The 64652-nt window shown below is 47.1% G+C and overlaps 3 protein-coding genes and 1 long non-coding RNA gene across 7 annotated transcripts; 2 read left to right on the top strand and 2 right to left on the bottom strand.

The window, feature by feature from the left end:
* The first annotated feature begins 13049 nt into the window (after window positions 1-13049).
* On the top strand, window positions 13050-22990 carry C1RL (complement C1r subcomponent like). 2 transcript variants are annotated; one of them, XM_037167783.2, is made up of 6 exons: window positions 13050-13204; window positions 13780-14008; window positions 17831-18020; window positions 19293-19403; window positions 19537-19611; window positions 21062-22990. In XM_037167783.2, the coding sequence occupies exons 1-6, from the start codon at window positions 13059-13061 to the stop codon at window positions 21832-21834; spliced, it is 1524 nt and encodes a 507-aa protein (XP_037023678.2). In that variant the 5' UTR covers window positions 13050-13058; the 3' UTR covers window positions 21835-22990. The 2 variants fall into 2 exon arrangements, with proteins under 2 accessions (XP_037023678.2, XP_037023679.2); XM_037167784.2 differs by lacking the exon at window positions 19537-19611.
* A 1977-nt stretch (window positions 22991-24967) lies between these two features.
* Window positions 24968-34320, top strand: C1R (complement C1r). Its single transcript, XM_037167845.2, has 11 exons — window positions 24968-25093; window positions 25802-26030; window positions 27265-27457; window positions 27778-27924; window positions 28026-28222; window positions 28493-28640; window positions 28751-28872; window positions 30843-30921; window positions 31306-31461; window positions 32903-32977; window positions 33444-34320. Coding segments are annotated over exons 1-11 (2115 nt in total). The 5' UTR covers window positions 24968-25091; the 3' UTR covers window positions 34211-34320.
* An 8998-nt stretch (window positions 34321-43318) lies between these two features.
* Window positions 43319-51393, bottom strand: C1S (complement C1s). 3 transcript variants are annotated; one of them, XM_037167840.2, is made up of 12 exons: window positions 51222-51393; window positions 50200-50369; window positions 49766-49973; window positions 49393-49570; window positions 48438-48563; window positions 47792-47991; window positions 47431-47584; window positions 46938-47053; window positions 46450-46528; window positions 45784-45912; window positions 44991-45065; window positions 43319-44517 (listed from the first exon to the last, which is right to left on the bottom strand). In XM_037167840.2, exons 2-12 carry the CDS (start codon window positions 50202-50204, stop codon window positions 43718-43720), a joined length of 2070 nt encoding a protein of 689 aa, XP_037023735.2. In that variant the 5' UTR covers window positions 50205-50369; window positions 51222-51393; the 3' UTR covers window positions 43319-43717. The 3 variants fall into 3 exon arrangements, with proteins under 3 accessions (XP_037023735.2, XP_037023737.2, XP_037023734.2); XM_037167842.2 differs by having other exon boundaries at window positions 50200-50353; XM_037167839.2 differs by having other exon boundaries at window positions 50200-50282.
* Window positions 51394-52920: 1527 nt separating this feature from the next.
* LOC128626899 (uncharacterized) lies at window positions 52921-54742 on the bottom strand. Its single transcript, XR_008391007.1, has 3 exons — window positions 54686-54742; window positions 53972-54096; window positions 52921-53195 (listed from the first exon to the last, which is right to left on the bottom strand). It is a non-coding gene; the product is annotated as an uncharacterized LOC128626899 (long non-coding RNA).
* Between the last annotated feature and the right edge of the window lie 9910 nt (window positions 54743-64652).

Here is a 64652-nt window from a genome sequence, read left to right as displayed (position 1 = left end):
CTTATGTTTATGCCAAAGTGTGACTGACACCAAAGATTGAAAGAGGATAGAGCCCTCACCTTGGCTGGCCAGGCAGGTAAAACGTCTGGGGGGGTGATGGGAATGAAAGGCCATTGTTGCCTCCCCACAAGGCTTTAGAACCAGAATCTCTCAATGTATCCCATACCCCCTCCCCCATAGACGAGTGGGCCACCCTGCAGAGTCCCTGTGTCAGCATGTTGATGGCCCGTGCCAGCCAGGCTACCAGCTGCAGAGCAACAGCCACTCTTGCCTTCCCACCAGGGAGAGAGGGAAGCTGATGGCGGGACAGCTGCCCAGCCCCAGGGCCACAGTGGCGTCAGCTCTACACAAAGCCCTCAGGCTCCCCCATCACCCAAGTCCCTCTTGGACTCCTTGCCCACAGTCCACACCGAAGCTACACAATTCAAAGGGCTGGACCCCCACGGCAGGGACCAGGGCCAGGCCCCAGACTCCTCCAGCCACCAGCTGCGGGCACAGCCATTTTCCCTCCACCCCTCCTGGCTCCTTACCCATCTCCCCTGTGGATGCCAGCACCCTCCACCCTGCCCTGGGTTTTTTTTTTTCTCATGCTTTCCTCTTTCCTGAGAGTCCTCCACCCTCCTGCCCCTGATGTCCTACAGTATATCGCCTGTCATCTTGCTACCCTAACCAAGCCCCAGCAATCCTTCCACCAGCCTTTCCCACCCAGGACATGAGCCTGGAGGCAGAGGGTCGACTTGACCCTCGTAAGTCTGTCCTGCACACCTCTCTTCCATGAACCGTGTGTGGGGAGAGGCGTGTGTATTGTGGGTGTAGCTTTTCCATTCACCGTTCAAGAAAACTGCTTCAAGCCAGCACCTTCCTCCCCCTCTCTCTGCTTCATCAGGTGACAATAGCTGTGGGTATTCCTTGACTCAGGAAGGCAGACAGGGCAGAGCTGAAAGCACTGCTTGAGGAATCACTGTGATCTTGGGCAAATGATTTCACCCTGTGTGACTCTGTGTCCTCACAGGACTGGCCCACTCTGCCTTGATGTCTATGAATGATCTACTCTCTTGCCTCCTACTCCTTCTACTCTCCTTCCCAGCTATTTTCAAAAACCCCTGGCTCCCTGTCCTTGGCCCGGCTGTAAGGAAACTACTGTCTTGTTGAACATAACTAAAGCTTATCCTGTGAGGGCGGAGAGAGAGCCCCAAGACCGGAAGGGGCAGCCAGATCCCGAAGCACTCCCTCCTCCTCCTGGTGGCTCTCTCACCAACACTGCCAGTCACCACCCCTCACCCCTTTCTTTCTGAGTGACACAGATGAGACAAGAATATACTCTCTGAATAAAGATTTACTAGAGTCTTGGTGGAAAAAAGGGAACTGGAATACGGACTAATATACAAGTCGATCATCTGAGTCCAAACACAGCCTCACCCATCAACCCCTCGTGTGGAAGGCAGGAATGGAGCAGCACACAGCAGAGCTGCCTTGCTATTAGCAAGCAAAGCACACCGGCAGCATGTTTAAAGAGTCCTTTACTGAAGGACTGGACTTTAGGCTTGAAAGTCCGCCCAAAGCCCCAGGGATGGGAGATTTAGAACTGGAATCTCCAGCCTCTGAACTTGCCCTCTGGACAATCTGCTGGTGTGAGGCCCGCAGCCCTAGATTCTAGGAACTCACACTATGGTTAACCTCCCCGAGGTTAGGAAAGGCATTCTGTCCGCAGCTTCTCCTTCCTGCCTATCCCGTCTCCTTTTCAACAGCTTCTTGGTCCTTTCTAACCCTCTCCTATCTTCCCAAAGCCCCACTCCTCTTGCGTTTTGTCTCCTGTAGGTCATTCTTTCATCTATGCAGTCCTGTTCCTGATGGAGATGGGGGAGGGGCCCTTCAGACCTTAAGATGGGGGAGGAGAAGGCCAGACTTCCCAAGGGCACTGTGGCTTCAGGTTAATGCATCTGAAATATGCCCTACCTCGCAAAAAATAACATCCTGCATTTATTGTACTAAAATAACATGTCTACTTTTGTGACCGCCGGCCTCCCAGACGGCCCCGTGATCCCTGCTTTCTGGCATCCCCCCATGTCACCAGTCCCCTTCCACAATGTACCAGGGTTGGTCCATGTCACCAACTGCATATGGCACAAGTGACCCTATGTCACCTCCAAGGCTAGATGATAAAATGTATTTTGGATTTTCTGTACAATGTTGTGCCTTCAGCCAAAATACTGCATTATACACTTAAAATGTTTTTTAAAAGATACTTGAGGCTCAGCCTTGCTGTGTCTTGAATTCCTCTGGGGAAAGCCGGCTGCCATGTGACGTGGACAGGGAATTGTCCCGTGAAGGGGGCCCTGTGTCAAGGGACTTGAGGCCTCCAGCTCACAACCATATGAGTGACCCATCTCGGAAGCGGACCCTCCAGCCCCAGTCAAACCCAGGCGACCGCCACCAGGGCCAGCACCTTGAAGGAAGCTTCGTGAGAGACTCTTACCAGAAACCACTCGTCTAAGCTCTTCTGATTTCCTCAGAAAGTGTGCGAAATAATACATCTGTCGTCTTAAAGTGCTAAGTGTGTGACTTGTGACACAACAGATAATGAACACATATTCTCAACCTGGAATTTCATCACAAACGACCCTCATCCTAGCACCAGAGCCTCAATTTTTGCCAAGCTAGGAAAAAAAATAAGAGAGGAATGGGTGACTTATGGCAGGAAAAGCCTGACCAGCCACACACTGGCCTGGCTCTTCACTCCTCCATAGGCCCTTCCACGCGAGCCCTGATCCAGACACCCTCTGAGCACCCAGTACCAGGAGCCTGCGTCTCAGCGCTGGCCCTTCCAGAAGTCTAAAGAGTGATGTTCAAAGATGGGCAGGCTCCCCTTTCTTTCCTGTTTAAGGTCAAAATAAAGGCTGCAGCAAACCCTCCCCAGTCTGCAACCCCCACCCCCACTGGGTCCTTCTCCATGCAGGACAGCCAGTGGCAGCACCTGCAGACATTTCAAAAATAAAATCCAAATTCTGAAATATGTTTATGCACGTCCTACACTCAAGCCTACCCACTCCCTCTGCTTTCTCCCCACCCTCCCCACCCCCACACCTACACTTTCTGAAGACTCCTCTCTCCCCGCTTCTGCCCTTTGCCCCTTCTCAGTTAATGAGAAACAAAATTCAATGATAGGGGTGAACTGAGTCAGCAGGACATCAGGTGTCTCCAGACATAAGCTCCCCAGGGTTGACAGGACCCTGCCTGGCCTAAGCTTGTATCCAAGGGCAAAAAGTTCTTTAACTGCACAGGTTACAGATGCCACTGAAGCCAAGTCCAAGCATCATCCTCAGGATCCATGACCTCATCCTTTTTATCTAGTCTGTCTCAGAAGGAGCTGTCCGATCACAATTATAATTCCAAATACATATTTTTATAAGTATTAAAGTGGTTTAATAACATTACAGAAATTTCACTAAACAGGGAAACATTTTTAAAATCACCCACAGCCCTCTAATATGCTAGTTATTTTAGACTGTCCTCATGTTTTCTATTTTTGTGAACATAGGGTACTTGCAGTCTTGTAGCTGTTTCCTTTATTTCCTTTGTTCAGTCCTCTCAACCCATATCTGGGGACCCAAACAGAGCAGGTGTGTACTTGGCTCTTTACTGGCCCACATCAGCTGAGGGAAAGGGGAACAAGATAGACCAGGGAGGACTAGAAATAACGAGCTCGCCGGGTTTGCCTGGGACTCGGCCCGTTTTAGGAGCGGGTGCCCCTGTCCCAGGAAACCCCTCAGTCTCAGAAAAACCAGGATGAGTCCTAAAAGGTCCCCGTTTCAGAAACAAGTCCCCCTAAAATTAAACCAGTTTAGAGTTCAGAACTCCATTGTAACTTATCTATTCCTTTTAGCTATACCTCTTTGCCTTTCTTTTTGAAAACTTTGTTTTTAGTGGTCACTCTAGGGCAGTTGTTCTTAAATTTTGCACCCTTAAAAAAATCTTTGGGAACCCCAAAGAGCTTTTGTTGGAGTAGGTTGTATCTATTCTCATTCACTGTATAAAAAGTAAATCTCAGAAAATTTTAAAACACAAGGATACAAATGTAAGCACACATCCCACGAGCTGTGAGGGGTGATGTCGTCACGCCCTGTGTGGCCTCCGTCCACTCCCAGGTATGGTCACGAGACACAGAGAGAAAAAACAGCAAACAACATCTGAGAATTGTTACGGAAACAATTTTGATATCATAACCCCCCTGGAAGGATCCCAGGGACCCCCAGGGCTCCCCAGGCCACGGGTAGAAAACCACCGCTCTGGAGAAAACTGTGTCCTTTATTTCTGAATCTTTTTAGACTTAATATTGGGTGAAGAAACTTGGCAACCGTATGAGTACCCTCATCTTTTATGGTAGGATTTCCCTTTATAGTACAACCTGCATGTGTTATAAACCACACATACTATTCTTTTCTTTAAGCAGGCCTATGTATTTTTAAAACATTACAAAAATATATATTTTACATTTACCTACAGAATTACCATTTCCCTGTATCCATCCAGCCACTCTGCTCCTCCATCTGGATTCCTTTGCCTCTGGCCTGCAGAACTTGAGCATCTCTCATAATGCAGGTCTGCTGATAAAAAAATTCTCCTCTAAGTTTTCTTTTTTCTGAAGGTGGTTTTATTTTATCTTCATTCCTGAAGAATATTTTCACTGGAAAAACAACTGTGAGTTGAATTTTTCCCCCCAGCGTTTTAAAGACATTGTTCTGCCGCCTTCTGGTGTGTGCTGTTTTTGATGAGAAAGCAGTGTCACTGAAAACCTTGCTCTGTGTTTGCGGTGTGTTCTTCTTCTCTGGGTGCCTTTGAGATTCTCTTTTTTTATCTCTGGTTTTCAGGAATGTGACTCTGATGGGCCTATGTGTGCTTTTGGGTTTATTTCCCATTCTGCTTTGAGTTGCTGTGCTTTTTGAACCTGAACATAAGAAACTTCCCATCATTTCCAAAACCTAAGAAACCTAAGAAACTTTCCATCATTATTTCTTCGAATATTTTTTCTGCCTCATTCTCTTCTCTCCTTCTGGGACTTTAAGAAAAAACCAATTAGAGTTCGTGTTGTTGGTTTTGTTTTTTTTATATTGCCTCACAGGTCCCTGAGTTTCTGCACATTAAAAAAAAATTCTTCCTCTCTTTCTCGTATTGAATAATTTCTGTTTATCTATCTTCAAGGTCACTGACTCTTTCTTCTGCTATCTCCATTCTTCTATTAAATCCCTCCAGTGATTTTTTTAAATTCCATATATTGTATCCTTTAGTTCTAGAGTTTAGGCGTGGTTCTTTTTTAAAGTTCTTATTTCTCTGCTTATGTTTCTATTTGTTTTTCTTTAATATGAGCATATTTTTCTTTGCATCTTTGTGTGCTAAAATTCTTGGGTACTGAATCCAATCCATCTGGGGGATGGGCACTATTGTCTTTTCTCTAGAGCATGGTTTATATTTTTATTTCTTCATTTTTGGAATGACTTTGGATTGTATCCTATATGATGATTGATATTTTATAGATACCATGGATTCTGGCTCTGGCCATGTGGCTCAGGTGGTTGGAGCATCATCCCATATACCAAAACAGGTTGCAATTTCCATCCCCAGCCAGGGAATATGCCTGGGTTATGGGTTCTATCCCCATTTAGGGTGTATACTCTCTCTCCCTCTCTCCTTCCCTCCCTAAAAAATCAATAAACAAATCCTCAGGTGAGGATTAAAAAAAAAAAAAAACACTATGGATTCTGTGATGTTCCCCCAAAGAATACTGCCTCTTTGTTCAGGTAGTCAGTTAACTTGGCTTACCTCACACTGCAAACTGTCCTGAGATGAGTAATGGCTCAAATTGAAGTTACATTCTTTTAGTCTTAGCTAGGTTGCCTGCACTCTGCCCCATGCACTCCTTGTTCAGAGGAACGGGGTAGAAATATCTGAGACACTCAAATGGCTTACAACCTGATTACGATCCAGGCATCGCACAGTGAGAGAACAGCCGCGTGCAGAGCCTGGAGCTCAGGGAGGTGGTGCAGGCTCAGTGCGTTAGCCCCCACAACCTGTCCCAACACCAACCTGTGCCTCAGACAGATCAAGCTGAGCAAATGCCTTTTGTGATGATAAAATTAAGAAAAGAGTACAAGCTCTTACCCAGACCTGCTCCCCTCCCCAAGGCTCCAGAGCCCAATCACCAAGTCCTCATTCTCCCCTATCCCCACTTCCAGGCGTGGAGAGTGTGCCATCCCAAGCAGAGCCAGCCCTGAAGAGCTCCAGTGCCTGCGTCTCTGCCATAATTACTTGGGCAGCCACCTCTGTGTCGGCCCCAGGCTACAAACTGCAAAGCAGTGGCTACTTCTGTCTTCCTGCCAGCTTGGGAGGAGGCCCCAGGACAGGAGAAGTGCTCCTGAAAGCCAGGCAGGGGCACAACTCCCCAGCCCAGCCCCTCATGGGTCTGCTGTGATCAGCGGCACACAAACCAGCAGGCTCCTTCTCCAGGCCCAAGTCCCTGGAGGCCTTCTCTCCTGATCCTAACACTCATTGTAGCTACGCCCCCTTGGTGGGACCAGGACAGGCCCTCACATTCAAAGTGTTAGATTCCTAAAAGCAGGGACCACAAACAGGCCCTGGGCTGCTCCAGACACCAGCAGTAGGTACAGTCACTGTCTCTTCACCCTCCTGTCTCCCTGACCTCTTTCACACCAGGCCTCCACCCAGCACTTTAACCATTGTCCATTTGGGGTGAGCTACTGTTCTGACTCACCCAGAACTTCTCACATTCCCCCAAAAGCCCTCAGTCCCATACAAATCAGAACAGTTGTCCCTTCCTGCCCTGGAGTTTTCTTTTAAGGCCTTTCTCTTCCTCTCCTCCAGAACATTACCAAGAACAATGGGCTAGCCCAGGTACTCCCCACGGGTCCTGGAGCACAAGCTCAGGAGCAGAGTACAACCCTGCCCATCAGACTGTCAGAGAACAGGGGAAAATCCTCTGAGGGGAGACTAGGGGTGGATCCCCAGCCCTGATGGGAGCCTTAGCTGGCTTGTTCCCACCACATGGGTCTTGGATTGGTACCGTTGTTCACCCCTGTGGGTGTGTCTCTGCCTTTGCAGGTGCTCCAGGTGACCCTGGGAGCTGGACAAGGGGGAATGGGTCAGTGGTCTCTGGGGAGGGGAGAAGCCCAGCCAGAGGGGCCTGCTGCTCCTAAGATGCAGATGGGAGACAATCCCCAGGGGCCGCTGGGGTTGATGTATGGCACACAGCGTTGACTTCATCCCAAGGCTATACCTGAGGAACTGTGTCTCTCCTGACCGCCACTCCCCTGCCATCCCCTCGAAGCCAGGGACTGTGCACTCCTGAACCTTAGCCTGGAGAAAACAAAGATCCAGAAGGTGCCCTGCTTGTGTCTGTAACTTGCTGCATGTGTGAGGAGCCGTATTACTACATGCAAACTGGAGAAGGCAACAGATTCTTCTATGAGACGTGTGTGTGTGTGTGTGTGTGTGTGTGTGTGTGTGTGTGTGTCTAGAATATATGCCCAAATGGAGTGTAAGGATTTCCATACATTCTACACCTAGAACACCTGGCACATAGTAGGCACTTGTTGAATGGATGAATATATGTGTACGTGTACATGCCTCAGTGTCTGAATGGTAAATTCTCCTTAGTCCTGGGAGAGTAAATGCAGGGAGTGGAGCTCACACTGAAGACAAAGTTTTTGGGTTTTGGATTTTTTTTATGGAGGCAGCGATACTGCTGCCAACAGGCAGAATAAGGCACAATACTGTTCTACCACATCTGTTTTCCTCAGTCCAAGCACATTGCAAATCTCCCCCACAATCCTTCTTGTTCTTCATTCTGAGGACCCCTGTCTTCTCTTCCAGCCAGCCTGCTGCATGGAGGGGTGGTGGGTAAATGTAGGAGGGTTCATCTGGGGATGTCCCCAGATGAAGGATGCCTCTTTCTCATGCTGAGTTCTTACGGCCGGAGAACAGACCTCAGAACTCCAGGACAAGCCTATCCCACCCCTGCCATTCAGACCCAAACACACTGAGGTGACGTTTTGCTAAGTACTGAAGAAGGAGGGAGGCTCTGGGTTTGGTGGAGAGGGAAGAAACAGAGATATGTTGCTGAGCCTGTGTCTTATGAGTGAGTGCAGGGAGTATTGTGGTGTTGCTCGTGGCAGCATGGTGACCAAGGCACAGAGCTGCTGGACACTGTTCCAGGCAACCAGGGCTCAGAGTGGTGTGGCGGTCACAACTGGCGGGAGTGAGTGAGCTCATGGTGTGGGAGGTCTCTGGCAGCACAGCCGGCATACTGAAGTGGCTGCAAAGCACCATTTTCTAGGATGACCATAGAGTTTGCCCGAACCAGGATAACTTGGAAAGGGAAAGGGGGCATATAAACAATTACACCAGGACAACCAGTGTAAACTGGAATAGTTCCAACCAAACTGAGACACATGCTCTCTCAGTAGATGATTCTAAAATGTGTTCTGGGAGACGAAGTGAAGTTAGTCCACCAAAGCAACAAAGAGAGGGGGCATTAATACCCTAGCGGGTAAGGCACTAATGACCTTACAAAACCTATCAGAGTCATTCAGGGAGATGACAACAACAATAAAGTGACTCAGGGTGGGTGGCAATAAATGCAGCTTGCCAGTATTGCTGGGGCTGCTAGGTGGTTAGACAGCTGGACGATGAAGGCGTAGCTGTAGAGAAACATGGTCAGAGAAACAAAGAACATGACACGGGGGTCCTAACCCTTACGACCTAGTGCCAGTCCAGCATCCTTTCTTCCAGGACAGATCCCTGTGGGCTCATGCTCTGGCCCCTCTCATTCCTGAGCTACACCCAGCAGGTCCTGGCTTTTCCTTGCAGGCATGAGCAGAAGGCTTCCTCTTCTGGGGTTGCATTGCCTCCTCCCTCAACCGGCAAGAAGTGGCTCAACCTAGACTTCTAAGGACCACGGGCCAAGCAGTCCACAATCAGCCACCTTACAGGCGCCAACACCTTGGAGAAGGCAGGACTGAGACACCAGCTGTATCTCCACATTTCCAACGCAGGCAAGGTGGAACAGTGCAGACCAGAAACTGCGGAGGAGTCCACAGAGGTGAATTCCACTGCCTTCACCAAAGTCTGTCTCTCTCTCAACTCCGGTCCTCGCACCTCCATGTGGCCATCGCTCTTCTCCCCAGAGCACCCACCTGGGAAGGAAGGGCAGAGATAGAGAACCAGGAGCATAAAGAAATGGAAGTAGGGGCTTTGAGAGAGAGAGAGTTTTTCTTTAAACAGGCAGCTGGCATGGTCCCCAGAGAACTTGCTTCAACTTCTCCTTCAAGTCAAGTCTGGTTGTTGGTGGGTAAGAGGTCTTCCTGGTCTCAGAAATATCAAGCCTCGATTGGGATAAAAACTAGCTGCAATATTTCAGTCATCCCCAGGCCAGACCACAAATGGTATCTACAGGTTTTTGTTTTAGGTCGTGGTGATAATTACTGTATTGCTAGTAACTTGCAGCTCCTCCTGCTCCTGGAGCCTTCCCCAGCCACAGCCCTGGAGTGAGGGGACCTGACTTTCAATTGTAGCTGAAAGACAGAATGTGTCCCATAGTACACTTGTTAGCTTTCTCTTTTCTTTTCTACATTTTAAGCTTCTCAGACCTGCCTTCTACAATCCTACATAATGAAATTCTGGTACTTGGTTTCAAAAAGCAAGCCTCACAAATGCTAACAAAATAAATCTGAGCAAGATGAGAACAGAACGTACTCCTTCTTAGCGTAGCATTGCAGAAAATCAGACTTGATTCTGCTCATACAGTTGATTTTGATAAAGTGGTGAATCAAAAATATTCAGTCTCACTGGTGTGGAAACACATAATTCTGTTCCATGTTATATTTATATCATCTTTGGAGTATAATTTATACAAAGGAATTTTTAAAGGCATTCAGACTTCAGAGATGATTGCTATACGACCAGTGCCACGTAGTCTATAAAACGTAAAAGTTTTATGCCAGTCTGGCTGGTTGTTGATAACTTATACTCATAGAAAAAAATTGTAATTAACCGTTTACTTTCCAGAAAGCACAAATACTTGTGAGATTGTTGTTTGTCTGTTGACCAGGAGAATACCTTTGGGACTAACTCTGTTCCTCCTTTCAAGCATCAAGATAAAATTCCATTACTCTGTTTGATTTTTTTTTTTCAAAAAGCTTAAGAGTCAGCAATTGTTTAATTCACAGAAGGAATCCCTGTTCTGTGATCTACCAGGAAAGATAGGAACCAGCCTTGTGGAAAGAGCTGGAAAAGAAAGGCGAGAAACAGAGAACAAACTAATGATCGCCGAGTGGGGGTTGGGGACAAGGGAACGGGCCAAAAAGGAGAAAGGGATTCAGAACAAGTTGTCAGTTACGAAAACAGTCGAGGGGATACAAAGTGCAGCGTGGGAAACACAGTCAACAATACCGTAATCCCTGTGCACGGTGTCCGATGGGCACCAGACTCACTGGGAGGTCACTTCGTAAGGTATAGAAATGTGTAGTCACTGTGTTGTGCACCTGAAACTAATATAATATTGTAGGTCAACTGTAATTGAAAAATAAGTTTAAAAAAAAAGAGAGAGAAGCAGCGAAACCCTGCGTTCAGTTCACTCCGGGTCTGGAACTGGGCCGTGGCCTACAGTACCCCTTCCCCGGGGCGACCTTGAGGAAGACTTGGGCCCTGACCGTGATGTCTGGGGTCCTCGTCGCCACTGGTCCCTGTTACTTGAAAGACAATAAAAATTCCAAAGCCCGATAGGAAACTGTCTTGTTGAGTCAGAGACTCCCCAGGAAGACGGAGCGGAGCAATAAGTGGTACAAAGGAGAGGAAGCTGTCAGAGCAGAAGCTTGGATTAAGGAAGAAAGTGAAAAAAAGAGAGCACAAAAGCCTGGAGAAAGGGAGGAAATCGAAGGAGGCGAGGGACAAATAAAAATCAGGGTGATGAGCCCTGGCCTGGTGGCTCAGTCGGTGGGAGCATCGGCTTGTGCACCAGGGTGTTGGGGATTCAACCCCCAGTCAGGGCACATACCTAGGTTGTGGGTTCAATCCCCAGTGTGGGTGCATATGGGAGGCAACCAACAGACGTTTCTCTCTCCCTGGCTTCTCTCTCTAAAATCAATAAACATATCCTCAGATGAGGATTTTTAAAAGATTTTATTTATTTATTTTTAGAAAGAGGGGATGAGAAGGAGAAAGAGAGGAAGAGAAATATTAATGTGTGTTTTTTTTTTCTTTCATGCCCCCACTGGGGACCTGGCCTGTAACCCAGACATGTGCCCTGACTGGGAATTGAACTGGTGACCCTTTGGTTCACAGGCCAGTGCTCAATCCACTGAGCTACACCAGCCAGGGCAGATGAGGATTTTTCTTTTAAAGCTGAGTAACAAGAACAGGGACGTACCTACCACCAGGGACCTGAGCAGCATGCATGCACCCTAAGCGGAGATTACTTCATGGAATAGGGGTGACAGGGATTGTCCCCCAAGCTGTCCCTTGGACTAAGGATGGAAGGACAAGGCTCTGGGAAGGAGAGGACCCCAGAGGGATGGCACTTGGGCAGGAGCAGAGTCGTTGGAAATGACCCAGAGGGAGCCAGAAGGGTCTGCTGCTCCTTATTATTACAAGGTTACAAAATATGCACAAGGATACCATCTTTTAGTATATTTTGTATCTTTACATTTTTCTATGTCTGTTATTAGATAGCTGTGTTACACCATACACATTTTGTTGGGTTTGTTGGGGGCAAGCGGGAGTATCCTGTAGAAGAGGGGAAGAGGTAAAAGTCAGGTCACTTAAAGTGACAGTGGGGCTGGATGCGGGAGGGGTAGAGAGTTAGTGCAAGGGGGCAGAGGGAAGAAGCCCACTGGAAGACTCTCTACCCATACTTTCCAGATTCAGCCACACACACGACCCCGTATGTGGGCAGGGTGCCTTATTAGCCATGGTGATGGGAAGCCCAGGCCTAGTAGATCGTTGGCGAGCACCCTGAAGGGTTCCCAGAGAGTCCCCTGAAAGAATTATGGACCAAGAGCACTGGAGTAGGTGAGGAGCCATTCTTAACATATGGCAGCCTCAGTAGCCCGAAGAACGGGAGAGAAAGGGTAAGTAAAAGTATGTGGCAGAGCCACCATGAGTTACACCTCTGAACCCCGGAGGTGCACAAAACTTCCAGACGAGGCCACAGTCCACACCCAGGATGTGACCCCGGGACCACCGGTGGTGCAGTCACTCCTCACCTGCCTGCCTTCCCGCTCTTCCCCTGGATTTCAGGTCACAGCCCCTGCTCTGAGCTGATTCTGTGGGCAGCAGTGCTCCCCAGCGGGCAGCCTCCTGATCACAGGGAGTCTGTGTCCTTGGGGAACTGCTGCTGTTTTCCATCTCCCACACACCTGCCTCCTTTGTGGACAGGACCACCAGCCTCCACAAGAACCTCCTAGACCCCTATCAGGCCACGGGTGAGCGTGTCTTGGGGGGCGGGGGGAGGTGGCCTCTATGCCCAGCCATAGCCCTGGTGTCTGCTTGAAGAAGCAGGAATCTGCGCCCGATCCAGGCCCTGTACCAACCTGACCCTGCTGGACAAGCAGATTCCAGGGGTTGCTGTCAGCAGGATGCAAAAGACTACCCAACAAGGGCCCCAGCCATGCTTGGTGAGGAGGGAGGGGGGAGAGGAAGTTCAAGTTCAGAGGTCACAAACTTCCATTTCAACAAGAGGCAGGCAGGTAATACAAATGAGTGGAAAGGTCAGGGAGGGAGAGATATGGCCGACTAGAGGCAACAGCCATAACACACAAGGAGCCATACCCACTATTTACTATTTTGTAAATAGTACCAAAGAGTCAAGAGTCAGTGCCCTCCCAACCCCTGACCTCTGAGGGCCAGCGAGGTTTTGGAGTTTTTCCTCTTAAGTTGTGGTGGCCGAGATGTACCCAAGTCAGACAGTAGGTGGCACCCAACCCAGAGAATTAGAAAAAGGAACTGGAGAATTACTAAACTCATTTCCAGTAACCTCCCACCTCCCCTTGATGGCTCTCCCTGGCCCCACCTCTGGTTTCCTGGCCTGGGCCAAGTCCTCTCCAAGGTCCCAGTCGTCCCACTCCAGAGGCCTGGTCTCGGAGCAGGGGAGTTATTTCTGGGGAAGCCCCCGCTCCACAAGCTGCCTGGGCAAGATGTGAGTGTGCCCTTAGAAAGGACTGGAGAGGAAAAGGGTGGGGGACAGGAGGGTGGGAACCCAGGGGCTCGTGTACACCCCACACAGAAACCCACACCCACACACTCACACACACTCAGAGCCACTTAAAGTGGGGGGGCATTAGAAGTTGCCCTTCGCTTCTAGCAGCCTTCCTGGGGGGTGGTCAGGCACTGTGCTCTGAGCCAGGAAGCTAACATCTTCACTGCCCCTCACTTGTACCTCCATGTCTCCCTCAGATTCCAGGGTGGGGCTGGGATCTGCTGGAGCAGAAAGTAGCCCCCCACCTTGTCTGAGACTCTCCGGGAAGATAAGCAATGGTGAAAAACTCAACGTAGAGCTTAGGCTGAGGAGGAGGCTGAAGGAATTTGGGCGGAGAAGGGCAATAAGACAGCAGTCAGAGGTGTCAAGGCTCAAGAGCCGAGGCCACAGCTGCTAATGCCTTTGCCAGGTCTCTCAGCCCCGTAGCAGTGCCTGCCCCCACTCCTCAGGACCCCACAGGCCTCAGGCCTCAGGCCACAGCTACGTGGACTCATCTTGCTCTCACCCACTCACAGGTGGTGGCTGCTTCTCTGGGGAGTCTTCCAGGCTTGCCCCACACAGGGCTCCGTGCTCTTGGCCCAGCAGCTACCCCAGCAGCTGACATTCCCTGGGTTCCCGGAGCCATACCTCGAAGGCCAAGAGAGCACCATTATCATCGAGGCCCCGGAGGGCTTTGCTGTGAAGCTCGTGCTCCAGGACTTCAACCTGGAGCTGTCCCAGGACTATGAGCAGGACTCGGTCACAGTGAGCTGGGGTCCTAGAGGGACTCCGGGGAGGCAGCCTCCTGGCCTGGAGCCCAGGGGCAATGGGAGGTGGCAGGGCCCTGGCTTTGGGAGAATGGATGAAGAGCCCAAGTCAGGGGCACAGGCTGGCTTCCCTGGGAGGCGAGGGTCTGCCCAAGTGTGCAGCCTCTACCAGCAGCCGTGGCCCTGGCCATCTTGGCCCCTAAGGGACACACAAATACTGCCAATCCCTAGAATAAAGAGGAAGGCCTCACACATTGGTCATTAAAAACACAGCATCAAGAATTTTGCCAAGTGCCTGCTCTGTCAGGGCAGGAAGCTGGGCATGAACAATAACAAAAGATTCGGTGACTGAGTTTACCTTAAAGTTCCTATGATAAGGGAATTATTCAGAATAAGGACCCTTTAAAAATGGTACTTTGCTATCTTTTGTTTTAGATTTTATTTATATCAAAATAATAGATGCAGTGTTTGTTCGTTGTTTTGTTTTTAAATCAGAGTACTACAAGGCTTATAATGGGAAACAGCTGTCTCCAGCTTTGCGCCTTACCCCATTCCACTCTCCTGGGGCAGTTAGTCACAATGTGGAGCTGTTTCATCTGGCATTTAGTTTCATATGTATCAGTCACACTCTTGTTCTGCTTGTGTTTGTATCTGTGTGTTTGGGTTGGGTTGTTTGGGTTTGGGAGGGGTTGGTTGTTGTTTTGTCTTGTTTTACATATTATCCATTAACTTTCAACGATAGAAGTTAGGACCGGCTTTATCACAGACCCTCACTCCTACATTTCCCCTCTCTCATCCTCCCAGCTTACCTATACTAGTATTTTTAATTAAATCTATAGTCATTACTTACATTATTATGACTTTAAAATACTCGCCTCTGAGCACATGATGGACAATAATTATTATTTTTTTTCCTCTCTAACTTTCGGTTTCCCGGGAGTCAATAGTTACATGGAGTTCTTTGGAGCGTTCTGTTTGTTTTTGTTCTACTTTGGTTTGCTTAGTTCTGTGTAACTAATCTCCTCCAACTCTTAGCCGCAGAGTAAATCTTTCAACACAGTCAAACACACAAATCTCATCTGAGTCCTCCTGTCCATGGGCGACATTTCACCAAAAGATCTCTTGATCTCGATTTATTTCTTCAATCTGAAGTCTTTGCCATCTAAGACGTCACCCTCTCTGGGGCTTCCCTTCACCTGTCCTGCATTAAAACTGAACCCCACTGTCATTCTCTTTCCTGGTTTTCTCTCTCATTTTTAGAGGAGCACTTTCTCCTCCAGAAAAGGTATGTGGGAGTCCGTTTTAGAGGATCTTACCCTAAATGTCTTGCTCTGCCCTCACAGCGGGTGGGTTGTTTATCCAGCTTGCATTCTAAGCCGGGAGATGTTTTCTCTCAGAATGTTGATGATGTGGTCTCCTAGCTCTGGTGTTGTTAAGTCTGACAGCAGTACGATTTCTGGCCCTTAGTTTTTTCCCTCTAGAGTTTCTAGAATTGTCTTTATTACCAGCATTCTGAACTTCATGAGGTACCTTCATGTGGTTCACTCTTTACTCGCTGTACAGCCTTCTTTTAATCTAGAGACTCTTCATCCAGCCCTTGGATTCTAGGAATGTTCTTACATTGTTTTTTAAAAATTATTTCCAGGCATGTACTCTCCTTATTTTCTTTTTCTGGAATTTTTGTAATTTAACTGTTGCATGTTCTGGACTGATCCTCTGGTTTTGTTATTCATTCTGTTGTGTTCTCCATCTCTTTGTCCTTTTGGTTCCCTTTCTGGGAGATTTTCTCATTTTAAACACCCACTTCGGTGGGTTTTTCTCTTCACTCTTTTTTTTATGACTAAAGGCTTATTCTTCTTTTCCAAATGTGCCTTTTTACAGAATGTTGTTCTTATTTCACACACAAGACTCTTTTCCCTGTAATGGGACTATTTTCCAATGCTGTTTCTGTTCCCTGTATCTTCTCTACTTTGTCCAGGTTTTTTTTTTTTTTTTACTCTTCATTCATTTTGTCTCTGCTTTTCATGTTAGAGACTCTCCTACAATGTCTGATAATCCTTGGCTGTTCGTTTATATTTAAAAAGGAAGTACTAGGATGATACTGGATGCTCTGTGAAGAAGCTAAAATTTATGAAACGACAAGTTTGACAATAAGGCTACAAGCGAGGTGGACTAGGTGTGCTGCTGGTCGGCTTGCCGAAGCGTTTCCCTAGGGGATGGCCGGCCTCAGGGGGGAGTCCTCTGGTCTCCTGATGGAGTTGCCTGCCTTCTGGTAGACAAGCAGAGGCATCTTACTGTTTGATATGTAGACTCTCACCCAGTCCCTCTGTTTTCAGTTCTGATCTCACTCCTTCTGTCAAGTGTCCCAGGGAATCCCAAGTCCACGGTCTCTGGTTCATGCTGAGGTCTCCTGCCAGGCAGGGTGAACCAGAGGGAGTCGCCTGGTGCACAGGGTGGGCGAAGGGGTCCAGAATTCCGAGGTCTCCCTACCTAGGCTTCTGTTAGCCCCCACCCCCTGCCCCACTCGTCCCCATCCTCAGGGGTTCCTGTTATCCTCGTTTCTGTGATAAGAGCCTGCGTGTTTTACGTTGGCTTCCACCTCTGCAGAGTCAGATCCATAGTTGCCCCTTTTCCATCCCTAGTCCGCCTTCCAAGACGTTACTGGCATCTCTCATCTGCTGTCATCTCCTCTCACTATTTTGTCCTTGATCGTGTTGAAAGGAAATTGAGACTGTGGGAGAAGGAGGGAATGAAGAACCCAGGGGTGGATCCATACGGAAATCATAAATTAAATGGAAAAAAAAGAAATGAGTAAAATGAGCTGAGCAGGAAGCTGAGTGCCCAGAATAGAGATTGAGCATGAAGCGTGGGCGAGGAGAACTCCTTCCGAGAGGTGTCCTTGTGGGTCGGAGAACCCACCGAAAGGAATTCGAGCAGGGCGAGGCCATCACAGGGGTTAGAAACAGAGACCCCTCCGTAAAGAACATATAAGTTAAACGACAACAGGCAGCCTATACGCACTGCGTACACTTGTGCCCTTAGGTTCCCACCCCTTGTGGGGCTTTATTTACAGTTCAGCTGGAGGAGAGACACTCCAAAAAAGAGAACAGGAAAGGCCAGAAACCCCAGCTTGGTCTCGGCAGAGGGTCTTATTGCGTCACAGATGTTGGCCCACGGGAAGTTACTCAGAAAAGTGGAAGGGGGTGGGGCTGGAGGAAGCCGGAGGGAGAGACTTATGTCTGTATTTTCATCGGTTCAAAGCTGCAGTGCTATAAGCACCATATGAGAGCACCAGGGATTCTGTGGTCAGCAAAACAGATGTATTTCCCACCTTCTTGGAACTTACAATCCAGTGGACTATTGGGGGAGCCCTGGGGGTCCCGAGGAACTTCTTTTCATTGATTTATTTTTCATTATAACTGACAAATAGTATTATATTAGTTTCAGGTGTACAACATACTGACCCAACATTCATACGGTTTACAAAGTGATCACCACAATGAGTCTACCAGCCATCGGTCACCAAACATAGTTATTATATGTTATTGACTCTATTCCCAAGGAGCCTTTCGGAAGCAGGCAGATATGGTGGGCTTTATGAGATAAGTATAGAAGGCTAAAGAAAGAAATATACAGGGTACCTGGACACATCTGGAAAAAGCTTGGGGGTCAATAATGGACAGGAAGCCACATGAGCAAGCTTCCACAGGGGCGTGCTGACCTGCCAGGTGGGGATGCAGTCCGTGACCCTGAGTGCTCCTGGGACCACCCAGGGTGCAGGTTCACCCCACACCTGCCTGCCCCTCTGCTCCCATTTCAGGTCACAGCCAGTAGGATGGACCCAAGCCTGTTCTGTGGCCAGAAGGGCTCTGTGCTGGGCGGTACCCGAGGCCAAAGGCAGTTTGTGTCCTCAGGGAACCATTTGCGGCTGACTTTCCGTGCACCTGCCTCCTCTGAGGACCAGACAACTGGCCTCCACAAGGGCTTCCTGGTCCTCTACCAAGCCGTGAGTGAGTGTCCATCCTGGGGCTGTACTCTCTGCCCATGGCCATGATCCCTGGTGTCTGGAAAAAACGAGGGGGAGCTTGAGTGATTGTTGAGGCTGGGGGTGCAGGGACTGGGCACTGGGGCCCACGTCCTCCCTGCCGCCTCCGGCCCCTGCTGGGGAGCCGCCTGGTGAAAGGCTCCAGCAAAGGAATCCGCATGGGCTCCAGCGTTCCCACGCTGATTTACTGACCCGGCGTTTGAGGATCATTGTGTTTTTCGTGAGCAGCCAAATACAGATTTTAAGTGAAATTCCAGTTTTTCAAATGGTAACTCAGAATGTTTTTTGCAAGGTAATATATGCACATGATAAAAATTTCAAAAAAAATATGTGGCGTAAAGTAAGTCTTCCTCTGATCTCTGGCTTTTAGTCCCCGACCACCTTGTCCAGAAGCAGCTCCATTCTCCACTTCCTGGGTGTTCTTCCAAAGACGTTCTGCACCATTGAAATATGATTGTGTACGGGGGGGGGGGGGGAGCCTAATATTCACAATGTTTTAAATTTGGCGTTTTTCACTCAATGATGTATCTTCAAGATCATTCCATATACATGTGGCTACTAGCATTGCCTGGTTCTTTCTAGTGACTATATAATATTTCTTTGATTAATATGTCATAATATATTGAATTAGTCCACCGATAGATATTTTGCTGCCGCAAGCAGTACTGCTATGGAAAGCTTGGTATACACCACAGGCGGCAAACACAAGGCCCACAGGCCAAACCCAGTCCTCCACCTTCTTTTATCCAGCCCAGCACCTTGTTTCTACCTGGAGCAGTGCCGAGCTCTCGCTTAACTGTTAAGGAGTAGTTTCATTTACACAGTCCTAAAGTTACATTCAGCCCTTCGAAGGCAACTGTGAACCTGGTGAAAATGAGTTTGACACTCCTGATATATACCTTAGAGCATGCATATGAGGGTGAATCCTTAGACATAAAAATGCTAGGTGAAAAAAATCACAGTTTTAATTTTGACATTGCTAAATTCTCCTCATAGAGGTTTTGTGAATTCACACTCCCACTCATCAGGGCTGAAAATCCTGTTTCCCCGTTATCCTACTCACCATGGTCGCTTTCAAACCTGTTTAGCATTGACAATCCGATCAGTGAAAAATAGTTCAAATGTTGAAAAAAAAAAGACTGCAGTTCAAACTAAATGTGGCCATGGGCCAGAGTCAGTCCCTGGGTCGCCACTTGCAATTCTGTTCTTTGTTCTAATGACCACTTTTTTCCTATAGGTATGAAAAGCCAGGTTAGTGGGGGCTCTGAAGCCCCACACACACCTGGAGGCAACTCCTCCAACATCCAGAACCACTGCCAGGAGCCCTATTATCAGGCAGTTCCAGCAGGTGAGTCCCCACCTGCCGGGGAACCAGCTTCTACCTGCCTTTCTCCCACCAAGAGACCTGTGGCACCTACCTTTTTAGCCCCACCTCCCGATTCTGAGCCTGTTTCCTTGCCTCACCTCATTTCACTCCTCAGGGACGCTCACTTGCACAGCCCAGGGCCCCGGGGAAGAGGCAGAGGACAGGCAGGAGGTCCCTCACTGTGTGCCAGGTGAGTAGTGACCTGCCAGTGCTATGACGGTGGCCGCTTACCGTACAGGACTCAGCTGTATGTGGGGCCTGTGGACCAGGATGCAGGGGGTTAAAGGGAAGCCTCAGAATAGAAAGAGGAGATGGGGAAAGCGGAAGGAGAGGAAGAAGAGGGAAACCAAGAAGGCCCGTAAAAGGAAAGGCAAGGAGCTTGTCCCTTATTCTTCAAAGATCAAGATATAACTGAGAAAGCAAAAGCATGAAGGAAGATAATCAGATGGGGAAGTGAAGGAGACAGAGGGGTGGTGCAGAAATAAGAGAAAACCCTCTCTTGGTACGGTATGCTTCAAGGACAGACAGACAGGCACTCTGTCCTGCAAATATCTCCCTACCTAGATACCACAGGGCCAGAAAGTCCACCTTTTCTTTTTTTAGCTTCTTTATTGAGTTAAATTCACATGACATAAAATTCACCATTTTATAGCGTGCAATTTAGTAGTTTTTAGCATATTTACAATATTGTGCAACCACTCCCACTAATTCTAAAACATTCCCATCAACCCCGAAGAAACCCAGTGCCTCCAACTCTCCCCTCCTTCATCCCCTGACAACCACTAACCCGCTTTCTGTCTCCATGGACTTGCCTGTCCCGAACACTTCGTATCATGGGATCACGCCGTATGTGGCCTTTTGTGTCTGGCTTCTTTCCTTTAGCTTAACGTCTTCAAGGTTCATCCACATTGCACCATGTATCAGGACTCCATCCCGTCACGACTGAATCGAATCCCACTGAATGGATGTACCACAGTTCGTCTATCCATTCATTAGCTGATGGACATTGGGGTTGTTGCCACTTTTTGCCTTTTATGGACAATGCTGGTATGAGCATTCACGTACAAGCTTGTGTCTGAACATATTTTTCCAGCTCTCTTGGGTGTGCACCTAGCAGTGGAATTGCTGGTGTTGGCTTCTCTCATAACTCTACAAGTATGTTTAACTTTTTAAGGAATTGCCTAACTGTTTTCTGTAATGGTGAAAAATTATGGAAATTTTCCACCATTTTAAATTCCCATCAGCAGAATATGAAGATTCAAGTCCCATTTTTGAAACCCAATTTTTTTTGAGTCAGAGCCTTGCCTTTCTAACCCAATGTGGATGCATTTTTTAGACTTTACGCCTGACCCACAGAAAGCTCCAGAGGCAGCTGGGAGTAGTGGTTTGTACGGGTTGGAGGACAAGGGGTAGTGGCAGAGGTTAAACATGAAGAAGTGGCAGAAAGGGGAGTCAAAGAGGTGCTGAAGGCGAATCCTGCCTGCTGCCTGAGTTTGCTCAGGACAGTCCCACCAAGAGTCTAAAAAGGTGACTTGAAATGGCTTCGGAGGCAGGAGGAGGAGCCCTTCACAGAAGTCGGTCTTTAAAAAACGTGGCTTGACGCATGCTGGTTTCTTACCCTTGCCTCTCCTCTCTTGCAGTCTGCGGACAGCCAGTCACCCCCATCGCCCAGAACCAGGAGGGCCAGGGTTCTTCCAGAGCTCAGCTGGGCAACTTCCCATGGCAAGCCTTCACCAGTATCTACGGCCGTGGGGGCGGGGCTCTGCTGGGCGACAGATGGATCCTCACTGCCGCCCACACCATCTATCCCAAGGACAGCGTCTTTCTTGGGAAGAAGAGGCGTGTGGACGTGTTCCTGGGCCACACAAACATAGATGAGATGATAAAACTGGGAAACCACCCCGTGCGTCGCGTGGTTGTGCACCCGGACTACCGTCAGAACGAGTCACACAACTTCAACGGGGACATCGCCCTCCTGCAGCTGCAGCACAGCGTCCCCCTCGGCCCCCACCTCCTCCCGGTCTGTCTGCCCGACAACGAGACCCTCTACCGCAGCGGCCTCCTGGGATATGTCAGTGGGTTTGGCATGGAGATGGGCTGGTTAACTACTGAGTTGAAGTACTCAAGACTGCCGGTGGCCCCGAGGGAGGCCTGTGAGGCCTGGCTGCAAGAGAAGCAGAGGACTGACGTGTTCTCTGACAACATGTTCTGTGCTGGGGATAAGGCCCTGTGGCAGAGTGTCTGCCAGGGGGACAGTGGTGGCGTCTATGTAGTGTGGGACGATCGTGCCCATCACTGGGTGGCCACGGGCATCGTATCCTGGGGCATCGGGTGTGGCAAAGGGTACGGCTTCTACACCAAAGTGCTCAACTACGTGGACTGGATCAAGGCAGTGATGGATGGGAAGGGCTGACCCTGCGCAGGCTGAGCCTCACACCAGCTCTGTGAGGCCCCAGACAGTAGAGGGTTGAAAGTGAAGACAGCGCCTTGCAGGTGGGGAGGGAGGGAGCCAGGGAATCCGTATTCGAGTCATTGGGTGAGACAGCACTCCTCCTCTGCTCAAGGCTGACCCCAGCCCAGACAGGAAGGGCCTCCCCCAGCCCCTCCCCCTCTCCCTGTGTCTCCCTGTGAGTTTGCACTGTGCCCAGGAAAGCCCTGTACCCCTCAGGGGGTTTCACCTCGAACTTTATCTCCGGCTGACACAGCTTCATCTGTCTCTCCTGGGAGACAGCCAGCCTCTCACCCCTCTGTTCAAGTGGCGTACGGGGGCAGTAGTCTTAACTGCATTTCATCCCTGAAACATGCCAAAGCCCCTTTAGCTGACCTTCAAATATTCAAACTCTCAGCTGCAATCACAGTGATGGCTTGGTTTTTGTTACATCTTCCACATACCAGGCAATTCATGTACATTGTTTCACTGACTCCTCACACCGGGTTTGCAAAGGCTGTGCTATAACCCACATTTTAAATGAGGAAACTGAAGTTCAGAGAAATAAATCGACTTGCCCTAATGCCACAGCTGATCCAGGATTACAAAGGCCCTTTGCCTTCCAGTGCCCCTCGACACCCTCTCAGGGGTCCTCAGAACCTGCCGTGTCACCCACTCCCCCTTCCCAGCCCCCACAACCCTACAGATGCTTGCTTCCTGGGGATTCCTGCTGCAGTCAGGGCGGGAAGCTGGTGCTCACTTTCCCAGGGGCCTGTCTCCTGCAGACAGCACGCCTCCTGGGCTCAGCCTGGAGCTGGGTGTTCCTGCAGACATGCCCCGTGCTGCTGGACACCCCAGGCCATGCTCCACCTGAGAAGACCAACTGTTTAATTTTTAGTGAGGACATGAGGTGATTTACAGTAAAAGGCACAAATAAAATACACGTGTTCAAATAGAACTAGGAAGTGAAGAAAAAAACAGAAGAGAGCAAATTTACTAGTATTAAAAATCAAGGGGGCTGTGTGGTTGAAGGTTAAATTTGTATTTGAAAAATAGGATTCAAAGGTGTACGTACATGTGGTAGTTCTATTTTATAAACCTGTACACAGTACAAAAGACTATTAAAAATATGCTAAAAATATTCATCAGAGGTTGTTTTAAGTGGTATAATTTTGGCTATTTTGTTTTCTCTTGTTTTTCTCTATTTGCTAAATTTTATCTAATGAGAGTGTATCAGTTTTATTTTTTAACTTTTATTATTGAAAAGTGATATGAGCTTCTCCCTACCAAAGCAAAAAATGTAAAGCTATATCTATGAGTATATATAGGTATGGGTATGTCTAGATATAGATATAATTATAGATACTGCCACAAAGAAAAACCTACCATTACTTTAAGGAAGAAAATGTTTCCCCCAGAATCAAGTCATAAGAGGAGTGAATAATACAATGGACAATATCCTCAAATACTGCTTTTAAAACAAATGCCTGCACAACCTTTATACAGCTTTTTCTTCTTTCAGTCCTTAGTGTAAGTCAAGGGCCTAAGACAAACCTGCAAGTCAAGGTTATCTCGTGTGGTTGGGCGAGTGGAGGCTGGGCCAGGACTGAACTGACAAGGTCCATGTTTGTCACTTGCCAGCCACGTTGCTTAACCCCAGGACAGAGCTCAGAACTAAGATGGGAGAGGAGAGCTTCAGCTGAGACACCTTCCCGAACGCCCCTCCTTCCCTGTTACCTCTGTGTTCCTGCCCTGCCATGAGCTCACACACACACACACACACACACACACACACACACACACTGCTGTCAGAATGCCAGTGTTCAGTTTGCTAGACAAGAATCCCCTTTTCTCCCCTCCTGGTCTGCTCTTTTTCCTTCTTTCATATCTTCAGTCTTTCTGAACCCGACAAGGCCACGGGTCAGGTGCTGGATCGGCCTGGCCACAAGATTCATTCCGCCGCAGCTCCAACACGTAGCCAGAGCAACCCTCCAGGCCCTCGTTAACCTCGCAGCTTCCCCGTGCCTCCTCCCCGGCTGTGTTCAGTGATGGTGTGGTCGCTGCCTGATGGGGAACAGCCTGGTCTTTGCAAACCATTGCCTTGCAAACCGATGCCTAGGAGAGTGCCTGGCATATTGAATAGGCGGCCCATTAAGGATGAATGAGTGGGTGGGTGGGTGCAGGGATTCCAGAATTAATCTGATCAGGGAAACAGCAGGATACACCACAGAGGCCTCAGAACTCAGAGGCCTGGTCTGCAGCCCGAGCCTCCCTATAGAATACAGCGCCATGCGGCATCTGAGCCATAGAGAGTTGATGAAGAAAGAGCAAACCTCGAAAACAGGACACTGTGTCCTGATGGACAGGAGAGGCCAGAGCTCTACTCCCTCCCCAGGGGCCTGGCTTCCTCTCAGTCACTCTTGGTCCACAGCCACACCCTTGGCCTAGCCCAAGGCAATCGTGACCCCTCTGGACCAGATGCTGAGGAAAAGAGGCTTATCTCTTCTTTCTCCCCAGCTGCCCTTGCTTCTCTAAGAGCTAAGGCCTGAGTTCCCTGAGGTGGGCAGGAAGAGCCTTAAAGCAAAGTGCAGCTGTAGGATCGCCCCGAAAGGGGAACCCCTGCTCCATGTCTAAGTGGCATTCCTGAGTGAAGTAAGCCAGGGCCCCAGTGCAACCAAACTCCATTTCCCTTTTTCCACACCTGCACTGCTTCCGTTACATGTCCTGAGTGTTGAAACCCTGGGTGTTCCTGGCCCAGGGCTGCTGGGTGACTGAGCATAGGATGAACCGGAAGGGCAGTGCAGAAAAGAGAGTGCCCTCAGCTGTGATTTTCACTGCACTTTGAGTGGGAACCTTGTAGACATGGCAGCAGCCCCTAGGAAGGTCCCTGAAGAAGGGGAGAATTCAGATCAGACCTAGAAAAGGAGAAGTCTGCACCTCCAGCAGAAGGCTTTCCTGTTCCTAAAAAATGGACCCTTCCCCAAATGGGCCAGCAGGTGGCACCCCAATCGGGGAATTCAAAACCAAAACTAAGTTAAACTGGAAACGAATTTTTTTTTTCAGTTTTGTTTATGCAAATCGTTCATTCCCTGAAACATTCCTCCGGGAAAGGTCCCCCTTCCCCCTCCACAGTCAGTCCCTCCCTCCCCCTGCCCTCCTCCACATGACCGCTCTCTCCCTCTGCACAGAGTGGATGAAGACGCTGTCAGGACCGTCCAGGATCCAAAATCAGGACTTGAGAGATGTGAGTAAGGTGGATGGGGACCAAGAATGGAGGGAGAAACCAGAGGAAAGAACCTTGGGCGTGAGAGGCAACCCTGCCCCAAATTTATTCAGAGAGACGAGAACAGCCTGCCTCTCCCCATATGGCCTTCTCCATCCCAACATGCACACGCATGCATGCCTCAAACACATACCTCCATCCCTCCTCTTGAGCACAGAAGGGGACCTTACACACATGAGGTGGTGGCCACATCTCCTTCTTCCTCCCAGCTCATAGCAGGAGGGCACCAAGATGGGGGAACCCACTCTGCCCAGAAGGGGTGTCCTCTGTGAGCCACTCCACACTCCATAAGCGGTTTCTCCCAGATGCCTTTGCTGAGCCTTCGGGAGCCCTTCCAGGGAGCCATGACTGGAAACCCTCACCCTCAATTAACTGGTCCCAAGCCAGCCCATTCCGGGAGTGGGAGGGAGTGATGAGACTGGGCACAGGAGGAGGGTGGGGAGAGAGGTGAAGGCAGTGTGATGACCTCTGGACTGGACGCTGCCCTGGGGAGGAGCACCCAGTGCAGCAGCTGTGCAGACCGGCCTCCCCACCCCACCCGCACCCACCTGGAACATCTGTGAGGCCTAGAATGGGCAGAGAGGAAAATGCCCAGCGGTAGGGCCAAGCCACCCCCCGCCCCAGTCACTGCCCAAACAGCCTTCCTGACGCCCGCTTTCCTTTTGGCAGGTGGCTTTTATACCTTCTGGTGTCGGTCCTGTTCGGCAAGGTGGGAGGCTTCATCCCCATCTCTCAGGAGCTCTTTGGGGAGGTGACATCCCCTCTGTACCCCAAGCCTTACCCCAACAACTTTGAGACAACCACTGTGATCACAGTCCCCACAGGCTACAGGGTGAAGCTTGTCTTCTGGCAGTTTGACCTGGAGCCCTCCGAAAACTGTTTCTATGACTATGTCAAGGTAGGAGGGCAGGTCGGGGGGGCAGAGGGAGAGCCGGGTGCTCTGGAACTTCAAGCAGAGGACTTGTGCTCTCACCACCACGGGTGGTAGCACTTCCCATCCATGGACACAGCCCCAGCCCTGCAAGAGCCGATGGCCGAGTGCAGTTCTGGGAGTTGGGTGATGCCATGAATGGTGTCCACAGGTTTTAAGGCCTTCAGTGAGCACTGGGAGGGCAGGGGGGGCAGGGAACACAGAGGAAGGAGGGTACAGTCCCCACTCTCAAGAAATTTACCATCTGCAGGAGTCAGAAAAGTATCCCCATCTGTTTCCCCGCTGGGAGTCTCTGAGAAATCGCCATGCCTCAGTTTCCCTGTTTCCTTGGAGAATATCCCCATGACTCCCTGCTTCCTCAGGAACCCAGAAACATGGGGAAGAGAAATGTGTGTGGCGGTAGCTCAGGCGTAGTCTTCAGCAAGGACATTGGGCTCGTCCCGGTCTCCTCTCTGACAACCAAGGGTACCCTCATCCTTCCACGTTCAATAAAAATGAGATTCTGGATTCAGGAGTCAAGTAGCACTTACACGCGTCCAATAAATACCGCTCCCAGAAGGTTGCGAGAGAATAATATGAAAATGATACATCTTCCTCGTCCAGAGGACCTGAGAAGTTTGCAGTGCTGTGAGGAGGGGTCTTGGTAGTGGGGATGGCGAGGAATAGGGTTGGGACACCTGCTTTGGGCGGGTTAATGAAGAAAGAAACAAGGGAAGCTGCGCGATGCTCACTGATGCCAAGGCTGGTGGGCCCCAGAGGGTCCCATTCAACGATGTGTATCAGGACACATGGCTGGATGCGAATGGTCTGAATAAGGTGAGGTGGGATAATGACCTAGAACTTCAAGCAGATCAGTCCGGGCTCTAAGAATGAAGGGAACGTAAAGGTGGGGAGAGCTGACCGGGACTCCAGGGGAAGACAGGCACAGGAGGTGGTGGGAAAGAGGAGAACTCTGAAACACGCTGGGGAACATAAACAGGAAGGGCACAGACAGCATGGAAAGAGTCGGCCAATGGGAGACTCAGCGGGCAGATGAAAGTCATCTGGGGGAGTCTGAGCCCAGCAGGTGGAGACCAGCTGGAGGCTACCGCAGACATAGGGGGGATTCCCTCTCCGGGACAAGAGGAAGACCTCTGCTGCCTTTGCACGTGGCACGTGCCTTGGCAGCCCTTCTTCCTGCTCCTTGTCCTCCCTCCCCCAGATCTCTGCTGATAAGAGAACCCTGGGGAGGTTCTGTGGCCAGCTGGGCTCTCCACTGGGCAACCCCCCAGGAAGTAAGGAATTTATATCCGAGGGAAACAAGATGCAGCTGACTTTCCACACGGACTTCTCCAATGAGGAGAATGGCACCATCATGTTCTACAAGGGCTTTCTGGCCTACTACCATGCTGTGGGTGAGTGGTCCCCAAGGGCCCTTTTTTGGGCCTCAGTCATATTGAATGGGGACCAGCAAAAGGGAATCTTGAATCCAAAAAAGCAAGAGGCCTGGCCTTCCTTATTTTTTCCCCCCAAGAGAGCTTCTTCCAGAAGAGCATGCCAGCCAGGGCTCTGTCCCCAATAGTAGTTCCCAGAAAGCATTAGAAAGTCCCAGAGGTCCAGGCAGTCGGGAGCTGACTTGGTCCTGTGGCCTCTGGTGAGTGACCACTCGGAGACCGACCCCACTACAGAAGTCCCCTGGCAGGAATTCAATCCTTCCTCCCGGAATCTCTTTCAGACCTTGATGAATGTGCTACCCAGCGAAACACGGTTGAGGAGAATCCCCAGCCCCCATGCCAACACCTTTGTCACAACTACATCGGTGGCTACTTCTGTTCCTGCCGTCCAGGCTATGAGCTTCAGAAGGACGGATATTCCTGCCAGGGTAAGGTTGGGTGGTGTGAAAGGGAGGCAGAGGCTCAACGAGGGCTTGCTGGGCCACACGGAGAATCTCCTGGTAACCCCCTCCCGGCTCTGCTCTCACAGTCGAGTGCAGCAGAGAGCTGTACACAGAGCCATCGGGCTACGTATCCAGCCTGGAATACCCCCAGCCCTACCCCGCTGACATGCGCTGCAACTACAGCATCCGGGTGGAGCGGGGCTACACCATCCACCTCAAGTTCCTAGAGCCTTTCGAAATCGATGACCACCAGCAAGTGCACTGTCCCTATGACCAGCTACAGGTACAGCCATCCCACCTCCAGAGAGACCCCTCCTTCTCTTTCCCACCCCCACTTGGTTCTTCTCATCCTCTGGCCAATTGGGACAGGAATGTCCAACATCGCGTGTGGGCTAGGCAAGCTCCTACACAACTGGAAGTGGGTCCTGGGAACCCCTTTTCCCTTCCAAGTGAAAACATACACAAAGCAAGATCACCACCACCACCACCACCACCCCCAGCCCTGTGGAAAAATGTCTGCGTCAGAGAGATGACCTGCCCTCCTCCCCACCAGATCTATGCCAGTGGGAGGAACATCGGCGAGTTCTGTGGGAAGCAAAGACCCGCTGACCTTGACACCAGCAGCAATTCTGTGGATCTGCTGTTCTTCACAGATGAGTCAGGGGACAGCCGGGGCTGGAAGCTGCACTACACTACTTCCAGTAAGGTTGCCTCGGGGTCCCCCTCACTGGCCAGCAATGGGGCAGGATCAGGTGGGGAGAAAAAAGGCAAGTGGCTCTGAACTGAACATGCCCTCTGGTCTCCACCACAGTCATCAAGTGCCCCCAGCCCAAAACCCTAGACGAGTTCACCATCATCCAGAACCTGCAGTCTCAGTACCAGTTCCGTGACTACTTCATTGCCACCTGCAAACAAGGCTACCAGCTGGTGGAGGTAAGAGCCCAGGGCTAAGAGAGAGAGCTGGCCCAGCATTCCAGGAGCAATTCAGATGGATAAGCCCATAGCAAACTTAGGCTCAACCCCAGGTGGGGTCACAGGTGTTAGAGCTGGAAGGGTCACCTGGTCTACCAGTTCTCAAACTTGACTGCACATTGGAAACTCTTTGGGTTTAAAAAAATATAGATGTCTGTGTCCCCTGCTAGAGACTGATTCCACTGGTCTGGAGTTAAGCCTGGGCATCGTTACTTAGAGCTACTCAGGTGGTTCTAATGTACCACCAAGTTCACGAACTAGTGGCCCAGTCTAATAAACTCATTGTAGAATTAGGAGCTGAAAAGGCAGGAGTGGATGTAGAATGCAAGGAGTGGCTCACTTGACATCACAGTGATGTCGTGCATCAGAGACCTGGACCAGATCCTCTCCCTCTTGCTCCAGGGCTCTTTTATGCCCACTGGTGGTCTCACCTGGGTCCCACCATCTGTCCTTTACAGACTCAAGAGAGAATGTGGTTTTATCCACTGGCCAATCTCATAAAAGCTAGTAAACTAAAGTACGGTTTTGAAAAACATACCATTGAAGTCACCCCTGGCCAGGGACCCAGAACTAGATATCCCATCTTGGTTCCATAGATCCACTTGGAATGCCTGATCAGAGAGAAGAGACCTTTGGCATGTCCTTAAGAAGTAGTTAGTTCATTCAACAAATATTTCAAGTGTTTACTGAGTGTCAGGCAGTGTTCTAGATGCCAGAGGACAGGAAAGAGAAGCACACACATTCCCACAGCCTTCACGGAGCTGACGTTGGACTGTTGCCTGTCCCCGAGTTAGCCAGACCCATTGCTCTTTACTGCAGGATGCCTTCCGCTGCATCTCCAGGACTGGGTCTCCTGGGCCCAGAAGACTGGACACACTCTTCGCTCTGGTTACAACCCTCCCTTTCCTATGCCATGCCCACCCTCACCTTGGCATTTATCATTCACATCACAGAATTTAAAGCAAGTCACACAGTATCTCATATTAATAATATTTCACTCAGACATCCTAGTTCTCACAACATTCTCTTGCAAACTTTCCCAGGGTGAATGCTCCAGGGTGGTTGCCGGCCTTAATAAAATGCATTTATATTGTTTAAATGCTTTTCCTTTCCGAGGGTGACATTTTGCTACATCATCCCTGCTATCTGCTCACTTGCAATGGCACTTAGCACATCAGCATTGCAGGCACCTTGGAAAGTGGCTGGGCTGCACAGGTGGTTTGGGAAAGGCCTGGTGCTGAGGAAGACTATGGTCTAGGGCTGATGAAGTGATGATGCAGGTGTGGACGGGCAGGGAACTCCACAGGGAAGGGTCTTCGGTTTCAGTGCGGAAAACACACAACCAGCCTTGAGATGCTCTTCATTTAAAATCGTGGGGGTCAACACTAATTTACAATGGAGGAAAGAAGTGTTGGGAGCTGGATGAAAAAGGTAAAGGAATTAGGAAGTACACAATGGTAATTATAATACAGTCACAGGGATGTACACTACACAGAGAATATGGTCAATAATATTGTAATAACTGTGTAATGTCAGGTGGGTTCTTGAATGATCAGGGGGATCACTTTATAAATCATATAATTGTCTAACCACTATGCTATATCCCTGAAAGTAATATAAAATAATACTGAATATTAACAATAATAGGAAAATTTTTAAATAAAGTGAATAAATAAGTAAAATTGTGGGGTTCAGCTAGACCTGAGCAGAAACAGTCAAGAGTCTAGAGAAAGGATTACTGGGTCCGACCTCTCCTGTGCATCTCAGAGTTCCCAGGTGTACCTCTGGTCCCAGAGGACGGGCTAGGGAGAAAAACAGAGCCACACCCACAGGGGTGAGCCGTCTTCGCACTCCCTGCCGCGCGGGAAAGAGCAGGAAGGGAGCTGCAGTGCCTCCTTGGACTAAGGGCACCTCTGCCTCTGCTCACACAGGGGGACCAGGTGCTGCTCTCCTTCACAGCTGTCTGCCAGGATGACGGCACATGGCATCGCGCCATGCCCAGGTGCAAGAGTAAGTCACAACTCAGGAAGTGTCTGCCCCCAGGGACATCCCACCCGCCCCATCCTTGGGGACCTAGCCTGAGAAGGGAAGAGGGGAATCTGGAAGTAAGCCTGTCCCCACAGAGAGCCCCCTTGAGTTGTTCTTTGAGTTCTGTGGCTCATCACAGGAACCAGGCAGCCCTCATCTCAGCAGGATTGATTGTCTCTATCCAAAACTGGATGTCACTGCATCCAGTTCCCGTCCATCACAAGCACCCTGCTGTGATATGGTCACCCTGCTGACCATATTTCTCTGAGGTTCTCAGCCTGTTCTGTGGGTAGACAGCTCACATTCCTCCCACTGAAGTTCCAACCATCCTTGTCAGCTCTCATCAGGCCCTGTGTTCTCTCCCAGTCAAGGACTGTGGGCAGCCCCGAAGCCTGCGTAATGGGGGCTTCAATTATACCACCACGAAGGGAGTGACCACCTACCAGGCCCGTATCCAGTACTACTGCCACGAGCCGTATTACAAGATGAAGACCAGAGATGGCCGCAGCGAGGCCGAGCAAGGTAGGGACCCATGCCAATGGCAGTTATTCCCTTCTACCTTCTCAAGACATCTTCTGAGATTTTTTCTTTCTTTCTTTTTTAAGATTTTATTTATTTTATTCTTAGGGAAAGGGGAAGATGGGGAGAAAGAGGAGAGAAGCATCAATGTGTGGTTGCCTCTCACGCATCCCCTACTGGGGACCTGGCCCACAACCCAGGCATACGGCATGACTGGGGATCAAACTGCCAACCCTTTGGTCTGCAGGCTGCCGCTCAATACACTGAGCACACAGTAGAACCTGTAGGGAATATATATTAAGATATCTGCCCAAAACACTGGCTTCAGGGACCTAAAGTACAGTGCCAAGAGGCACCTAGTAGGTTTGAAGAAGAAGGCACCTGAGTGACAAAGGAAGACCTGAATCTCGTAAACAGCTCCCTCTCACCACCGCCCACCATCACCCCTCACCACCCTACCACCCTCTTCCCCAGTGTCACCCCCGCACACTACCACCTCCACTGCCGTCACCTCCACCCCCACCCCCCACCGTCACCATCATCATAACTATCACCGTCATAACTACCACCACCACCAGTATCATCACTACCAACACCACTCACACCAACAACGAAACACCATCACACTGCTAGCACCACACAACCACCACCTCACTACCACCACCAACACCACCACTGCAGCTGTGTCAGTGGGACCGTCCCCACTATTCTCCCACAGAACCCCTCAGGCTGCCAAGTTGTGACATCTTGCACTTAATTTTACTAAGCGACTCTCGAATTCATCTGTGGGTATTTTTCAAGTTTTTTTTAAATAAAAAAAATCACATACTTTCTGGTTTGAAACATACAGAAAAGGAAAAAAATCTTATATATGGGTCATATATGGTATTATTTAAGAGCTGAGCTTTGAGTCAGGCAACTCTCACTTTGCATCTTGGTCCTGGAACTTGGAAGCTACGGGACCTTGTGTAAATGATCAAAGCTCAGTTTCCTCATCTGTCAAGTGAGAGTAATAATGCGTACCTGCAAGTGTCACTGTGGCACTCAAGTGAGACCATGCAGGTACAGTGTTTAACAACAAGCCTGGCACACAGAAATGTAGCTACCACTGTTGTCTACAATCCCACTACCAAGATACCGGGTCGCTGATAGGATTCTGACATGCTCATCCCAGTCTCTGTGTATTTCATAAATAGCGATCACACCAAACATAGTTAAACATTCTAATATTTTCACATAACATTAAAATGAAATATATGTCTGAACCCTCTTTACGTTTTTGTTACTCCACCCTTACGTATCTGAACCTTTCCCTTGGTCCTTGTCCGTGCTGGTTCCGATTCTCCCCTGCCCCTGCCCAACACACTCAGTGCTCACTGACTTCTGCAACCTGGTTTCCCTGCCCACCACCTCCCAACCTGATCATCGCCACTTCACCCCTCAGGGATGTACACCTGCACAGCCCAGGGCATTTGGAAGAATGAACAGGAAGGAGAGAAGATTCCTCGGTGTTTGCCAGGTGAGTGGAACCCCTGGAGCCATCCTTGGTGACCTGTAGGGCACCAGAAAATGCATGCACAAAGAATGGAAGCAAAGAAATCAGAGAGACACTCCAGCTTGGAGTTGAAAATAGACATGAGGAGGAAGGGAAAAAGAAGATGTTCCAGGAGAAAGGGGGAGAGAGGGAGAGATGCAGAGAAATGGGTGCAGCCCTGACGTTCCAGCATTTTCACAGAGCAGACAGGTAACCAAAGAATAAAAACAACAAGCCCCCCCCCAAAAACAAAAACAAAAACAGGAAGAAATAAATAAGAACAAGGAGAACATGCAATAGGCCAAAGATGGAGCTGTTGGGATGGGAGGGCAAAGAGAAAAGCGCCCGGAGCCAGTCAAAGGGGATGAGAGGGAAATTGACTGACTGCAGGAGGGAAGAGGGGTGGGCCTGGGACTGACTCGTCCTCGCCTTCGCTGTCTGTCTTCTCCAGTGTGTGGGAAACCCGTCAGCCCTGTGGTGGAGAAGCAGCGCATCCTCGGAGGGAAAGATGCCCAGATGGGCAACTTCCCCTGGCAGGCGTTCACCAACATCTACGGGCGAGGGGGCGGAGCCCTGCTGGGCGACCGCTGGATCCTCACGGCCGCTCACACCCTCTACCCCAAGGAGCAGAACACACAAGCCAATGCCAGCATAGATGTGTTCCTGGGCCACATAAATGTGGAGGAGATCACAAAACGAGGAAACCATCCTGTCCGCAGGGTCAGCATCCACCCATCCTACCGCAAGGATGAGACCCACAATTTTGAGGGGGACATTGCCCTCCTGGAACTGGAAAGTAGCGTCACCTTAGGCCCCAACCTCCTGCCTATCTGCCTCCCGGACAATGAGACCCTCTATGAGAAGGGCCGCATGGGCTATGTCAGTGGCTTTGGGATAACAGAGGACAAGCTTACTGACCGTCTCAAATATGTCTACCTGCCTGTAGCTGAGCGAACAGCATGTAGCAGGTGGCTCCAGGCCAAAAAGGCCAAGGACAGGTTCTCTGAAAACATGTTCTGTGCTGGGGACCCGACTATAAAGCAGGACAGCTGTCAGGGGGACAGCGGAGGGGTCTTTGCGGTGAGGGATAGGGACGGCCGCTGGATGGCCACCGGCATCGTGTCCTGGGGCCTTGGGTGTGGTCGAGGGTACGGCTTCTACACCAAATTACTCAGCTACGTGGACTGGATCAAGAAAGAGATGGAGGAGGAGGGCTGAGCCCCAATTCACTTCCTCAGAATCCAGACAGCAGTGTGTAAAAAAAAAATAATCTGACTAGTTGTTGATAACCACTAAGAATCCATATTAAAATCGCTGATGCAGAAAAACACTGCGTGAAATAAATTCTCTTTTCTCTAATCCCATCCACACTCTTCAACTGAAACAACCCAAAGGTCACCTTTCTTTTTCCCAAGGATTGCAAAAGATACATTCCACATGTCCTCTTCCACTTTTATACCATTGGATAATTGTATACAGACCTTTCCAACTTTGAGGAGTCCCAGTGTGTAAAGTGAGTTAAACACAGTATTTAATCAATATGAAAATATCTAATGAAGTCACGTTTAAAATATTTTACAAAAGAAGGCAATGAGAACGATTAAGTTTATGCACATATTTGCAATTACAGTTGTAGATCATTTATTTCTGTGTTTTGTTTTGATGGCACAATACAAAGAAACTTCTGATTTTCCCACATACATAGTTGCAAATATAACAGCTTTTTTTAACAGCTTGCCTTCCAATTTCTATATATTCCTTAAGAGAGGAGTGGTGTGAAATTTTTGTTTCCAAGTTAAATCATTAACAATATTTCTAAATAACTTGGGTTCCTTAAGACACATTTAAAGGTCAGAGAAGGACCCAAAACTTGGGCTAAGGATTAATAGTGTTTATAATAGAACACTATCAGGATGGGATTGCACAACTGACTCTACTGGACTTGTCTGAATAATTTCACGGGAGCCAGCACACACAGGCCTGAATTTAAAAAGGCCAGTTCAGTGTTTAAACCTTCCCAAGGGATAATGAGTTCTTAAGTCCAAACACAGGTCCACCACCCCTTAGGGCTGAGTGCCTTTTAATATTGAAGATTTTACAGATTTCAGAAATGTGATATACTATTTATATTATATAACACCCCCAGCAGGGCCTAGGGCAGTATCCTGTAATAAAAGAGATAAATAATTCTTCTGAAAAACATTGAAGTATTCACATGTAGGAAATAAAGACCCTAAACTGCAACCGTTGGGTTTTGCCCCTAAATAAATTTTGGTGCCAAACTTATTGAAACACTTCCAGTTTTCAAGAGCACTTTAGATCTCAGGATTATGGATTTCAGAAGTGTGGGTTTGCACCGGTAGAAATGACAGAAGAACTTTTTACAGGTTCTAATCAAAAGTGTACACAAGTGGCATGCAAAAAACATTTGAGGACCATATGTCAACTGCAGTTTTTTTTAAAGGTTAGAAATGTTTTCAGAACTGAAGCACCTCCAGGATTCTAGTGGGCATGGGAGTGGAGTGGATAGCTGAGAGAGAGGTGGTAAAAACTAAAGCTAAAACTAAAAAGTGGAACTACATTATGCCTAAGGTTCCTGGTGCATTTAAGATTCTAAGACCTTTGTCTGTATTGCCATCATCACAGGTGACCCAGGAGAGTCTAATCACTGCCCTGGCCTTCCCGGCCCCCACTCCCCTCCCCCAGAATCATGTGCATCTTACCCTTAAAGTGCCCTGGAGTAGGAAAATAAAGACAAAACCAATGCCCTATGAATAGACAATTAACAGAAAAGAAAATGCAAATGCTTTGGGGCTCATAAAGAAAATATGGAAATTAAGATACCACCTCCTTATCTAAATAGATTGGCGAAAACGCTATGTTGGTGAAGACATAGAGAAAACAGTCACTCACGTAATGCTTTTTGGAATGCAAATAGGTACAAATTCAACAGAGGGCAATTTGACAACATGTAATCAAAATTACAAATGCACTTGCTTTTGACCCAGCAATTCCACTTCTACGAATTTTTCCACAGATATTCTCACATAGGAGGTATGTACAAGGATAGCCCTTATAGCATTGTTTACAGTAAAGTATTAACCCTGGCTGGTGTGGCTCAGTGGATTGAGTCTCGGCCTGCAAACCACAAGGTCACAGGTTTGATTCCCAGTTAGGGCACATGCCGGGGTTGCGGGCCAGGTTCCTAACTGGGGCGTGTGAGAGGCAGCCAGTCAGTGTCAGACTGATTGAACCAATCTCTCACAGATGATGTTTCTCTCCCTTCCCCTCTCTCTAAAAATAAATAAATAAAATCTTTTAAAAAAAAGAAGAAAAAATAAGCAGAACAGTGTGTATTACAGATTCCATTTGTGTAAAAAAAAAAAAAGGAGCAGGTACACATCACTTTCCTATATGTAAAATATCACTGGAAGGATGCACAGAAAATGGGGGCAGTCTCTGGGGGAGGGCAGGAGTGAGAAGAAGAGCTATCACTATATACTTTTTTTAATAAAATGATTTAATTTTTATTTATTTATCTTTTAGAGGGGAAGGGAAGGAGAGAGGGAGAGAAATATCAATGTATGGTTGCCTTTCGTGCATCTCCTGCTGGGAACTGGCCTGCAACCCAGGCATGTGCCCTGACTGGGAATCGAACCTCGATCTTTTGGTTCGCAGGCCCGCGCTCAATCCACTGAGCTACACCAGCCAGGGCTTCACTATACACTTTTTTGATCTTTTGATTTTTGAGCCATGTTGATGTTTTATCTATTCAAAATAAAGAGATGGAGACCTACTAAAATAGTTTTGATTTTAAAATTTTGAAGGAATAGCCTCATTGAGAAGGTTGACATTTAACAAAGATCGGAGGAACTTACGTATTCAGAGATCTAAGCGAAAAGCATTCCAGGAAACAGGAACAGCCATTGCAAAGGCCCTGAGACAAGAATGTGCATGGCCCATTAGGAAGTTGCAAGGACAGCCAGTGCAGAGTCACATGAAAGGCTCACTGTAGCTGCTGAATTGAAGTAAGACTGTGCGTGCAAAAGGGAATAAAGGGAACTGGTTAGGAAGCAATTATGGTAAGCCAGGCAAGTAATGGTAGCCCAGACCAGGTGGTAGCAGTGTAGGTGATGCAAAGTGGTCATATTACAGATAAAACTTGAAGGAAGAGCCAAAGGATTTCCAGATGGAGTAAATATTGCAAGGATGAAAAAAAGAAAGAAGGCAACTCTATACAGACAATTACCAGAGGAGACCTGATGAGAAACCTGAGAAGTTCCATTCTGTCATGACGAGTTTCAGATGCATATTAGATTAGGACTCAGATGGAGTATCAGGGATCAGATTTACCCTCCCTCCTGATACCAACCAACAACAGCAACAGCAAAGACATCAAATACATGACACAACAGTTTTACAGACATGGGACTTCAGGTAACAGAGGACAATGGTCCCTGAGAGAATGAGGCCCACCATAGCCCCAGCTTACTGCCTTCAGAGGGTTTCCAAGCTGAGGTGCCAAAAGGAGAAACCCAAATAAGGGCTCAGTCAACTCTCTGAGTTGAGGAGACAAAGCCAAAAGTGCAGGGACACCAAGGCCACTAGAGCTCACAGGACTGAGTATCAGAGAGGAGAAAGCCACACCTAGAGAACTCCAGAGGTCTGAAGAAGGTTCCTACCAGAATTCATCCACGAGGAAATCACTCAAGGACGAGGGGGAAGAGCTGAATGAGAAGATTACAGTGAATAGTCCCCAGCAATCACCAGGGCTGGGGCAGTGCCTGACCCTACCGGCCAGACTGGAAAACCGCAAAATTCATGGGGCATTGGGGAAGGGCGTGCAGAAGGGCCTCGCCTCAGTGGTAGGAAATAATTCACCCCCAATAAATGCAGCTATGGTCCTGTCTAACAATCAAAGCAAGACCCAAAGGACCAAACTGTTTCCAAGTAACTTAACTGAGTCCCAGAACAACACTCAAGAATATTTATAGAATTACAAAAATATCCAGCACCCATGAAGATAAAATTTGCAAAGTCTGGCAGCCAATCAAAGAATATGAAGCACACAAAGGAGCAGGAAAATATAATCCATAATGAGGAGAAAAAGCCATCAAAACCGAACTAACATAGAGGTAAGAATGAGCAGACCAGGACATCAAAACAACTGTTATAACTATATTCTGTGTGTGCAAAAAGCTGAATAAATGTCTATTAGACATTTGAGAAACACTAAATAGGTTGTCTGATGCATAAATCTGGAGTTGAGGGAAGAGGTCCGAGCTATGAATCAGAATTTCAGAGTTGTTAGTAGGTATGTCAACGGATGTTCAAAGCCACAAACTTAAATGAGGCCACAGGGGAGTGAACTTGAATAGAAAAAAGGACCAAGGCCCATGCCCTGACACATGCCAGTATTAAATCTAGAAATATAGGGACAAAATCAGCAAAGGAGTTCAGAAATAGTGACTCTTATGAAATGAATGTTTGAGTCCCATCAAAATTTGTATGTTGACATTCTAACTCCCAATATGTGGGTATGGTGAGAGCCGGGGGTGGGGGGTGGAGGGTGGTCTTTAGGAAGCGTTTAGGTTTATGTGAGGCCACAAGGGTGGGGCACTCCTGATGAGATTGGTGCCGGTACAAGAAGAGCAAGCTCTCCCTCCACACATGGAACCAGGGAAAGGCTGTGTGAGCAAACAGCGAGATGGCTGTCTACAAGCTGGGAAGGAAGACCCCGCAGAGAATCAGATCGGCCAGCCCCTCAGTCTTAGACTTCTCAGCTTCCTGCACTGTGAGAAATACATGTCTGTTGTTTCAGCTGCCCAGTCTGTGGTATTTCCTTATAGCAGTCTGGGCCGACTGAGACAGTGGCCACTTAGGTCAAAGGAAAACCAGAAGAGTTTATAATTTTGGAAGCCGAAGAAAGAAACTCAATCAAGGTAAAGGAGTGATCAGTTGATCATCTTGTAAAATGTTGCTTGTAAGTCAAGATGAAGACTGAGGATCACTCCTTAGACAAAGCAATGTCAAAGTCATTGGTGATGTGGAAAGCACAGTTTGGCAGAAGGATGAGAGCAAAGCCAGGCTGTAGTTGGAGAGAAAGTGGAAGAAGATAAACTGGAGACAGAGAGTGTATCAGTTATTTTCAGAAAGTGTGCCCCGGCTGGTAGGGCTCAGTGGAGTGAATGCCAGCCTAAAAACAGCAAGGTCGCCCCTACGACTGCCAGGCAGGGTACATGCCTGGGTTGTGGGTTACATCTCTCGCACGTGCATTGATCTCTCCCTCTCCTTCTCCCTCTTCTCCCCTCTAAAAATAAATTAATTAAATTAAATTGAAAGCAACTTTAGAGAGTCCCAAAATTCCTCCATCCCCTTCTAGACTAGTCCACTTTTAACTGGGTTCCTTCCTATCAAGTTCTCTTGGCCTCTGGCACCTACATTTCTCCCTGACATGAGGAGCTAATCCACCAGCCCATTTTCCTCTGACCAAAGAAATGTTCACCTCTTTAAAGTTAAGTCCCAAATGATTTGCAAGGCAGTGTAATTCATATGCTTTAAGCCACAATGAATGATTTTTTAGGCCTTGCTGATGAGCCCTTCCCAGCTCTGAAATCTTTGAGGATGATTCATTTAGAACTCCTCCCTGCCATTCAGCCAGGAAAATGATCTTGGAGTTAACCATGCAAAAATCACAACCATCCCACTGAACAAGGCAGCTGTAATGAGAGAATTTGTAAAGAGCACAACCCAAACTAAAGATTCCCTCTGGGGGGAGTGGACTTCTTTATACTGCTGTCAGATTCTATTCTCCAGTTATAAAAAAAAGAGGAAATTTTTTTACATCATGAGCGTGTTTCTTTTTTCTTTTTTTTTAATTTTTATTTGATTGATTATGCCATTACAGTTGTTCTATGCCCCCCTTCATTCCCCTCCACCCTGCACCACCCGCCCCTACCATTCCCCCCCTTTAGTTTATGACCATGTGTCTCAAGTTCTTTGGATTCTATATTTCCCATACTATTCTTGCCCTCCCCCTATCTATTTTCTACCTACTCTCTATGCTACTTATTTTCTGTACCTTCTCCCCCCTTCTCCTCCCACTCCCCTGTTGCTAACCCTCCATGAGATCTTCATTTCTATGGTTCTGCTCCTGATCTAGCTGTCCTTTTAGCTTGCTTTTGTTTTAGATGTGATTGTTAATAACTGTGAGTTTGCTGTCCTTTCACTGTTCATCTTTTTTATCTTCTTTTTCTTAGCTAAGTCCCTTTAACATTTCATATAATAAGGGCTTGGTGATGATGAACTTCTTGAATTTGATCTTATCTGAGAAGCACTTTATCTGCTCTTCCATTCTAAATGAAAGTTTTGCTGGACAGAGCAATCTTGGTTGTAGGTCTTTGGATTTCATGACTTGGAATACCTCTTTCCAGCCCCTTCTTGCCTGTAAGGTCTCTTTTGAAAAATCTGCTGACAGTCTGATGGGAACTCCTTTGTAGGTGACTGTTGCCTTAGCTCTTGCTGCTTCTAGGATTCTCTCTTTCATTTTAATCTTGGCTAGTGTAATGATGATGTGCCTTGGTGTGTTTCTTCTTGGGTCCAACTTCTTTGGGACTCTCTGAGCTTCCTGGATTTCCTGGAAGTCTATTGCCTTTGCCAGATTGGGGAAGTTCTCCTTTATTATTTGTTCAAATAAGTTTTCCACTGGTGGCTGTTCCTTTCCCCCTTCTGGTACCCCTATAATTCGGATGTTGGAGCATTTAAAGATGTCCTGGAGGTTCCTAAGTCTCTCCTCATTTTTTTGAATTCTTGTTTCTTCACTCTTTTCTGGTTGGTCATTTTTATCCTCCTTCTGGTCCACTCCTTTGATTTGAGTCCCAGTTGCCTTTCCATTACTCTTGGTTTCTTGTGCATTGCCATTCATTTCAATTAGTTTAGCCTTCATATGCTCCTCTAATTTGTGACTAAAATCAACCAGTTCTGTGAGCATCCTGATCACCAGTGTTTTGAACTGTGTATCTGAAAGTTTTGCCATTTCTTCATCACTTAGATTTATGGGCTCTGGGGCTTTGAGATCTTCTTGAGCCATTTTTGGTCTGTTCTCACCCATTAAGTATGAGGAGCAGAGCCTTAGGGGCGGGGCGGAGCCTCCAGGGCGGGTCGCCCAGTTGTGATGCTGTATGTGGTGGCGGGGTCAGAGTGGGGAAATGGCATCCCCCTCTCCTGCTTCCAGCTGCTGGGACCCACTCGGTCCCATCTCACTGCCCACTCCCTCGCCAGTCTATCTGCACAGGAATGCGCCAGCACCGTCAACCTGCCGCCCTTCACCCTCGCCGGATCCGCGGGTCACTCAACAGGTAGGCCCTTTGCAACCCCATGCCTGAGATCCGTGTGCCTGAGTCCATCTGACCAAGTTTTCCTGTGCAACCCCACTCAGCCAGCTGCTGGTTTCGCCCCTCTTACCAGTCAGGCTGAAGAGTTTGTTGTTATCGGACTTCTGAAAAGTTCAATTTTCTGTGTTCTGGCTGTGTTTTCTGTTGCTAATATTTTGTTGTCTCTAAACTTGGTTGTGTGAGAAAGCACGACGTCTCCACCTATGCCTCCATCTTGGTGGAAGTCCATGAGCATGTTTCTTAATCTCAACCTTTTTCCAATTCTTTTTTTCTCTAGAGGAATCTCCCTCCAATGAACCAAAACACTGTAGTCCAGGGTTCAAAGTCAATTCCATTGCACATGTAATGACAGGCAGGTGGGGGAAGGGCATTCAAATTATACAGTTAAGAAACAATATGAATGGCTTTATGCTGCTTGGTTGACTTGACACAATCTTTCCAAAGGTCCCTTATTGTAATTCTCCTCGGCTCTTCAGACCCTTTGGGTTGAGTTCTAATTATTTCATCATGTGTTAACCTCCAGTCTAACGTCAACTGTTGAATTTAGCCCTTTTCGTCTATGGAAGGTCAAAGTCCTTTTTAATGAGCACCAAATACACTCTCTTTGGCTTCTGGTAAAAACTGCTCTCCTGAGAGCCATGTGTCACATCAAGCAGACCACAGTCCTCCAGAACTCTACTCTTAGTCTACAGCTTTCATAAGACACCTGTTAGGGCAGCTGCCACCCTCAGTTTAACAGCTCTCCTACCCTCAGTTTAAAAAATACTAGTCTCACCCTGGCTGCTGTGGCTCAGTTGGTTGGAGCATTGTCCTGTAACTAGAAGGTTGCAAGTTTGATTCCCGGTCAGGGCACACACCTAGGTTACAGGATCCATCCCTGGTTCGGGTGCCTGTGATCTCCAGTCTGGGTACATATGGGAGGCAACCGATCGATGTTCCTCTCTCACATGGATGTTTCTCTCCCTTCCTCCCTCCATTCCTTTCTCTAAAACCAATGACAAAGTGTCCTTGAATGAGAATCAAAAAAAAAAAAACAACAACAAAAAGGAGTCTCTAATGTGTGGTTATTTTTCATCACTAATCATTTGAGGGACAGGAGGAGTTTTGTGGGGTTTTTTCCATTCCCTTAAAAAAAAAAAAAAACAGAAGGGAGAGTCTTTGGATTTATCCTGACAGGGACTTTGCTCTAAATTCTTGGTGCACAGTTCAGCCCAGAGGTAACATTGCAGCTTGACAGAACAATGGACTGGAACTGCCAGGAAAGCAGATAAGATCATGCTTCATTTCTTTTCTTTTCTTTTTTAAATTTTTATTTATTCATTTCTTTAGAGAGAGAGAGAGAGAGAAAGAAACGTTGATTGGCTATTCCACACATTTCCACATTCATTGGTTGATTCTTGTATGTGCCCTGACCAAGGGTCAAACCCACACCTTGGTGTACAGGGACAGCAGTCTACACCATGGCACTGCTCAGCCAGGGCCTCTTTCCCTTTTTTATTAAGTCATAATATTGTATTATACAAAAGAGTAGTAAAGGAAAATTAATTTCCAGAAGGCATATTGAAACAATTTATACCTCAAATTTTTATATTTGAATAGCCAATTCTAACTGTTGTTATATGGACTTCTCAATGACGTTCAAGCATGGTTAGTGATTTTTATTAAAAAAATATGGTACCTTGTATTGGTGATGTTCATGCTAATCCACAATATTTACTAAATTTCTATTAGAAGAGAGGAGAAACGCTGAATTCCCCATTTTCATGACAATTAAATATTACCACTAGAAATATATATATATATATATATATATATATATATATATATATATATATAGTGCTAAATGCCTGAATTTCCATGATACACCAGCCCCCCTCATCACACCCTCTTGCAATAGTGCTGAGGTCTTTATGTGGAATAAATCAACCAGGACTGGATTACAAATCTGCTTTATTACAAGTAGATAGTAGACACTGAGAATGATAAAGTAAGTGGAACACTGAACAGATAAAAGGCAAACAAAAAGTCAAGGGTGTGCCCACAGTGAATTTCAGAGGCGGGATTGGAACACCAGGCAGTCATGGAGATAGCAGCCTCACTGCCCCGCAGGGCCCTCCCGGTGCTGCTTTCCACCGATTAACGCCACACTGAACAACTGACAGGATGTCATCATCGAACACTCCCTCCAGCCGTGTATCCCAGCACCCAAGCTCCATTTAAATCATACTCCTACGTCTTCTCTCAGTCATGGTGAAATAATGAGAATAGTGTGAGGAACAGAAAGCAACAGATTGGTCCCAGCCCTCGGAGAGGCTGGTGGAACATGTGCGGATTAGTTCATACTTGGGATACTATTTTCCTGCATAGTCTTCATTATCCAGTCAACGTAGTTCTTCACTCGAGTGTAAATCCCATAGGTCCCACATTTGGGGCCCCAGGATACCAAGCCAGCTACGTAGAATTTGGGTTTCTCTTCACCGGGGATCTGCATAGCAAGGGCTCCACCACTGTCCCCCTCACAGCTATCAACACCTTTCTCGCCTCCGGCACAGATCATGTTGTCAGTGAAAACGTAGCTACTTATATCCTCATTCGGATTTTTGGGCTTCACCTCCTGGCACTCTCGTAAAGTAGCAATGGGTATATTTGCCCCTCTGAGCCGTATAACATGATCTCTGCGTTCTGTTCTGCCCCAGCCTGAGATCAGTCCCAGGAGATTCTTGGAGAGGTCGTATTTGGAGGAGTTGTCTGGCAGGCAGATGAGAGAGACCTTGGGTCCCAATTTCACTGGGTCTTTAAGCTGTATCAATGCAATGTCATTGTCAAAATTCTTTCGTGTGTCTGAGTTCTCCAGGAATTCCCAACCTGGATGAAAAATCACACGCTCAGCAGTGAGCATCTGGGCTTTTTTTAGTTGTTCTTGGTTCACATCGGTGGACCCAACATACATTGTGGGGTTCCTCTCCTTCTCCACAACATGGGCAGCTGTCAGCACCCAGCGCTCATCAATGAGGGCCCCACCAGCCCGAGGGCTTGAAATGAAGACTTGCCAGGGGAAATTTTCAATATGTGCAAATTCTCCTCCAAATATCTTTTGTTTTCCCATAAACATCTGAGTGGGGATGCCACAAACTAGGAAGGAATAAGAACAAGGTGGGCAGGGAGCAGGAAGTAAATTGCTAGTCTCCTACGAGTCCTCCAACCACTCGAAAACCTGCCAGACTTCAGAGTGTTCTAACACAATATTGCCAACCCTGTCTTTGGTCAACCCTCCCAATGGCTGACTCAATCTGAACCCACCTAAAGGACCAAAAGTCCCATGTTGCCAGTTTCATAAGCAGGCTCCGGGACAGAGTGTTTAGACCCGGGCCATGTGCGGGGTCAGGTATCACTATTATCCTGGCTTTGCCGGACAGCCTTCTTCTCCTCAACTCATCTTGCCTGTCTGCTACCCGTCATCTACATGATTGTCTCCACTTCAGCTAGGCCTGGTAGGCCCAGACTGTTAAGTCTTTTCCCAAGAGGATTACAGCTACTTTCAGAAGATGACCCCACTTACTCGCACCCGTGACTATGGTTTCCGCCCAAGCCTGAGCCCTGATTACCTGGAACACACTTTGGCAGCTCTATGCCCAGCAGCTCATTGACCCAGCTTCCATTCGCAGCGCAGTGATACTCCCCTGGAAGAGCACAAGGGACACAGGGCACGCTCACCACCACTTCTGTCTTCTGTCCCCCCGCCCACAGCTTTCATTCAGAGCCTCAGCTCCTCTGGGGTTTAGAAGGACATTACATCAAATAACTAGAAAAGAATCTTTAGAACATCTTCCAGATGATTTCTCTGGCCCCTCTCCTGCCTGGGAAGGGAAAGGAACCATCTCCAAAGCAGAAGGAAAAGGGTTATGGGAGATAGAGGTTGGGAAAGGGCTTCAAGAAGAGAAAGAAAATTAATTAACTAAAATTAAATTAAAAGCAATGAACTGGGACATATTGTGTCTCATCCAGTCCTTCCTCTAGCACTACCAAAGTCTTTCCACCAAGAAAGCCAGTCATCTTAGCACAGTGACTCGAAGCGGGAAGCATTACCCCTGGGGGCTCTACGGCAAATAATCGGCCCAACGCTGGGTCGCCACATGAAAATGGATATTGTAGGGGGACTCCTGCCACAGTTGCAAAGCTCTATGATTCACTATGAACCATTCTGTGGAACCTACCCTGCCCCTTTTTCTAAAGATTTTCTAAAGAAAATCTTTATCTTTAGAATAAACCAAGAGGATGAACAGAGTCCATCTCATCTCCTTCATTTTTCTCAAACTCTCTCCAACCCAGAAAGACTGTGCTATTTGCCCTCCAACGCTCTCACCCTTTCTCTTTTTCTCTCGTGTCAAAGAAACCTACCGCTTTCTTCGGTTTGCATGTAATAATATGGCTCATTACAAGTGTAGTGAACAACAGCACCAAACGCAGTATCTTCTGGTTCTTCAACTTTGCCATTCAGAATGGGGTCAGGGGAGCCACAGTCCACAGCTACAAGAGGAAGGCAAGAGAGCGATGGCTGGGATAGCCACTTCCTTTCAGGAAGCCATTGGTCCTTAGGCCAGTCCCATCCTCTCAGCCATGGCCTTAATCCCTTCCCCACTCCCACATCCATAATGAACCTGCAATGATTCTCCACACCAGCTTCTCTGTAGCCATGCTCTTCAATTGGCATCACTCAATTCCCCAGCCTACTGACTCCTGCCAATTAAGATAGCCCCTTCTCAAGCTACAGGGAGGAGCCTGGTTCTCCGTGGTTGAGGGAAGCCCCTAAAGAAGCCAGGAATAGACCTGCAAGGTGCCATTAATGACCAATCCCACAGCCTCTTATTTTTTAAAGAAACCTGCCAGCCTGGCCTGGGACCAGATCAGGGCTGGACATTCATGACTGGTTTCCCTTGAAAAACCCAACCCACTCTCATGAGCCTAATAACTAATCATACATCTGAATCTTGATCTTTCAATTCCCTTTGAGAGAGAGGGAAAAAAAACATTGAGACTTTTTTTCTCAACATTTGAAATACATACGTTCACAAACCAGTTTGGAATTACTCCACTTTCCATTGCTTTGACAAGTAGAATAGAAATGTGGCAAGCTGGCACTTCCCTAGAGAATGACAGATGTTACCATTAATTTACGAGGAGGTATATGGAAAATAAATCAAAAATGGAATCAATCTCTGGCCTTGGGTCAAGGAGGAATCCTCACCATGCAAACCCCGGAGACATCTTAGCAGAATGACACAAAGTACCCAGAGTTGGGGCTAAAAGAAAAGTTTGCCACAGCACAGCAGCTTCCCTTCTGCAGGAAGACGGAGGGCACAGAGAGAATGCCAGGCTGGCAAGGAGCTCTCCGACTCACAAGGAAGGACTAAGGATCCTGAGCTGTTCTGTTTATGGAGAAGGTGTTAAACCTTGCTTAGACGAGAACGTTCGATACATTCGGAACAACAGGACAATTCCAGGATGCTCATCCTCACCTAGGAGTCAGGGAGAAGCCCCTAATAATACTCTACCTGTACGACTTCAAACCCTTCCTGACAGGTTATCTTCACCACATCCTTGTACACATATTTTTCCTTCTCGGGCTCCCAAAAAGAATTGGCAGTGATTTCTTTAGGACAGGGGATTGCTTGGAAAGGACAGGAAAAAAAAAAAAAAGTTAACCAAATAATTGGATAATCTCTGTTCTATTTACACCATTCTCACACTTTACAAAATCATTCAGTCATTCTCAATCCCGATTCCTAACATTTCAATGTGGGGATGTCTAAAATAACATGGCATTACTAACTAACCACCCCCCCCCCCGAGCTGTCTGCCCTCATAGGTCCAGCTGAAGTATTCCTACATGTTGAGGCATTTCTAGTAACCACTGACAGGTTTAAGTCTTGCTGCAGAAGGGGAGTAATCAGGATATCCCTCCACACAACAACCTGCCTATTGTGCTTTTACTTTGTCCAGGGACTTCGTTACAACCAACCAAAGGATAACTTTCAGGTTACTTACGATCTCCATGATAACGAAGTTTCCAGCCCTTTTTTTGCCCTGTTTGGTCTGTTTGGAAGACTATATCAAGAACATTACTGTTGGTTTCAATCCTTAGCGGCCCAGGGAATCCATTTCCACAGTAAGGACCAAACTGCTGCTCTCTTGTAACAAACTGAAAGGACATGAAATGATAAAATCAGAAGAGAGCAAGATTTAAAAGAGGCAAAATGGAAAGAATAAAAGTAAGAGAGTTAAATAGAAATAATATAAAACAAAACAAAAGGGGAGAGAAAAGAAAGGGCAGAAAGAAGGATAGTTTGTCTTCAAGGAGAAATCTCTCCGTGGGAGTTAGGAGGAAAATTAATCACCCATCACGCACAACTAAACTGTCAGCGCAGTTGCCCTCCGAATCAGGCGGTTCCACGTCAAAATCTTCTCTCCGCACAGTCACCACCACTTGGAAACCCTCCTCCAACAGGATCTGATATTCACACCGTGAGTTCTCTGGGTACAGACTGGGATAATTGGGACTCGTGATCTCCCCAATCAGTTCAGTGAATACATCCCCACTGCAATTGACTAAGAGAGAAAAAGAGAAAGGGGGCATCAGATGTAGGCTCAAGCAAAGAAGCTTCTCTCTTGTTCTATGACTCCTCTTACGAACTGACAGTCCCTGACTGGAGCCCATGCACAGCAATTACACACCCAGCACATGTTAGCAGAGCTACCCAGGGCCTATTGGGCTTCTATCGCCTTGCTTATGATAGAGGCTTCTGCAGTATGGACAGCACCAGATAGACATCTGGTACTTCTTCACAGCCATCTATCTCCCCTTTCCAATTAGTTAACTTGTCTCTGTAATCTTGCCTTCCTCTACTCTTGAGGCTCCCCCTCAGGTAACTAAGAGTAGATGCCAAATCAAGGTCAAGGCTAATCAAAATCAGAAGAGTAGATAAAGCCCTTATTGAAGCCTTAAGCTATTCCAAATCCCAGGGACCATGTACCCCTCTCAATGCCAAACTCACCTCCACAATTTTTCATATCATCATGGAGGAAGTATTCGGGGGGGCAGGAGCAGAAGTAACCACCAATGAAGTTGTTGCAGAAGTGGCTACAAGGGACATCTGCAAAGTCCGTGCACTCATTTATATCTACAAAAGTAGAGAAACACTGAGGTCAAGGACAAAGACCTAGCAGGAAGAATGTGGTTAAACCCAAAACTACAAGGGCAAGAAAAAGTAAGAAAGGCTTGTTGCTTGAAGACTTTCATTGCAGGATGGTATTATTCTCTATTACTCCCCTGAGATGCGATTCCAGAGTCATATCCTACCGTCGCACAGCTCGCATTGCCAGAGACCTTTGACCTCTCTCACAAACAGAACATTTCTGCTCCAAAGAAAACACTCTGCAAGCTAAACATGTTGATATGTCCTCTGCAGGGAGGAACAATGACTACATTTATTATTTCGGATGATGTTTGCACTTCTTTCAAATCTAATCTATAGCTTGGCTTTACAAGATGTTCTGACTTTATTTTAGGTGTAGAGCACACAGAATTTGAAGGTTCGTTTGCCATATATTGAATGGGTTTGAATACTGCACATTCCCTGTGTGAGTCTTGGTAAGATATTTAACTTTCCTAGTCTTCCCTTTCCTTATCTTTAAATGAAGATAATAATGCCTGCTTGAAGAGTTGAGGTGAAGATTAAATTAATATACACAAAATTCCTAATACAGTGCCCATCTCCCATGGCTCTCAATAAATTACTGTTTATTATCTATTCTTAACATTATATCATCACCACTAAGATATGGTCATGTGCTTGAATTTCATAATAGCAACTCCTAGAGGGATCCAAGTCAAGTCTATACTTTGTAAGAGTTCTAAAGAGAATCTGTATTCACAGCATTGCTCAATGTCTACCCTGCTTCTAACCTCTTAGCCGGGTCAGTGAGTCAATAGAGAAGAGTGGGCCTTACCTACAGCAACATAGTATGCGGCAAACCCAGTGAAACGCTCTTCATTGGAGAAGTCTGACTTAAAGATCACCTGGAGTTTATTGTTTGGGACTTGGAACTCTTCCACAATTTGGGAACTGGGATTCTTGCTGGTCCTCTGTCCACAGATTTTCCCTTCTTCAAGGCCTCCTGACATTATCTGAGAGAAGCATCAAAGAGAAGCTAGGAAAGGGTCACAGTCTGATACAGAGGCGAGAGAAAGTGGGACAAAGAGAGCAGAACACATGCCACCTCACCGCTATGTGACTCCAATTCACTGTATGCCCGTGGCACTCCCTCCTGCATCCTTCTCATTTGACCCCCCGCCCACCCTGTAGGTGCTTGTATACTCTACCTGCACAGAGTCATATGAGCAGTTCTCTGACAGCTCCATGTCCATGTGGATGAAGTAGAGATGGATCCCATACCCTTCAGGAACTTCTATATCCCAAGACTTCTCTATGTCATTGGGGTATGCCTGAGGATAGTTAGGGGACAGGATCTCCCCATACATGGTAGGCTCAGCGTACACCCATGCCAAAAGGGAAAACAGCACAATGCACCTGGGAAAAAGGGCATACGAAGAGGTGGGTGACACAGGTACAGCAGACTCGTGCAGAGCTCCAGCATTTGTACAGGGAGGACGACAGCACATGGAGAAGAATCTTAGGTTGAAATAGAGCAAAAAGGCACAGATAAAACCAAATCCCAAGCTTCAGATCTGAGCTGTTTTCTTAAGAAGATAAAGAGACTGGACATGCGCATCCCTGTAGACTCGTGATCACTTACCACATCCTTGGCAATTCGTGCAGCGTGAGCTGGTGAGCAGCGTGTCTCTTGGGCCCGGTTCTGCGCACCTCTGGACTTTGGAGCTAAAGAGGTAGTAGGCCTATCTGTATTTGTCTAGCAAACACAGGCCCCTGCTTTGGTAGTAGAGGGTCACCTGGAACCAGGGTCCCCTCCGTAAGAATAACAACAGGTTAAACCGAGCCACATCCCTAATCATCACCATAGGACACCTGTCTTCTCACCCGCTTCCTGTTTCCACTTCCACTGATTTTCTAGGCTAAAATTAACCATACCTTCTCCCATTGCTTCTCTGGGCCTCATCCCAGTTTTTCTCCAAAAGAATGAGTACTGTCTCCCAGTCTTCTTCCCCCGCACCCTGACCCCCCACTCTAGCAGTCTCTCTCCTCTCCTCACAGAATAATATCCCCATTTACACTCCCATTTCCGGGAGTCCTTCCCTACTATGACCATTCACCTAGGACATTTTCTCTCTCCCCTTCTGACAATTAACCCCCCTATCACTTCAAACCAGCTCTCTTTACTATGCTCATTATTTTGTGCATATCTATGGATACTCCCAATGGCCGTGGATGGAGCAATGGGCTTCTTTCTCTAGAGGGAGGCGGTGGCCTTGGGAGAAGTGGTCTGAGACAGGGTTGGGTGGGAAAGGAGAAGAGGGGCAACTGACTTACAAGAATCATAAAAGAAAAACAAAAGTATTCCCTCAATTTTCTACATTAATTTTCCAGATTTTTTTTTTGCCCTTTACTAAAAAGATAAGATATCTTCCCACAGTTCCTAGAAAAGTTTTGCTAAATGTGAACCCTGAAAACACTGCTAGGCGGTGGGGTGACGTGAGGGTGGATGAGGTCATCCTAAGAGAAATAGGTTATCTATATTTTGTCTTCCTTTTATTCTGCTTTTTCCAGCCCTCCGTCTTTGCCTGAAACCTTCGTATGTGAAGTTTTCTGCCTTTCTTTTTTCCTTCATCAAAGCTCTGCTCTTTGTTTTTAAGGTTTTACCTTCAGAAGCTGATGGGAGCAAGTGGGTCAGTCCCCTCTCTTGCCAGTGGGCATGCTGGGCGACCCTGCCGGCTCCTGGGGAGAGAAGCACGGGGCCTGGACGCTCCCTCTGCAGGAACCTCTGCCGGCCTCCCTGTCTGGTTCTGTTCGTATGATTCTCTACTCCAGTGTGCATGTCTGAAATTCCCTGATCTAAACAAGAGGGGGCTGGGAGACCATGAGAAAGGAAAAGGGTAACTCAGCCTTGATCTTGGAGCTCCCTCTGCTTTTGAAACAAGAACTGCATACTTCTCTCAGGCCTGAGATTCCTCTGTCCAGGGTTACAGAGAGAGAAACAGGGAATGGGGAATTTCACCGATTGCCTAATGCTCTTTTTCAGCCAAAGGGTGTGTTAGAGTTTTCGGAGAAGTCAGCTGATTTGTGGGAAAAGGTGGGGATTAATACTGTGGGGAGAAAGCCAAACCCAGAAAGTCCAACCCTCCGGTTATATATGAATCATGAATTAAGGGAAAGTAGTTATCAGTAATGCAGCTCTTCTCTGCCTTTCAAACATATTTAATGGTTGGATAATGACGTACCCAGACCCAAGCTGGCATGGAATGATGATTTTACTTCTTCCTAAAATCCCCTCCTTATCTCCAAACATGTAAGTTCTATTCACCAATCAAGCCCCAGTTCAGATACAATCCAGAGTCCCTTATCCATAACCCCCCCGAGTATAGATACATTGCAAAATTCAGAATGTTAAGATTTTTAGAAAGACAGTGCAGTACATGGACCCAACATCAGGTAACGCCTCTTCCTCTCCCTCCCCTCAAGGGGCTGGGATCACAAATCATTATCAAACATGTCCGCAGCTATGCAGACTGACCTTCGTGGTCAGTAGAATAACTAAAATTATAATGTAGTTATAATTATATATTATATTTATAAATTATTCATAATTATAAATTACTTCACATCATCCCTGGCCAGGTAGCTCAGTTTATTAGAGTGTCATCCCTATGCACCAAGGTTGTGGGTTCGATCCCTGGTCAGAGCGCATACAAGCAATGAATGCACAAATATGTGGAACAACAAATTGATGTCTCTCTCTCTCTCAAAATCAATAAACTTTAAAAAAATTAAAAAATTACTTCACATCAGTTCAGGTCAGGTTTTGCTGCCCAATGAGTATCGGCGCCAAACTTGGGTGAAAAAAAAACAACAACTTTTTTTTTCAGAGCCTTTCGGTATTTAGAATTGCAGATAAGGGACTAAGGGAGGGTGAGCCTGCACAGCATCAGCACAAAGCCCTCTGGGATCTCCCAGCTCTCCTCTAGGTCCCTTATCACTTTCTATCCCAGTGACTTCATTCCACTGAATCTGAAACTTCCACGAATTGAAGATGCTCCCTTATTTTACATACCACTAGGAATAAAAAAGCTGTGAATCACACTATGGTGTACCACTGATTGTATGATGCATCCTAATTTCAGAAGTGTTAAAACGTGGGGGAAACCATGAGCCTGGGACCCCATGAAGCATGGTGTTTGTGTAGGTGCATTGCTTCTGGTTGACTCAGCACGGGGCCTGGAGTCGGGGACAGGGCCGTGCCCTATCTCTGATCCTCCCCAGTGGGGAGACCTTGGGCTCAATACCTAACTTCTTAGCATCTGCAGTTATAAAGTAAAGATAATATCAGTTCTGCCTACCTTATATAGCTGTCAGGAAGGACCTGATGAAACAATGAGAGCGAGAGACTTTGCAGACTATGTGATGCCAAATAAATGTAGCCACCAAAAGGGAAAGAATTATAAGCTGATCCAGTCTCCGGGGACAGGTTCTGGGTGTTATCCATCTTTGTATTCATACCATGTCAGGAAGTGTCATTCATATAGTCAATGGACAGATGGTCGTTCCTTTGCCTGCCCAGCGTTTGAACATCTTTACCACATTTGGGTACTTCCTCTTCGTGAGTCTGGGGAGCAAGGTCTGCCACCCAGGAGAAAAGATGTAAGTGCAAGAAATGTGTCCCAAGAGCATCCCAGGCACTCACACTTCATTCATCAAAGACATCTGCCTGGGCTTTAAATGCAGAGGGAGGGATGCCAAGGAGCAGGGACTACAGAACCTCTGGGGACAGTAGTGGCTGCAGCAGGATAGAGGACGAGGGTGTGCTTGCAAGCAGCATCCAGCATCCAGCCCCAGTGAATAAACATCACAGGCTGAAGTGTCTATGGCAAAGGCCAGAGCAGCAGAGCAGCCATGTTCTGACCATTGTTCCTGCCACGAAGCTTCCGTGCTTGGCTCTCCACCTCTTGGCATTTCTGTGAGCAATCCAGGATCCCTTTAATAAATTCTCCTTCTAAAATCTAGCAGAATTGGTCTCTGTTGCTTACAACTAAGAACAATGGCTGAGTACCTGCAAAATGATTGACTGAATGAATGAGCCAGATCATTTACTAATTGCTTTTAGCTGTGTGGCTAAGCAGGTACTTAATCTCTCTGAGCTCCAGCTTCATCACGTGCAAAATGGGAATAATATTACCTACCTCAAACATAGCTACCATTGTCAGGGCCTCCTCTGACCATGATTAAGTGAGATGATGTGTACTAAGCCTTCAGCATATATCTGGCACTCAGTAAGCCCTTAATGAATAAATAATAACCTCATCTCCAAATACCAACAGCAGCAACAGCAGCATCGTTCTCCTCAAGAGCTTCAGAGCACACTTCACTATACAGCTACAAAAAAGAGGGCATCTTACCAGTGTCCAGGATTTCTCCTCCTTTTACTTCTGAATTCAACACTTGCAAGAAAAATTACCTTCACGTGTGTTTTGTCTTCTCTTCTTTAATTTTGCCATACCAATGAAATATCGTATTTGTCTCTCTAAAGTTCAAGGAGACAAGGAATCACTCACAAAATGGCATCTCTGGACCCTGCTTCCTTCCCCAGTTCAGCAAGAACTCAAGACCAAACCTCTAACAGTGTGTAGAACAATTAATCGAGACCTCAACCAAGACTGGCGGTTGAAGGGCCTGTAGGGGGAGCTCTCACTCCCCACAGAGAGAACTCTTGCAACAGTCCTAACTTCTCTTCCTCCTTATAAAAAAGTCCCCTCTTCTTTGTTCTAGCGAACTTGCACAGGACTCGCCATGTCTGCATGTTCCCAATAATTTTCTCTTTTTCCCAAAGAAACCCTTTTTGCGGGAGGAGTATACTTTAAGTTCAATTATAAGTGACAGCTTTGAAAGAGCCCGGGCCATGTCACGTGATCAGCTGAGTATGGTGGGTAAAAACAACGTGGCTTACTGTCGCCCTCAGGGCCACCTGAAGCCCAGCTGACATGACAGTGCTGACACAGAGAGCAGAAATGAGAACCTTCCGTGTCAATGTGAAGTGAAACTGACACGCGTGTACATGGTGTGATTGGACACTTCGGAAAATAGTCGCCAGTGTTCTACACAGTCGTACTCACAATGTTGGGGTCTCTGAGGGGGCTGAGTAACAGCAGCTCTCTTCCCGATCCAAGTTCTAGAGAAACTGAGAAACAAAACAAAAGCAGCCAACAGAGGTCAAAATACTCTCTTTGATAGTAGTAACGGCCAAAATAGAGGAAATAGCCTTGTGTAAAAGCCAAATGGCGGTTAACTGAACCCCAGACTTAAACAGAATTTTCTTTCTAGATACAGACAACACTAGGCAAGGAGAGACCTGCCCGAACGGAGAACGCGTGCTTTCTGTAGAGCCCTCGAGGAGGAAGGGCCAGGCGGAGTGAGACACGTCTGGTTATTTTTCCTATTTACCAAAGCCAGCGAAGTCACCCTACCTCCCTGGGGCAATGGGAGTGATGAAATGGAGACTAACCAGGAGAGTCCTATAATGGACCTCCGCCCATCAGGAAAGATCTCTCAGAGATAGTAGAAACAACGTTCCCCTAACCTTCCCAAGGTCTTTCTTCTTTAACAAGATGCATAACAAGTTAGCACGCAATCTGCCAGGAAGCGGGCTGTGTCTCTGGGGGAGGAGATCAGGAATCTAACCACGGCGGTCTGCTGACCCTCACTCCTCTTTTGTCCTCCAGTACTGCTGGCCCAGGAGTCCCAATAACTGTATCACCTTGAAACTCACCCAGTGATTTTTTTAGGATGTTTCACTCTCCCGCCTGTGAACAAGCTACATGAATTCAAACTCAGATTTTCCAATTTCCTCCTAGGCCCTAAATGTAGAATGGAAATCTCCAATTTAGCACTCCCTTCCTTAACCATACACTCTCGGATGAAAGCTAGGGTAGCACATGCAGAACTCCGGCTTCCTTGCAGGAGGTAGTGCTAAAAAAAAAAAAAAATGTTAGGAGGAAGGAGGAGAATTCCACCCCTGCAACATACTATGTATAGAGACTGTTATCAAAAACGCTAAATATGAACAGGGCTTGTCAAAATACCGATTTATTTATTTTTCAGTAAAGCTAAAGAATGATAGTTTAGAGATCTAGTTTTTTCTGATGTAGAAAAATTAGAAGGAAAAAAGTGTAGCTACATCAGAATAACACAAAATGTAGGGGAAAAACAAAAGTAAATGTGGGAAAGGAGCAGTAACTACTATAGTCTGAATGTTAGTGTCCTTCCCAAATTCACGTTAGAAGCCTAAGACCCAATGTGAGGTGTTAGAAGGTGTTAGAAGGTCTTTGGGAAGTGATTAGGTTATGAGGGAGGTGTCCGCATGAATGTGATTACTGCTCTTATAAGTCCCACAGAGCCCTTCCGCTCATGAGAACACAACTAGAACTCTATGACCAGAAAGAGAGCCCCTCATACAGCCATGCTGACACCCTGATCGCAGACTCCCAGTGTCCAGCACTGTGCGACAAATATTCCTGTTGTTCATAAGCTACACCTAGTCTGTGGTATTTTGTTATAGCAGCCCAAATGGACAAAGACGGTAACAAAGTAAAGGCAATTTGAGGGACTACTTTTCCCCACCCCAAACACATAAGTAAATGTAAGCATGCTATGGCTTTTAAAGCACAAAGCACTATTTTAGGTGCTAGGCGAAATGCAAAAATGATACAGTCAGAACCGTAAGAGGCAGAGGAAGTTAAGCAGCATAACTATATAACAAAGGCCTCGGCAGTTGAAAGGAGAAAGATATTGCATCTGGCTAAGGAGAAATCAGAAAGGCTACATGGAAGACTTGAGATTTGAGAGGGGACTTGAATGGCTAGCGTTTCAACAGTGATCTTACTCTGCCTTCCCTTTTTCTGTCAATCACCCTACCATTTTCCAAACCATCCAAGTTCAAAAGCTAAGAACCCAAAAACACCAAGCAGAAAAAATATAAGCACCCCTATGTTGACAGCAGCATTATTTACAATAGCCAAGATCTGGAAACAGGCCAGGTGCCCATCAGTAGATGAGTGAATAAAAAAGCTGTGGTACATTTACACAGTGGAATACTACTTGGCCACATAACAGAAGGAACTCTTATCTTTTGTGACAGCAAGGATGGACCTGGAGATTACTCTGCTAAGTGAAATAAGCCATATGATCTCACTTTAATGTGGGATCTAAGGAACAAAATAAACTGATGAACAATATAGAACCAGAGGCCTGGATACATGGAACAGATGACAACTGTCAGAGGGAAGGGCGTGGAGGCGGACTGGATGAAGGAAGGTGAAGAGATTAGCCAAAGAACATATATGAATGACCCATAGACACGGACAACAATGTGGTGATGGCCAGAGGGAAGCGGGGGCAGGGGCTGGGTGGAGGTGACACAGGGTGGGGAAATGGAGACATCTGTAATAGTCCTAGCAGTAAAAATAAAGTTTAAAAACAAAAGCGTAGTTATCTTTAATTCTTCCTCTTCAATCCACTCCTCTGAGTCAGCATCTTATTACACCTCGTCTGGATAGACTGCCTTCAAAGTTCTCCCCTTCCTCCTCTCTCATCGCCCCTAACCTGTCCTATAAAATGAAAGCAAATCTTTCTTAATGACAACTATAATTATATTTTTTAACTTTAATGCCTTTCCTTTGTCTTCAGAATTAGATTAGAAGTGTAGTTCCTCCAAATATTTTATTTCTCACAAAGAAAACATCTGTGATGAGAGCTTATTGAAACCTCCAACACCGCTATGCTAATTTATTCACTCATCCATAGAACACCTGCTGAATGCCTTCTGTACGCTGGGGATCCAAACACAAATAAGAATCCCCAATACCCTCAAGAAACTTACTTTCTCCTAGGGGAGGTAGACAAAATTATGTGAAAGTCCTGTGACAGTGGTTGTAGTGCTCAAATTCTTTGACATTCCTATGCTGGCTCCCGCCCCTATATGTGGCTGAGGGCTTGTGACTGCTGCAACAAAAGAAAATTCAGTGAAAGTGACTCTGCATGACTCCCAAAGTTATGTTAGAAAAGGCCATCGCACACCCTCTGGTCCTCATGGCCATCACACTCCCGGACCCCAGCTGCCATGCGGTGGGGAAGCCCAGGCCACCTGAGAGGCCACGTGTAGATGTCCTGGTTGAGCTGCAGCTGTCAGTGAGCATCAACCTCAACACCAGGTCTGTGAGTGAGGAAGATTTCGAGGTGACTACATTCCCCCTCTGACTTCAAGAGGATGACACTCACCCTAAAAGAGCACTGCATAGCTGAGCCCAGTGACTGCCCCAAACCATGAGAGATAGCTAAGAAAAAAAGTGAGTATTGCTGTTTTCAGTCAGTAAGTTTGGGCGTGATTTCATTATTCAGCAACAGGTAATTGGAACAGTGGTAAAATTGGGCTGATACAGTAGTGCACAGGAAGGATTCTTATCCCAGATTTGGGCTGGGGGAGAGGCCAGGGAGATATCCTGGAGAGAAGAACTTCTGAGTTCTCCCAGTGTGTCTAAGCCAGGCCCGCCCATCCCCAGAAAACGTCTACTGCTTCACGATTTCCACAGGAAGCTGAGCAGGCTTCCCCACTACCCAGCCCAGTATGTACCCTGTCTCTGCTGTGAAACATTCAGATGGGAGACTCTGTTTTTGTTTTTTTAGTCCTCATCTGAGGACATACTTATGGATTTTAGAGAGAGAGACAGGAAGAGAAACATCAACAGGTTGGCTCTCATATGCACGCCAACCAGGGACCAAACCCGAAACCTAGGTGTGTGCCTTGACCAGGAATCAAACCCGTGACCTTTGGTTTACAGGATGATGCTGTGACCAACTGAGCCACACCAGCCAGGGCTGAGACTCTGGTCTTGAGCTCAAATACACACTTTGCATCATCTCACACTCTTTGCAACTCCCTAGGAAGAGCTGTGATCTGTTTTAAAATTTATCGGCTGCATTAGAGCACCTTAAGATCACTTTATAGGAAGCCCCATTTCCTGCTACTGTTCCCAAAGCTCTATGAACTGCATTCAGATTTTCTTTCCTTTTGAACATCCCCCCAGACTCCCTACATCAGCCCGGGGCATGTCTTCTACTTTAGCTCTTCATAGTGCACTAGCATCCTCAAGACTACAGTGATCTCTGAGCCTCCATTTCTATTCCCAAATGCCCTTGTTGCAGGTCCAGTGGGCCCTCGGTTCCCACAGGGAACTGGTTCCAGGACCTCTTGCAGATAACAAAATCCACCGACATTCAAGTCCCTTATATAAAATGGCATAGTATTTTGCACATAACCTACTACTCACCTCCTCCCGTATATTTTAAATTATCTCTAGATTACTTATAATACCTAAGGCAATGTAAATGCTATGTAAATAGTTGTTATATAGCACTGTTTAGGGATCACCTTTCTGGAATTTCTTAAATAGTTTTGATCCAGGCCTAGATGTGATACACATAACTTCTACTCATATTCCATTGGCTAGAACTCAACCACAAGGTCACACCTAACTGCAGGGTATGTGCCCAGATAATGCAGACCCCGGCTCGTGGGGTCCACCACATTATGGATGAAGCATGAGAAAATCTCATGGACTACGGAGTCCTGTGGAGGAAAAGGGACAGCATGGTTTTTCTGTCAAGGGGAGAAAAACCTTGGTCCTGGCCCGGACAGGCCTTTTTTTATTTTTCTGGGCACATTACATGATGTTCCTCATTTGCTATGCACAAGTTCACTTTAAGTGGTTACCTTTTACAGAAAACAAAGGAGCCAATGCCACTAATCACATCACAGAAGGATATTTGCAAATGAAATGCAAAAGTGGTTGAACCGGTTACACTCATCCTTGGAAGGTTTAGAATGGATTTTCAGGAGTTACTTTACAATAAGTGTTTTCTGCCTCAATTCAGGGTGAGGGAGTTTTAACAAAAGCAAATCTCAGAGTAGTCTAGGTACAATGCAGGCCTGATTCCCCACAGGAGAACCTATCCGTGGGTGTGGGTCCTGTGCATCAGAACTTGCTTTCCGCTGAGAGCTGGGCCCACAGAATGGTCTCCTACACCCAGAAAATGAGGAAATTAGGATTTGGTGAGCAGCTAGTAATCTCTGCCACAGCCCCCAAATATAACCCACAGTTCCCCAAGCTCTGGGTACAAATGGGGTCCCGCTAACATTTCTCTGGCTTTTCTCCTCTACTCCCTTATACAGGATCTCCAGCTCCATGGCAACTTCCTCGCTGTCCTGTGGGGACTGTAACGTCTCCCAGAAGGAACCTCCTGCTATTACATGGAAGCCCATTAAAGGCTAAAATTGCACAGCAATGCAACACGAGGAAAGTAACGTAAAGAGAAGAAAACACTTCCTCCTGTCTTTCTGGTTATTCCTCTTAGGGAGTACCAAGGCAGTGTGTCTTACAGAGTTTTCTGTGACATAATTCCTGCCTTTTTTTACATATAGCCTCCTGGATTCAGGTATGGATTCATTAGGGCTGAGGCTGTAACAGAACTCAGGTCCATGTACCTGCCACTATGAAAGCCAATACTGGAGAGGCAGGTGCTGATGTAAAGGAAAGTGGTTTATTTTCAGGTGCTGACAACCTGGAAGATGGAGGACTCTCGTCACAGAGCCCATCCCCTAGGAAGAGGGGAGACTCCTGTCTCAAACCTCATCTCCACATCTCAGTGCAGGCAGAGGTTTTTATAAGGAGGAAGAGAGGAACAGAACAAAGAGGTCAAGGGAGGGGATTAAAAAGTTCTCTACACGCACAAGCACAAACCACTCAGATAAGGCAAGTGATGGTCTGGTGTGCGTCATCTTGGTTTAGTCATCCTGACCTCATATCAACCTGGCTCCATGGTCAAAGGTCAGCAGATCTCCTGGAGCTGAGATGCCTGAAGGTCAGAGTCTAGATCTTTTGAGCAGTGAGTTCCCAGGGTTCTTATACAAACATGCTGTTTATCTACAAGCTGCCTATTAGAGTCAGCACTTACAGAAACAATGTCAAAAGAACAGTGGGGTGGGTTACAATTTCCCACCATTACAATTTGCCACTGTTACAAGGCGGAAACAAACTTGAGTGGCATGCACTGGGCAGTAATAAGAATTCAGTCTGTCAGTCAATAAACACTTATTGAGTACCTACTATTTTCTAGGCTCTGCCAAGCTCTGGATGTACAGTGTAAACAAAAAGGACATAGTCCTTCCCTCACCAAAGTCCCAATACAGTGTGGGAGACTCTCACTGCAACTCTAGCCCTGAGATTCTGTTGCTAAATTGAGCATATCACGCCCAGTTTCTTCTTCCCTTTGGGGGCCTTCTCTCCCAGGAGGTTCCTGGTGAAAATAGGTGACTAATACACCCACCTCAATTATTTCCCAGAGAGAGCCAGATACAGATGAGTCAGGCTGGGACAACCACCTTCAGCCTCCAGCTACACAGGTGAAGCCATCAGAAAGGATGAGGCCCCTCAGAGAAAATGTGTCAAAGCAGAGGCTATAAATGAATGGACTATGGCCAAACCTGGCCAGCAAATGTGTTTGGTTTGCCTTGTATAGTATTGGCCTACACAGCACGTTTTTAGATGTTCAATTAGTTGTCAACATTAAAAAACAGGATATACACACCCATATTTCTAGCTTCTTTTGAAGAAAACAGAATGTCTATCCTGTGGATCCACATGAGGTATATTCTATAAAGTTTTCTATAGTCTCTATCACTCCATATTGTCCCTGACTCTGAGGGCAATGCTTAGATGTCATTTGTCACTGTACTTTCCTTAAAGAAAGAGTAGAGGGAACTATGTTTACAGCCCTATATCTATCTACCAAAAGTGAGAAACTAAAAATAAAACAAGTTCACAGGATTGAGAAAAATGGAAGAGAACCTATTTCTTTATAGAAATAAAGAATATTCTTACCAGATTATTACAGAAAATGTCTCTGTTGAAAATACCATTACGACGAGAATAATGTGACCCACTCCACATTTTTACATTATCTGCCTGGCCTCTGTAGGTCCCGAAGCAGAGTGAGGGTCTGATATAAATGGGGGTGGAGGGATGTGGTTTAAGAAATGTAAATAGTCTTCATCCTTAATTCCAGGTATAAAGCCCCTAAAACCCTTAGAATTAAGAGTGTCTTTCTCTGATGAGGTGTGGCTCAGGTTTGTAGGTCATTGTCCTGCAAAGTGAGAGGTCACCAGTTTGATTCTTGGTCAGGGCACATGCCTGGGTTGTGGGTTTGGTCCTCAGTCAGGCAGTCAGGGCGTGTGAGAGACAACCAATCCATATTTCTCTCTCACATCAGTGTTTCTCTTCCTCTCTTTCTCCCCCCCCCTAAAAATAAATAAATAAAGCTCAAGAGTGTCTTTTGTCATTCATACGCACCTGTATTGATCTTATGCTAACGAGGTGGCTTAGGGCAGAACCCTAAATAGCCTCAGGATGGGGCTGAGCACCTGAAAAGCCAAAAGATTAGAGAGCTGAAATTCCAGCCCCTCCCACTGACTCTTGGGGAGCAGGATGGGCCTTTAAATCAAAGCTCTGTTAAGAATTCTTGAACAGGAGCTACCAGGTGGGTGAATGCGTGCAGGTGCTGTTAGGGTGTCCTCAGAGAGCGCATGGAAGCCCCACGCCCTTCCCACAGGCCATGGCCTGGGCCTGGCTTTCGTCTGACTGTTCCTGAGTTATAGTCTTCTATAATAAATCAGTAATCTAGTGAGAAAAAACCCTCTTGAACAAGGAGATTTGATGAGCTCCTGGGATGGTGGCATGCCCACTCCAGTGCCATGGGGACAGAAGCTTCTGTGCTCAGAACTCTTGCTCTCTGTACCTCTCCATCTGTTCGTTCATCTGTATTCTTCGTAATATACTTCACAATAAACCTGTAAACGAGAATAAATGTTTTTCTGAGTTCTGCGAGCCTCTCTAGCAAATTAATCAAATCCAAGAGGGGGTGGTGGGAGTGCCCGATTTATCACCAGCTGTTTAGAAGCACAAGTAGCAATCTGGACTTACAGTTAGTGTCTGTTAAAGAACAACAACAAAAAAAATCAACCAAATAAATTTGAAGATCTAATTGGCTTTATTGAATGATCCATGAATTGGCAGCATACCATCTAACAAGTAGAAAGGTGTTCTGAGGAGCTGCACAAGATACAAGACTTTTATAGGCAGAGATGGGGCAGAACAAGAAAGTTAAATGGATGGCTTATTTCAGGCAAAGACATCTTCCCTTAGGGGAAGGCATGGGGTCTTATCAGGCATATTCCCTGAACTGCATAGAAGTTTAGCATAGAAGAAAGATTTCAGAGTCTTAGGGAAATGGAACTGTTAGAGTGGCTCTGTCTGTTAAGACCCGCTCACCCACACTTGGAGGGTCCAGAAGACATCTTTCACCACTACTGTGAGAGATGCCTTGGTGAGGGGAGCCCAGCATTCTTGAAGAGCTCTGTGGTGTCTCTTCTTTGTAGAACGGACCTGACAGTGAGGACTGCAGTCACTGAACTGGGGAACCTAAATGCAGTGGAAATAATCAGAGCCTGGGTGGCAGTACCAAGTGGCAGCATTCAAACACCGCAGGCGAGGGGGTGTGGCTGCCATTACAGACATCAGAGTCAAAGCAGCAATGGGGTGGTCTGACTCACACAGACTTACAGCATTGGCTAATTGATCAGGGTATTCTTAGAAATGAAATTGAAAGCCTACTAAATTCTCACTTGATTGGTAAAAACAGAAAAAAAATAGGTCAAGCGAACAAATGTCTGACCTGAATCATAAAAACAGTCACAGCCCCTCAATCAATTCCAAGACTTGAACGCTTGGATGAAAGAGAGGCCATGTCCCTTTAAGAAAGGATCCAGGTACACTAAAAAAATCCATACTGTTAATCTTTCTCCCAGCCTTCCCCAAAGGGATATCCAGCCTTTACCAGGGTTACTGTATACTGGCAGAAAATAAAGAATCAGATTTTCCAGGACGACTTGACACTGGCTCTGAACTGACACTGATTCCTAGAGACCCAAAGCATCACTGATCCACCAGTCAGCTCAGGGGCTCACAGAGGTCAGGTAATCCATGGAGTTTGGACTCAGATTCCTTGCATAGTGGGCCCAGCAGGGTCCCCAAGCCCGTTCTGTGGTTATTGCCCCAGTTCCAAATGCATACTTGGAATGAAGATGCTAAGCAGCCAGCAGAATGCCCACACTGGATCCCTAGCCTATGGAGTGAGTGCCATTGTGGTGGGAAAGGCCAGGTGGGAGCCATCCAAATTGCCTCTACCTGGGTAAACCAAACACAAAACACAGTTTCTGGAGGGATTGCAGAGATCCACGCCACTCACCAGGACTTGACAGAGCAGCGGTGGTAATTTCCACCACACCTGCATTGAACTCACCTATTTGGCCCGTGCGGAAGACAGCTGGATCTTGGTGAACGACGGTGGATTGTAGTGAGCATAACCAGGTGGAGACCCTAGCTATAGGTGTTTGTTGTATCAGATGTGTTTTCATTGCTTGAGCAAATGAACACATCCTCTATCTAATGGAAAAACTCAGCATTTTTTCCTTTCAGTGTTTTCCTCCTGTGTCTTTCTTTCCTGTGAGTCACCTTTACTACTCACACAAAACACTTCACCAAATGTGTGGCAGTTTTTCCCCACACCAAGCAATTTCTTGCGACGTCAACTGGGTGTCTTACAGTTCAACTTAATTCTGACATGATGTACTCAGAGATTGTGTCAGATTACACAGGTTAAGGGTCCAGTCTTACAAGACTACCCTCACCCCACTTCGGGTGCCGAAGCCCAGACTGTCACCCGGGCTTCTGGCCAAACGAGCAATAGTTTGGAGGTTCTAATGACCCCCTCCTCAGGCTCAATTCATTTGCTACAGTGGTCACAAAACCCAGAGAAACATTTCACTTACTTTTACTGGTTTATTATTTAAAAATATGACATACAGCCGAACATCCAGACAGTAGGGATCAGGAGGACAAGGGAAGGAGAACGGCGCCTCCGTGTACTCTCCAGGCCTGTCACTCTCCAGGCCTGTCACTCTCCAGGCCTGTC

Source organism: Artibeus jamaicensis, unplaced genomic scaffold, assembly GCF_021234435.1.
Source record: "Artibeus jamaicensis isolate MK-2021 breed Jamaican fruit bat unplaced genomic scaffold, CSHL_Jam_final contig_233, whole genome shotgun sequence".
Classification (NCBI taxonomy): domain Eukaryota; kingdom Metazoa; phylum Chordata; class Mammalia; order Chiroptera; family Phyllostomidae; genus Artibeus; species Artibeus jamaicensis.
This window is presented reverse-complemented; position numbering and strand designations above follow the sequence as displayed.

What these genes read in the sequence shown, in the direction of transcription:
- C1R (XM_037167845.2), top strand. An exon ending in GTTTCTATGACTATGTCAAG is followed by an intron (nt 26,031 to 27,264) that starts GTAGGAGGGCAG and finishes TCCCTCCCCCAG; the next exon opens with ATCTCTGCTGATAAGAGAAC. An exon ending in GGCCTACTACCATGCTGTGG is followed by an intron (nt 27,458 to 27,777) that starts GTGAGTGGTCCC and finishes AATCTCTTTCAG; the next exon opens with ACCTTGATGAATGTGCTACC.
- C1RL (XM_037167783.2), top strand. Translation starts at nt 13,059, where the DNA reads ATGGCTCTCCCTGGCCCCACCTCTGGTTTCCTGGCCTGGGCCAAGTCC. An exon ending in TTATCAGGCAGTTCCAGCAG is followed by an intron (nt 19,404 to 19,536) that starts GTGAGTCCCCAC and finishes TTCACTCCTCAG; the next exon opens with GGACGCTCACTTGCACAGCC. An exon ending in GGTCCCTCACTGTGTGCCAG is followed by an intron (nt 19,612 to 21,061) that starts GTGAGTAGTGAC and finishes CCTCTCTTGCAG; the next exon opens with TCTGCGGACAGCCAGTCACC.
- C1S (XM_037167840.2), bottom strand. An exon ending in CGCATACTATGTTGCTGTAG is followed by an intron (nt 48,564 to 49,392) that starts GTAAGGCCCACT and finishes CTACTTTTGTAG; the next exon opens with ATATAAATGAGTGCACGGAC. An exon ending in ACTGCGCTGACAGTTTAGTT is followed by an intron (nt 47,585 to 47,791) that starts GTGCGTGATGGG and finishes ATGTCCTTTCAG; the next exon opens with TTTGTTACAAGAGAGCAGCA.